Raw genomic sequence first — 55,592 nt, forward strand, 5'->3', positions numbered from 1 at the left:
TTGTGTTGATCAACAGAAAAGGTTTTTGATTAAATTTGGGCTTTATCCTGAGAAAACAAAAAATGATCTAATTTGATTTTAACCCTTCTATAATGCTATACTTTTTAATTTAATATCTCTACTTTAATGACATAATTTAATTTTAGTTTCAAATTGATAACATTAATTTTGATCTATCTATTATGTTGAATATTTAAATTTAGTCCACCTACTTCAATGACATAATTTATATTTTTATAAAATTATTAGTAGGTTTAAATTGATAAATAAAACCGTTAAATTTTTTTGTTAGATATAATAAATTTATATGTCAATTAAATGTTTAACACTATATTTAAATAAAATTTCACAAAATTATTTTAACGATTAACAATGTTATCAATTTGAACCTACTAATAACATTACATAAGTAGAGAGGATCAAATTGTATCAAATTAAAGTGGAAGATCAAACGTAAAGTTTCAGCATAGTAGAGGGACTAAAATCACAATTACACCAAAACAAAATTACATAATTCAAAGCCAGAAGTTGCAATTTTGAAGCAAGAAACAATGATCCAAGCCCTAAAATCATGATACATCAAGAAATTATATATATATATCTTTGAACATTTAAGATTTTTTCTGAGATTAAATTCTTTGAAGAAAAAAAAACTTAATGTATTTAAGAGCTTCTCTCCTTCAGCCTCTAACTGGTGTCATAATATACATCTTGCAAGCATGTCCAGCAACATATGCACCCATTCTATAACGCTTATTCATTGAAACAAATGAGTGCTGCAATAAAAACATCACAAAAGAACATGTCAATAATCCATTAGTTTAAAGTTCAAACCATTGAAAAGGACTAAATCGTACTTTCCATAAGTCTCGAATGGCAACCAGAGTGGACGGGGAGAGTCCGATTTCCCTCCATTTTACTGATATGATTGCCCTAGCTTGGCTTCTATTCCATAACACCACCACCACCCTTTTCCCTGATAAAGGCCCTGCCCATACCTGTGTAGATTTTTTATGAGGAAATCCGAAAGTGTGATCAAGTTGTGTGCTCGAAACGGTTTACCTCTAGGCCTCCATTGGATCGTATTTTCCTCCCTTGAACTCCTAGGGAGTCTTGGTTAACATCAATCACTTCCTTGTTTCCAAGAATGGTTAGAGTCTCTTTGCTCGCAGATCGAACATCGCATCCAATTAGGAGAGGAGCCTGGTGATGAAAAGAATTTTTTAGTATGTGATCACTAGGGGTTTATGTGTACAAGGAGGAATTGAGAGACAGATACCTTCATAAGAGCCCATATACTGAAATGAGACCGGTATTCCTCGATGTTCATCCCTCCATTTCCCACTTCCAGCATGTCGGGATCTTGTGTGAATTTTAAATTATGGCTTAAATTAATGAAATATCACTTTAACATCACTATAACTTGCATGTGCATGTATGTATGTGTGTGTGTGTGTGTGCGCGCGCGCTCGCGCGACTGTACTATAACATCACTATAACTTGCGCGTGTGCGTGTGTATGCATGTGTGTCTGTCTGTCTGTCTGTATGCAAGAAGTTAGAAATTTGCAGCTACCATTCCACCTGCCAGGACCAGCATATCTCCCCCAAATGTTGTTCGAATCTGCTATTGATGTTATACTAGAAAAAGAAAAAGAAAAAGAAATGAATTGTGAAAACAACTAATTCAATGGTTCATCGAGAATCATAAACGGTCAACCAGTTTATGTATATGTGAACGAACCTTGCCCATGTATCGTTGATATCCCCGGCAGTCCTCCAAGTATGGCCATAAGAACCGGCCCATTTTGCCGGATCCTCTTGTCCCCTACAAAATTACAGTTCTTAAAATTTTGCAAAAAGCTGATGACATAAACTTCATATGCACATATGACATACCATTCACATAAAGAGAAAAGGATCGGCCTACCAGCATTTCTTAATGCACGACTCATCGCAGCATATCTTTTCACAAAACAAAATTACATGTCTGTCACATAACATCAAATGTTCTTTAACTTTGTAATAAACTCGAGTGATGAATGAGACTACCTCGTTTGAGGTTTCGAACCGTCATTATAGCAGTTGTCGTACTTTAAGTAATCGACCCCCTGCGAAAATAACCACACTATTGGCCTGAATCCTGCATTTTAAGCAAATTCTATAGTTGCAAATGTAAAGATACGAACCCATTCAGCAAAAGTTCTTGCATCTTGATATTCATGCCCGAGTGAGCCCGGCATTTTGTTACTGCAGGTTCTTTTACTGCGGAGATCAAACAAGGTTTCCAAATGTTCAAACGGTTCAACTATTATTTATTTTGTAAGCTGACCAAAATATAAAATTTGTACACGTTTTCATTTACCCCGCATCAGCATATATTCCAAGTTTCAAGCCTTTGGAATGAACATAATCTGCAAGGGCTTTAATGCCGGAAGGAAATGTAGAGGCTTTGGCCCTTAAATTACCCGCGTTGTCTCTTTCTCCCTCGGCCCAACAATCATCTGCTTTCGTATAACCGATAAGGAAAATAGTGAAAACTCATGCAATCACCATTAAAGCATAAAGAAGAAAAAAACTTGTTTTGGATTCATACCGAGATTTACATACTTGTATCCGAGTCTTGCCAAACCGGTTGAAACAATAGCATCCGCTGTTCTTGGCAGGGGGGGTAGTCATAAAAGAATGTCAAAATTAACATTCTTGAAACACTTACGTGTTTCGATTTTATTCGGTTTGAATCCTAAGTTCATAACATAAACCGAATTCCATATTTCCAGCAAGTTCAAGATTGTCAAAGAAAAACAGAGGAAATAGTTCAGTTGTCCCCTTAAAGTTCATTAAAACAGTAATAGAATGCAGAGGCAAAATCTATGTTGTTCGGACTCTTCATTTTTCTTGAAGCACCAGTGTTTGACAGATGGATATTACATGGAAAACCTTTGAAAAATGAAAATTCTTACGATATTCGTGTCAAATGCACACCCATATTTGACACTCACACCCAAGTCCGAATAACATAGGGCAAAATTCACTATGCCAACTAACAATTGACAGCTAGGGATCACACAATGATAAGTTGCTCAGACTCTTCATTTTTCTTGAAGCACTCGTGTCGGACACATGGATATTACATAGAAAACCTTTGAAAAGCCTGATGATACTCTCGTTAAATACAAACCCATATTTGACACTTACACCAGAGTCAGAGTAACGTAAGGGCAAAATTAACTATGTCAACTGACAATTGACAGCAAGCGGTCACACAATGCTATGTTGCTCATACTCTTCATTTTTCTTGAAGCACTCGTGTTTGATATATGTATATTACATGGAAAACCTTTGAAAAGTCTAACGATACTCGTGTTAAATACATACCCATTTTTGACACTCACACCCAAGTCCGAGTAACATAGGGCAAAATTCACTATGTCAACTAACAAATCGACAGCAAGGGATCATCACACAAGATTTTTAGAAAACAATAAATAAATAACCCCAACAACCAAATGATGAAAGAATTTGAAATTCAAAGTCAGTGTATCAAAAACTAAATGCAGACAAAAATTCACCAACTTTTAAATGCATTGAATAATTTACATGGTCCTTATTCAAGGAAAGTAAAGAATTAAGGGTCTTCATTTCAAACATCTATGTGTTGGACTAATTCAGAACCCTAATAAAGAAGTGTTAAGTATAGAATTCATGGATATGTTCATTCACTTTTAAGCATGAATATTTTATTTTTATTACAAGCAAACAATTATATTACGGGGATCAAACCCTGTACCTTGTGCCAATCAACTTGAAACCGGCTAACCATGCAAATAGCAAAGTCATCCAAAGTTTCAAACCCTAATTAATTACTGTAATAGAAAGAACACTGAGGAATATTCAAAGTCAAAAAAACAAAACGAAAAGTATAAATTAGATTTAAAGGCTGTAAACAGCGTAGTGGTGATGATGGTGGTCTCAAGCATCAGTTGATTCTATTCACTATTTTTCAGCAACAAAATACCAATCAAATTAACGAATAAGCATGCATGATCCAAGTCCAATATTGAATTTAATTAATGCTCAACTGCAAGTTTTAAAATTTTGGGTTTTTGAAGTTGAAAATCTTAGCAAGTACTTGAATACAAATTCTGGGTTTTATTTAATAAAAATTAGGGTCTTCATTTCAAACATAATATAAGGAAACTTATCAAATCTGTAATTAAATTTCAAGAATTTCTTGATTGGACTGATTCAGATCCTAATAAACAAGTGTGCAGGCAATTCATGGGCATTTTTCAGTCGTGTCAAGCATTTCAAACCAGAATTAATTACTGTAATAGAAAGAACACTGAAACACTGTTTATAAAAGGGTATTATGAAATTATCTACTGTTGGAATATTCAAAGTCAAAAAACTAAGAAAATGGAAGTATAAATTAGATTTGAAGGCTGGAAACTGCATGGTGATGGCGGTGGTTAAAGCATCTGTTGATTCTACTATACCAATCAAATTAATGGATAAGCATGCATGATCCAACTCCAATATTGAATTTAATTAATGCTCAAGCGCAAGTTTTAAAATTTTGGGTATTTGAAGTTGAAAATCTTAGCAAGTACTTAAATGCAAATTCTGGGTTTTATTTAATTAAAATGAAAATGACTATATATAAATAATTAGAGTAAGCTAAGAAGCTTACCAGTACTTTTTATAGTCTTCTCGTCTATATCACAATGAAAGTGATTCCAGCTATTCCACCTGCAAACAATGATAAAATTAATCACCTTTTTTTTTATAAAATATGAAGGCTTTAAAAAGAAAAGTGAAAGAATTGATACCCCATTGGAGGGGTACGAGCAACCCCATTGGCAAGAAGGGAATGAGTGTAAGCTTGTTGGCTTCTGTGAGTGGAGTTCACTGGACTTGATGCAGTCACTTGGTGGACATGCCATAGTAGGTGAAAAAGAGAGGCAAAAAGGAAGGGCATTGTCAATCCCATACTGTATAGAGAGAGGGGTAAAGATGGATGATGGGAAATGAAAAATGGAGAGATTGAATTAAAAAGGTGGAGAAGAAATGGGGAAATGGAGATGGGAAGAGGACAGTCCTTTAAACAGGGCATGCATGAGGTGGCTGTCTGGTTTGGGTTGTCGGTTGGGGCACAATCTTCTTAATTATGATCTTTGCTTTTACAGCTAAACTAGATTTTGTGGGACCGTTCTAACCTTTTGAACCGGATTTATGGCCCGGAGAAAGGTATTAAATTAATTGATTCGGGAGACAATATAGATAGGTTAAATTAGATAGATGATCTATATTTTAATTTTAATTTTAATTTTTATAATTTTTAATGATTTATTTAATAAAACTAAACAGATTGATTAGACTAACAAATCAATAATTTAATCGATTTGATCACCAATCCTATTCTAAAAACTTTGATCTCGAATAAAACCAAAGTAAGGCAGGGATAGGGTAGTAAATGAAAATATTTGGAGGCAAACTAGAGGATATAACAAAGGATTTAAGTACAAATAAATTCAAAAATAATTTAAATATAATTGGAAAAATTACCTCTTTGATTTCTCTTAATTTTGATATTAAGTAAATTGGTTCCTCTAAAAAAAATAGATCAATTTAATCATTGTCAATTTTATAAGTTAATAATTAAGAATAATTAATTACAATATTTTCTATAAAAAAATTATAGTGATAATGTTTTTATCAATTGTATACAATTTTTATCGATATAATAAATTATTTTTCCTTCCATATTTATATATTTTTGTGAAAATATTGACATTATATATAAATAATTTACGTTCAATTTATTAAATTAAGGAAAAATTAACAGGATGCGTAAACTCTAAGAGCTAAATTTGTTATTATACCAATAAAAATATGTACAATTGATAAGAAATATCAACGTCGTGATTAATTATCTTTAGTTGCTCACTTTTGAAATTAACAAGATTCAATTGCTCTGATTTTTTAGAGGTACCAATTTGTTCAATATCAAAATTAAAAGGGACCAAAAAACTCTTTTTACCAACATAATTCATCATAGTGAGAAGGTCTCGTTCGCTTGTTTGTTTAAAACTATATAAGTTTGTGTTTGCTTGTTTTACATAAATGAACTTGTCGATGAAGATTAAACAAATATGTTATATTTTTGTGAACGTATTCATGAATATATCATTGAAGTGAATAATTAGAAATCTAATCAAGAATAATAATTTTACGAGAGTGATTCACTTATGTTGATGTAAAACTCAAATAATTTTATATATTTTTATAGTTTTTATATGATTAATATTTTATAAATTTTACTTTCATATTTTATTCAAATCATTATAAATTAAGATTTTTTTTCCTTTTTAATGAGATTTTCATATCTTCAACCATAGTTATCACTCTTGAGGAAAAAAATATTACATAAATTTAAAAAATATACTCAAGGATTTTTATAACAATTTTTTTTCTTATAACCTAAAATTATTGTAATCAGACAATGGAAAAAATTTATTAAAATCGATCGTATTCCACATTTTTAAATTATTTATATTAAAGTCGGTTGAGTTTTAGTTCGATGAGCATGAACATTGTTGCTAATGTAGGAGGACATGGGTTCGAGTGTGCTGAAGCACATTATCCTCATATTTATAAATTGGAGAGGAACTATGAATAATTCTAGGCATTATATCAAAAAACAGATACGATCAGTACTCGTGTAAGATATTTTATTTCATTTTTGTGAACCAAGATCGCAAAATTACAGCTGACAAAGTAACAGTAATGAATAGAGACTGTCAGGTGTGTATTAACAAAATTAATTAAAAACCAATAGATAATTAATTTAGTGAATGAAATCTAAAACTAGCTGTATTAATTAAAAAATAAATAGATAATTAATCAATGCCTCTAATTTAAAATTATTGCCGGCCTAAATAAGTAAATATAATGTTTGACAGGATTATTATGGTCCAACATTTTGAGTCAAAGAAACTCCCAATAATAAATAAAAATCATTATTATGAAATATTCATCTAAATAAAGTCTCCACATTTAATTAACTTTAGTTCGATTGACGTTTGTATTGTTGTCAGTACAATAGGATGTGGATTCGAGTGCGCTGAAACGCATTATCCTCTTATTTAAGGGTTGAGGAGGGGCTATGCCTAGTTCTATACATTGTATAAAAAGAGTAGATTTGATGAGAACATATAATGAGATTAATGTTAAAAAATTAACTCTTCTTCATATTTTCATAAATTTTCATATTCAAATTTTGAACTTTTTTGAATTTGGAAAATTTTGAGGGATAGGATTTTCAATAATCAAAGTTTTGTCGAGAGCTCTGATAGGTTCAAATAATGGGAATGTTTTGTAGTGCCTGAAAATATAAAACCGTGTGAAATCGAAGGGTTTGCATGCAGTTGGACTTGGCTCCATGACTTATGGCATCGAGAAACTCTTCAATTTTACGGTTCTCGTTTGTCAAGGCACTGCAAGCAATTTCACAGTTGTATATTTATTATGTATTTGTATAGTTTTCAGAAGGATTAAATCCACATTTTTATCATTTTTGTGGGAGGTCAAACTATAATTTTACCATTTATTAACTTATAATTTTATAAAATTTGAGGGCTTAAAGCATAATTCCCCATTTTATAGAGGCTAGGGCCTGTACCTTAGGCGATTTATAAAACGAAAGTAACTAAAAAAAATCGAAAGTACATAATAGCCACAAAAAAGCAAAGCATGCCAAGTGCTTGAGTAAATTGCTCTCAATATATTCTTTAATTCAAAGAATAAGATAAAATGGATGATTACAAATGACGGGGGAGGCCTCTATTTATAGTTGAGCTCCCCCAAAACTAATGGTACAAATTGAATTACATTGACAGACATGATCAAAGTCTATCTACAATTAAGGGATTTACATAATCTCAAAATATTACACAATCAAATCTTATCATTTTATAATCTCCTACAATCTTCTAATATTACTTTTTATATTTACTGAGGTAGACCTAATTTATCATAAGTGTTTCACTGAGCCACTAAGGCTTCAAGTAAATGGGTTTTGTCACTTGTTTTTCGAATCGAGCCAATTCAAATGGGTCTAATGAGTCCTATTTAATAAATTAACCTCCATGAGACGCTTTTTGTGCAATGGTCACGGGTTTTGAATCGCAACCGATGACACTTTAAGGTGCTTCCACTCTATGAACTCGTTAAGTCTGTTAGCAAAGTTGGAAAACAAAACCCCAACTGAGGACAATACATAATTAGGTAAACTACAAAAATAGTTACTTTTGTTTGCCTCAGATTATATTTTAGTTAATTATGTTTAAAATGTTATATTTTAGTCACTTACGTTATCATTTTGTTACGAAATGGTTACTCTACCGTTAAGCTCCGTTACCTCCCTAACAGTGGTCCTACGTGGCAGTCCAAATTAAATTTATTTAATTAAAAATCTATTTTCATCCCAACAAATGGACATCCAAGTTGGCATTTAGAACCCATTTGGACTGCCACGTAAGACTATTGTTAGGGAGGTAACGGAGTTTAACAGTACAGTGGTCACTTCTTAACAAAATGATAACGTAAGTGACTAAAATGTAGCATTTCAATACATAAGTGACTAAAATATAATCCGAATCAAACAAAAGTGACCATTTTTATAATTTACCCTACATAATTTATATTATATACTCCTTGATTTATGAACTCATAAGATTTTCTATTGAGCCAAAACATATCAACAAAAATCAAAGAACAATTTTTCAATAAGGGTAAATATACTTTTTGGTATCTAAATTTGACTTCAATGTTCAAATTGATAATATATTTTTTTAAATCGATACCCGAATTTGACTTCTATCATACATTTTAATTCATTTTTGTAACCTCTTAAAATTAAATAATATAAGTCAATCAAGTTCAAACACATAGCACACATGTCACATTATCAGTTAATGGACCATCCATATACAACTTAATCAATCCACATCATCCAATTTTAATGAGATTACAAAAAGTAGATCAAAATGTAAGGTGAAAGCCAATTTCAAGTATCAATTTGAATAAAAAAAATATAAATATCAATTTAAATATTAAAATTAAATTTAAGTATAAAAAATATATTTACCCTTTAATTAAATATTGCACTTTGCATGTTATGTATATATACACTATGTTAGTAGCAGAAATAAGTTTAGAAATTAAAATAATCACATCCTAATTTGATTTTCTTATTTATTTTATTTCTCCTTTTCTGCAATTAAAAATGGAATATAGAAAAAGCTAATGCAAATCACAGGAACTGTTGCCATCATTTCTCAGAAATTACTTAAATTGCATGGTCGAAGGACTTGACTTGATTTTACCCTCTACTTCACTCATTTTTCAACCTCAAAGTCAACGCCGACATATCTTCTCCTATTACTCAATATTTTGTCAACGTTGACATTTTAAGTTTAAATTTCTTTTTCTACATAAATCGGTAATTTCTTTTCTCGTTATGCTTCATTGATTGGTAAGAAATGGGAGAAATTTCTGGGTAGAATGAAATTACAAACTATTATTAATATTAGGTTAATAAGCATGAAATTACATGATTTTCTTTTTTGGATCGATAATCAGACTTATAATAGAATAAATTTAGATAAATCTAAGAATTTACACACGCGCATGCTAGATAAGCACGGTGAGCCTCAATATCGATACTATTAGTTAAGTTCTTATGTCACCCATTAATCAAATTTCAATCCATTCGAGAAATGACAAAAAAAAAACTCATTTTTCATAAAATAATAAATATTATTACAAGAATAATTTTATCTTCTCATAATTTTATATAAATATTAAAAAAAACAGTGTTTTCCAAATTAAATTAGCCACGTTTTGTTAAAACCTCTTCGGTCGCCAAGAGTGCTTTGTCGAAAAATCCTAGAGAGTGCAGTAGATTCTGTAGTTTGGGATGGAGGAAAGTGGTGGTGATGATAGAGGGGGGAGGGATGAGATTTCCCTTTTAGCAGAAGAACTTATTCAATTATCGGTAAAGGAATCGATGGTGGTGCCAACTGACAAGCCGACTCTGATTTGTACAATATGGACAGAGAAGTTTTACAATCCTGAAAGTTTTAAAGCGCAGATGAGAAGTATACGGAAGACAAAGAAAAACTTTGAGATTATGATTGTAGGGCAGAATTTATTTTTGTTGAAGTTTGATCTAGATGAGGATCTGGAGGCAATTATGGAAGGGAGACCATGGTTTTTTCGAAAGAGTGTTATTCTGTTTGACAGGTTAACTAAACGGATAGAGAGGGCTCAGATCCGTCTGACGTCATCACCGTTTTGGATAAAAATAGGTTCGTGTTTACCAGAGTTTGATAAGAATGATCTTCTACATGCCATTGGTGTTACGTTTGGGGGGGCTATCAGATCTGAAATCAATGGGAATTTATGCCGATTGAAGATTAATTTAGATGTGCGGAAACCCTTACGAAGAGGTATTTTTGTTTCAACCGAAAATTTTAATAAATCGTGGATTTCTTTTAAGTATGAGAAACTTCCTATGTTTTGTTTTGGCTGTGGAAGAATCGAACATAATCTCAAAGAATGTCATGTGCTAAACCCTGTTGAAAAAGAGAAAATAAAAAAAGATCCAAATTACACGTTGGCCTTAAAAGCAGAATCGAATTTTATTGGGAAGGAGAATATGAAATTTAACGCTTTTTCAAATAAGGTGAGGGTTTAGAGCTCCTATACAGGGGGTACAGAGTTGCTGTCAACCAATTTTATAACATCTATGGAGGAGAATAATACGGTTTGGATGAAAGCAGAGCCCATTGAAAAGCAAGAGGAAGCTTCTATAATAAGAGAAGATGACGAGCTGGATGAAAGCAAAATAAGACGGTTAATTTTTCAAATATTACAAAGAAGACAAGCTGGAAAAGAAGAGCTCAAATTTTCATGTTGAATCAAGAGAAGAGTGATAATGGTACAAGGAAGAGGAAAACCCCCGAAGAAGAAACTGATAGCTTCCGTATGGGGTTGGTGTATGATGAAAGGATAAAAAGATTGAAACAAGGGAAAGAGGGTCGTGAGAACGTTCTATCTGAAGCAACGTTGGATACTATGGTAGAGGAAGATGCTCCACAATTTATAGGATCAGCGGCTGCCAGTAGGTAAGCCGACCGAATACAATGAAAAGCATAAGCTGGAATGTCAGTGGATTGGGGAGTTCACAGGCAGTGAGAAGGCTGCGGTACTTTTTACAGCAGTATAATCCCCACATGGTCTTCTTAATGGAGACAAAAATTGATAAGCAACGTATGGATTAAGTTAGAAGGAGTTGTGAATATCTGAATGAGATTGACGTTGAAGCAGAGGGATCGCGAGGTGGTCTATGTTTAGCCTGGAAAGATGGTATAGAAGTGGCTCTAAGGAGTTTCTCTAAAAATCACATTGATGTCATGTTCAAAGAAGCAAGGGATAAAAAAGAATGGAGGTTTACAGGTTTCTCTGGTATACCTTACGCTTACAACAAAAGTGCTTCGTGGAATTTGGTGAAAAAAATGGGGGAAGATAAAATTCATCCATGGTTGGTGAGTGGGGACTTCAACGAAATTATGTATTCTTTTGAAAAGAAGTGAGGGGCACCAATGGAGGAGAAAAGAATTGAGGCATTCTGTGAGACTCTTGAAGAATGTCAGTTAGAAGACATGGGATATTCAGGGGCTTGGTTTACATGGGAAAGAGGTAACTTGCCTGAAACAGATAAGGGAAAGACTTGACAGGGGAGTTGTGAATGATAAATGGTGGCAACTTTTCCCAACGAGTTATATTCAACATTTACCTCAGTCAATGTCTGATCATTGCCCTCTTCTTCTAAACACAAATAGCGAAAACTCTCACAGGGGAAATTTAAATTTCAAATTTGAAGCATGGTGGATCATGGAAGAAACATTGGAAGAAAAAATTAAGGCATCATGGGGATCATCGGCAAACACAATAACGGAGAAACTCAAAAGATTACAATCTGATCTATTGGCATGGGCTAGATTAATCAAAAATGGGAGACAGATCAAAGAAAAAGCTCACAAAGGATCTTGATATCTTAATGGAGGAGGAGAGGGACGATGATACACTAAGCAAAATTATTGACACATGGGTTTTTCTAAATATGGAAATTGATAAAAATGAACTCTACTGGGAGCAAAGGGCTAGAGCAAATTGGCTTAAAGTAGGTGATAAGAATTCGGCCTTTTTCCATAAGTTTGACTCCTCCAGAAGGCGTATTAATACGATTTCTCGGCTGGAGATTGAAGGAGGAAGAGAGATTACTGAGTCAAGTCTGATCAACGAAACTGCTACCTCATTTTTTCAAAAGTTATTCACATCAACTGGAGTTGGGAATCTATCATATCTCTTAAATGGCATTGAAAATTGTATCTCTCCAGATGTTAATCGGGCATTACTATTAGCTTATTCTGAAGAGGCATTCAGCTTTAAAGGGAATAGGGCCTACTAAAGCACCAGGACCTGACGATTTCCGTCCTATATTTTTTCAAAAATTTTGGCACATAGTAGGGAAGGAGGTTACGAAGTTTTGTTTGGGAATTTGAAATTGTAACCAGAATCTAGATTCTATCAACCAAACAGAAATTGTGTTGATTCCAAAAATCCCAAATCCTACAAGTCTGGCCAATTTTAGACCTATAAGTTTGTGTTCGGTCCTTTATAAAATGGTGGCAAAAACAATTGCTAATCGACTTCAAGGAGTAATTGAGAAATGTATTGATGAAGCTCAGAGTGCATTTGTCCCAGGCAGATTGATTTCAGATAATGTGCTTTTGGCTCATGAGATTTTACATACTTTTCGGAATAAGCGAACAGGGAAAAAGGGATATATGGCAGTCAAGCTCGATATGAGCAAAGCCTATGATAGAGTTGAGTGGGTTTTTCTTAAAGAAGTAATGTTGAAAATGGGCTTTGTAGGGGAATGGGTGGAGTTAATCATGAAATGTATTAGTACAACGTCTTTTGCAGTGAATACAAATAGGGAAAGAGGAAGAATTTTTCAATTGACTAGGGGTTTACGTCAAGGAGATCCCCTTAGTCCTTTTCTTTTTTTATTTTGTAGTGAGGGTCTTTCATCCTTAATGCGTTTGGAAAATGAAGGAAGGTCTGATGAAAGGTGCAAAGGTTAGTACGAGAGGCCCGGAGATTTCACAACTCCTTTTTACAGACGATTGTATACTGTTCGGGGAAGCATCGAATAGGGGGCGAGAATTTTAAAGGGAATCCTACAGGAGTACGAAAGGTGTTCAGGTCAATGTGTCAATTTTGATAAATCTACTATTTTCTATAGTTCGAACACATCAAAAGAGAAGGAAAGCGAAGTCTTAACAATATTAGGGATAAGAAGATCAACAAATATGGAAAAGTACCTAGGCCTTCCTAATATAATTGGCAGACGGAAGAAGGAGTCCTTTCAAAATCTAAGAGAGAAGATTCAGTCTAGAATTAAAGGAAGTCTAGAATTCACAAGGGGGAAAGGAAGTTTTCATAAAATCAGTACTTCAAGCTATCCCAACCTATGCTATGTCCTGTTTTCTTTTACCAAAATCTCTTTGTGGGGAGTTTGAAAGCATTTTTGCTAATTTCTGGTGGCAGAAAGCACATGGGAAAAAGGGTATCCATTGGTGTCAGTGAAAGTATTTATGCCGATCTAAGGAATAAGGGGGAATGGGTTTTAGGAACATGGCACAATTTAACGTCTCACTTCTAGCTAAGCAAAGATGGAGAATTTTGAATAATCCAAACTCTTTGGTTGCGCAAGTTTTAAAAGCAAAATATTTTCCTGAGTGAAAATTTTTTTGATTCGCGTTTGAAATACAACTATTCGTATGCATGGAAGAGTATATGGGCTACGAAAGGCTTTTTAGAGAAGGGACTGTATTGGAAGGTGGGAAGGGGTACAAATATATCAGTTGTAAATGATGTTTGGATTCCTGATTTAAGTTTCACCAGATTATCATCTTTAGTTTATAATTTGAGTGATGTTAAAGTTGCTGAGTTAATTAACACTAATAGTAGACTGTGGAAAAAAGAGTTGATTGAGTCTACCTTTCCAGAAGAAGTAGCTGATAGGATTCTTCGCATTGGCAGTTGTAGGGTGTTCATTCGGTTAACCGACCGGTTAACCGACTCGAAATTACTATAACCGAATTAACCGACCTTCCAAAAATTTTAACTGTTAACCGAACCAATTTTTTTAAAAAAAAAATTTAACCGAACCGAAATTTTTTCGGTTAATAAGGTCGGTTAACCGAAAATTATATATTTTTTATTTTTTGTTAAAAATTACTCGAATTACCTGAATTACCCGAATTAACCGAATTACCGAAAAATACCCAAATTTTTTTATTTTTTATTTTTAAAATTTAAAAAATTTATAAATTATTAAAGTAAATTGAGTTTTAGACTTTAGTAAATTGAGTTGTCTTTTAGTTTTAGTTTTAGTTTTATTAACTTGGATAATTGGGTAAACTTTAATTTTAGTTTTATTGAGTTGGGTAATTGAGTTTGGGTTGGGTTGGATAATTTTATTTATTAATTTTTTCGGTTAACCGAAAATTTTCGGTTAACCGACCGGTTTCGAACCGAATTAACCGTTAACCAAAAAATCATAAAAAAATTAACCGACCCCCGACCGAAAAAATTCAGTTAACCGACCGATTAACAGAATTCGGTCGGTTAACCGAATTTTTTCGGTTTTACCCGAATTATGCACACCCCTATGCAGTTGAGCCTCACGATGATCTTCTGGCATGGAGCGGTGAGCCTTCGGGTGAGTATGCAGTTCGTAGTGCCTATAAACTATTACAAAGTTTGGATGAAGATCCTAGAGCTTATGAGTTACAAACCGACTACAAGAGCTTCTATAAAAAACTATGGCTACTTAACCTACCTTCAAAAATAAAAATAACAGTATGGAAAGTAACATGGAACTATCTTCCTTTACGGGCAAACATGCAACAAAGAAGATTGACAAACATTACAATCTGCCCGAGGTGTGGGAGTGGGACACAGACGATGAATCACTTATTTAGAGAATGCCCGGTTTCAGTATCAGTATGGGGAGAATTAGCATGCCAGATTTTTCTGTCTGAATATAATTTGGAGTTCCCAGAGTGGCTAGTCTGGGTCTTTGAACAGAGTAATCCAGTCCAGTGTAGGGTTTTCTGCTGCACTTTATGGGCAATCTGGGGAGATAGAAACGCAAGAGTGCATAAAAAGGTTAGTAAATCTGGAAAAGAGATAGTAAACTTTGTCCACAGTTATATTCTTGAATTAAATGAGATCGAAACGAGAAGGCCAAAAGTTTTTCCAGTTGTCAGTAAATGGAAGCACCCACCTGATCAGTTTGTGAAGATCAACTTTGATGCTGCATATGATGTGAGATCTTCTCATGCGGCACTCGGAATTGTGGCCAGGAACAGCGAAGGAAAGGTTCTCTTGGCATGCTCGGAAATCCACAATCAAGTCGCCTCAGCCTTTGTTGCTGAGGCAATCGCGTGTAGAAGTGCAACTCAACTCGGCATGGACATGAAATGGGGAAACATTATCATTGAAGGGGATTCATTAACAATAATCAAGAAGTGCAGAACAAAGAGCCAAGATAAGTCATTGATAGGGGCGTATATACATGATATTCAACAGATCTCGCTTAAAACTCAAAAATACAGTTTTGAATATACTCCAAGAACAGCAAATCGTCTAGCACATTTCATTGCAATCGAAACAATGAAAAGCAAGAAGGAAGTTTACCTCATAGGAAGAGTCCCCGAATATGCAGAAAAATTGAAGGAGATGGATAGTGTGAGAGAACCAGATTGAAGGAAATAGAAGGTTGAAGATGGAAAATGGAGAGGTTAGAGTGGATAATCAATAGGCTCGGCTAAGAAGCTCTCCTTGGGAATCTGGAATAGTCTTTAACAAGTAATGTCAGATGATAAGAAAAGACGATTTTTCCAAAGCGTTTTCAGATTGGGAATAGTGATAAATAATGAATGCGTTTTACAGAACTTTATTGTTTAGTTTTTCTAGAATTTTTCCGTTCATTTATTGTTTAATTTTTTCTCTTTTTGGGCTTTTGTTTATTAGGTCTCTGGTTTGTTTCTAGGCCATTGTTTTTCTGGGCTATGAGTTAAGGCCTGTTTTTTCCTGTTTCTTAAATAAAATCCAATCTGATTATTGTTTTCAAAAAAAAAAACACTCTCATCGGTGGCAAGGGGCTGGCAGGGCCCAGTCTTCTCTAAAATGGAAATTTTCCATGTAGGCCTCTTAAAATTTTAAATTTGTAATGGTAAAATTACACTTTGCCCCCAAATGATAAAAAATTGATTTAATCTTTTAAAAATCATAAAGATATAGACTATTAAAATGGTAAAATTATATTTTTACTACCATAAAAATATACAATTTGATTTTGACCCCCTAAAAAATTTTCTAACTTTGCCCTTGACTCTCATAATACGATTTGAACTTAAAACACCATAGTTTTCAATATATTTATTACATGTATTTTTTCACTTGTATAATAAGTTTGACGTAATCTAATATTAAATAAATAAAGGGTTAAATCTAATATTTAAGTAATTTATGCACAAACAAAAACTTACTAGAACTTAATTGCAAATTAATTTCACTATAATTTTTTATATTATTAAGCTATCATAAATCTTACAAGCAACCACTTTTAATTAAGAGTCAAATACCAAAGCTTACGTGTGTCGACAGTTGACTTTCACATGGGGATGGTTTTACTTCAATGCATATATATATATCAGTTTTAGGCAGCTTTGTATATAGTCAAATATTTCTTAGTCAAGAACAAGGTCAAATTGTGATTTTGGCTATCTACTATGTTCAAATTTGGGATTTAGTCCCTATATTATGATTTGGCATGATTTGGATCCTCTAATTTTATAATGCCATCACAGTTAAAATATGGTCCAATCAATTGTTAAATAGGTAAAAATATTAGGGAGGTCCCTTATTAGGAATCAGATTATAGTTTATCTCCTCTATTTAAAAAATAGATAAATTAATCCATGTATGTTAGTTTAAAGAGTAAACTGATCATTCTGTTAAAAATTTGATTCATTTCTATTGTTAATTATATCGATTAAAAAATTAAAGTGAATTTAAATCCAGAGAAATTGTAAAAAAATTTGAAACTCCACCAATGGACCAGAATTTAGGTTGGAACCATAAGATTTTCTAAAGAAAAACTTCGATAGAAATTCATGAAAATTAGTGCTGTGTAGTATGGATTGATGAAACCTCCTAGAAATTTTCTAGCAGGAAAATAAATCCCCAATTACCTCTTTATATATTTATAAACTTAAATTAATTTCTTGGCATAAACCCAGATTCATCAATGAAATTTCCTGCCCTGTCTCCACATTTTCAGCTTCTCTTTCTTTCCTTCTTCTTTTTTTTTTTTAATAAAAAAAAAGCTTCTCTTTCTTTCCATGGTGTAAATAGAGAAGACCCATGGATTACTCAAATAACCAACAAACAAATAATAATAATAACCATTTTATTGAATTTTGACCATATTACAAAAGAATATTCAACAGAAAGAACAGGAAAAGGTTTACAAAAATTTACGACTTATTTGGAGTAAAACTTTTGGGGGTTTACTACAGGAAAAATATTAAATTTTGAAAAAAAAAACCATTAACAAAATGGGGTTTAAGTTTTCCGAGAGATTTTTGAAGTATCATCCCTTCAAAGTTGATGGACTTTTCAATAGGTTTGATATCGTCTCCAAACTCCTTATACAATTCGGATGCCTAAGGCAAAATGTGTGATGCATGACTATTTACAAAAAGAACTTGAGTGTTTGCGGATTTGAACTTAGTAAGTGGTCAAGCACTTAGATTTCACAGAATCGGGAGAAAAAACTCTGACTAGAGATAATAACAAATCCATTAAAGAGTTCATCTACTCCAAACAAAAAAGCTAACGCGATTAACAAATAATGAAATATCTTCATTCTTGTTAACGACCCTGCACAATATATATGTACTTTTCTTGCTTCAATTAGCATCTTCCAATTCCACCAAGTTCTTAATAACAGCATCGGTTGCACAATTCAAGAAACCCGACCAGTCCCTTTAATTACAAAACAAAACAAAAAAATGTCAGAAATTCCATGTTTTTTAATTATCCCAACATTATTAAAAGTTGTGTTTCATACCCTTGTAAACTATCGAACGTAAGTCCAACGGTATATTTAGCTTCCTCGAGAGCCCAACTAAACCTTTCCAATTCCTCGGCCGAGCTGGTCCCGTAATCCACCACCCGAAGTTGCGACGGTTTAACGTCGTAAAATATGGGCACAACCCTTTTTTTACACTCCATCAAAAGCGCAAGCTCATGTAAGCAAAAGTACGAATCGCAATAATTCGGCGAAATGATCGCCACGCCGAGCTTACAGCTCCGAATAGCCGGGTCTATTTTACCGTACAGCTTATCGCCGGCTTTCATATTCATGCTATCGAGGAAAGGTCTCAACCCCAACCTGAACAAATGGCCGTGGAGCAACCCCGCAATGGTTCTCTTCGTATCGACCCCACGGTGGTTGATGAAGATATCGCAAAGTGGCGGCTGCGGTGGCGGCGGCGGTGGAGGCGGCGACGGCCAGACTGAGGCAACTCGGTGGGGTTGAAGGATTTTGCGGCATAAGTTCACAGCTGATGAAGCACAACGTTGCTGCATGGTTACTTCTAAGAAAGCTATAAGATCGAGAGAGATTGATTGAAGTGAATGCTTACAAGGTAAAATACTTGAATTTTTCAAGTGTATATATAAAGGTTTAAAAGATCTAATAAATGGGTTTAATGGGTGAAATTTTATTTTTTTTATTTTCAATTTAAGAAATTTAGAATTTTCCAGTTTGACTCTTGATGCTTTTCTTCCTATTTTATTTGTATAATCCTTCTAACACGTTTAATATGTATATATATATACACCATTTGAAACAGTCTCTCCTAGGAATATTGCAGCTTCTTATAATAGTAAAAGATATATATTTAATTAGACTAAAGGGAAGCATTAAAATATTCCTCTTCTTCCTTTCTTTTTATTTACTATTTCTTTTTTGTCTTTTTAGTTAATATTACTCACATTAGTAATGTATAATTGTATGTATCAGTACATGAAATTAAATAAATTTAATTTTAAATTATATATATCATATGATTCGCTAATACCCATTTCTAAAAACCCTTCAATTATTTAATTAATTACACCTTAAAAGTGAAAAAATTGTAGATTTATATAGATAAATCCTTTACTTCTTACTTCATTTTTATAAACCCATTTTTCCTATAAACCAAATATATATATCACAAGACATAAGCATACATACCTACTTTCTTTTGACTTCGACCCTTGTAATCATTATTTTCTTTGTATTAATTTAGCAATGAACCCTAAAAATGAAGAATAATATGTTTTTCTTTTTTGTTTTTTGATGAAGCATGCAAAATTTCCATTTACGTGCGTCCATAAATGCGAAAGGTTAGTTCACTTGTTATAGTCAAATCTCATTTGTTTGGGAATAGTAAATTACGAATATATATATATACATATATAGCATTATGTGTTACACGTGGTTCAACCTATAATTAGCAGCTAATTATGCCATTAATGACTTAAGACTCCTATAATTAATTCCCAACTAAATTCAATTTATATGCCAATACAATAGTAAAAATATATCACTTAGTCTTTAAAAAAAAAATTCTTACTTCACCCTCGAATTTATATATTATTATAGTACTAAATTTCATTAACTGTAAAATTTTGAACTTTATTCACAACTTTTAATAAACATGTGAATATATATAACTATATATAATAATCTCAAATAATAGGTAAAAACCCATTAAATTATTTCTTAAAACTTCATTTTAAAAAAAATATATATGTATTGATATAAAAGGAAACAATTGTATAAAACAGTAACACCTCATCATTTGTATCCAATTTCTAATAGTTTTATGTCATATTAGTATTTTTATCTTTAAAAAAATCAAATCTAAATTAAAATTTAGAATAAAATTACTGATGTGATATTAAACTATTGAAAATGGATGATATTTTTGTTTCATACAATCAATTCTTTCTGTTGATGTAAAATAGTTTGTGGGTATATAGCCATAAAAAATCCAAATGAAGAATAATATGAACTGGTCTCTTGAGGCATGCAAATTTTCCATTTACGTACGTCTTCATATGCAGGAAAATTAAGTCATTAAACTTGTCTGAATTGCGGCGCACTTAGGTTTCACACTATTCCAGTTAAAAATCATTTTATGAATTCCTCTGGAAATTTTTTTATGTTATTATCATATAATTTTGATAATTTTTTTTATCTAGAATTTTGAACTCTAAACCTAAACTTTAAATTTTCTAGTCTTGAATTCGGGGGTTAGGGTTCAAAGTTCGAGTTTGAGATTAAGGATTCAAAGTTTAAGATTTACTACCTATAGCCTCTCCTCAACTTTTAAATAAGATGATAATGCGCTTCAGAGGACTTAAACTTGACAACAATGCTCATGCCAGTTGAGCTATCACTCAATTAACAATTTATTTATTTATTTTTGCCATTGCTACTCTAATTTTCTGGATGTCTTTATAAAAATTAAGAAGTTAGTTGAACTGATAAGCTTGTTAAACCTTACCATCAAATTGTTGACTTGGAAATAAACAATTTAGCAATCTATATGATTAAAAATTAGTAAAAATTAATAGTTTAACATTTTTTTTACATTAAATTAGCCAAAATTAGTAGTTCAAATTCACGTGATTACTGAGAACCGAATCAGCTCTATAGTTTTCATAAAATAAAATGACCAAATTTCGACAAATTAAAATAAATAGACTTACTTCTGAAGTTACGTAAGGTTGAAGGATGCAATTCAAAATTATACCAATACCTTTTATACTTCAAAAGAGTGGAGAGCTAGGTGTTGCATAAACATCACTCACCAAGTGAAACTGTATAATTTATTAGGGGTAAACTACAAAAATAATCATTTTTATTTGCCTCATATTACATTTTAGTCACTTATGTTTGAAATGTTACGTTTTAGTGACTTACGTTATCGTTTTGTTACGAAGTGGTACTCTACTATTAAACTCTGTTACCTCCCTAACGGCAGTTCTACATGGCAGTCCAAATGGGTTTTAAATGCCAACTTAAATGTCCAGTTGTTAGGATGAAAATAAGTTTTTAATTAAATAAATTTAATTTGGACTACCACGTAGGACATCTAAATTAGCATTTAAAACCCATTTGGACTGTCACGTAGGACTGCCATTAGGGAGGTAACGGAGCTTAAGGGTAGAGTGACCACTTCGTAACAAAACGATAACGTAAGTGACTAAAATGTAACATTTCAAACATAAATGACTAATATGTAATCTGAGGTAAACAAAAATGATTTTTTTTGTTGTTTACCCTTTTATTAATTTATGTAACATGCAGGGCCGACGCCAAGCGAGGCAAGCCGCTCTAAAAATGGTAAATTCATGTTCAATCCCTCTAAAATTATAAAATTATATTTTGGCACCTTGAAATTTTATAATTTTAATTTAACTTCATTAACAATAAAATAAGTATTTTTTTTAATAATAAATATAGTGTAATAACTGAGCTAAATTAGCCATATATGTCAAAAAAAAAGTTAATTGGCCAAATAGGTCGGTCTTTTAAAAATTTAGAGAAATAAATCGTTTTTAGAGTGAGAATATGAAAGCACGCTCAACTGGACGAGCTTTCTTTGTAATTATTGAAAAACACGTCTAACTAGATGTGCTTTCATTCTCTCTTAAAAAATGACTTATTTATTTAAATTAAAAAAACAATTAACTTTTTTTTGACATATTCAACTAATTTAACCTGGTAAAAAATGAAAAATACATTATATAATACAATAAACGTGAGAAAAAAGAAATTAGACGTTGGCAATGAGTCCAAAGGAGCAGTTTTGACTCATTTAATTAAACACGTCATTCTGGGACACGAAAAAGGCCAAATTAAAAGGTGGTGGGTTAATAGAAATACCGAAAATGGATATAAAAATAATTTTAGTACAAAGTTTTATATAATCGGTCCATGACTTTTACTTAAATTAAAGCTGTAATATGTAAAGTGTGAACCAACTTTTTATTTGTTATTACATCAACCTGAATTTCTAATATTTGATTAATTAAAAATTTTATTATTCTTATTGTTAAAAATTTGTTATTGTATGTTAACATAAACTACATATGACTTAGAGGTTGATCTAATGGTTTTTTGTCTCGTTTTTTTGTTTCAAACAATTGACTTAGAGGTTGATTTAACTCTTTTGTCTAGACCGATATATCAATCCTTTCTTGGTCCAATCAGCTTGTCTGGTCCAACTCCAATAACACTGAAGTTTTTACATCAACTTGGCCTATATTAAATAAGTTTTTAACACAGTTTAAACTCGTACCAAACAAGTGTCCGATAAAAGATTTAACTATCACTTTATACAAATCAATTCAAGTTTTAAATTATTTTTATTTAAATGTAATTATAAAAATATAATAAATACGAATATGAAATTATATTTTTTAAGTATTTTTAATTTTAAATAGTAAATCAAATTGTAAATGTATAATATCTATGTAATACCCGATTTTGGCCCGGGTAAAAAGGTCCAAATAAAACAGTCCAATTACAATAAAGAGGGCCCAAACCCCAGACCCAATTTTTGTTAAAGAACAGTGGCTCAATTATATGTGGCCCAAATGCCCAAAACGATAGTCAGAAACCCTAGGGTTTCTAGGGAAATCTTTGCGCCGCAGCCAAGCACCTCGCCCGCACGAGCCGCATCCTCGATCTTTACCTGCACCAAAGAAATGAAACACAGCAAATAAACCACAAAGAAGGCAAGAAAATCAAGAAATTGCGAATCAAAACAGATATCAGAATAGAATTTCTTTTCTTTTCTTGTTTTCATTACGGCTATAAAAAGCTATCTCAAATACTGTAAAAAGGGGAGAGGAGGGTAAAAAGAGGAGTGTAAAAAGAAACAAAGATTGTATTGAAAAAAGGATACTAAATCAAAAGGAAAAAGAATTTTTGAAGGTATTTTCGTTTCATTTTTTAGGGGATTTCTGTTTTTTTATTTTTTATTTGTTATTTATTATAAAACTAAACGAAAGGGAAAAAGAAAAGGGGGTGCTCACCTGCGTCGATCTGCCCGAATCGGAGCCGGAGGGAGGCATCGTGCTCGCTGAAACTTGCGGCGGCGATGGCTTAGTTAGGACCCTAGCAGAGGAGGCTAGGGTTCATAAGTTTTTTGTTGTAAATGTGGCAGAAAGTGAAATTTCTTAAGAAAATGTTGGTTTTATAGTAAAATCAAAACGGCGCCGTTTAGATGAGGGTAGGATCCGCGTGTCGACCCGACCCGGGCCCAGGATCCGCGCATTTCTTTAAAATGGGAAATTTTTGCGATTAGTCCTCTTGTTTTTATAGTTTGTCTAAATTAAAATTTTTATTTCTTTTAAATTTTGCTGCATGATTTACTGCTGTTTCAATTTGGCCCATGCCGCTGCGCAACGTTTTGAGATAATGGATTAACTTCTCTTTGGGTCCTCCTCTTGTTGTGTGCGTTTTGATTTGGTCCGTTAGCGTGTTTTCTAACTTTAAATTCGGCCCTTAAACTCATTTTATTTTCGATTTAATCCTTCATTTGTCACCTTATTTTTTTTTAGTTTTTTAATATTGTTGATATTATTATTGTATCTTTATTATTATATTATTCATTATTTTTTATCATCATTATTATTTTTATTATTTTTATACGTTTACACACGCATTTTTTATATAATATATATACATATATTTTTATAAATACATGCGCTTTTTTTATATATATTTTATTATTATTTTCATTTTCATTTTTTATATACATATATATACTCATAATTTATTAATATATATTATACTTATTTTTTATTTATATTTTATAAATACATGTACATATTTTATATTTTATATTTTATTTTCATGACCTTTGTATACATATATATATATTTACGTTTTACATATATATATGCCGTATTTTATAGTTCATGCATATACAGGCATTTTCTATAATATATATTTTGTACTTTTTTAGAAATTATTATAAGTTTTTTTTATATATTTCATTCATTTTTTTATATATGTATGCTTATATGTACGTATTTAAATATATGCATATACACATTTTTAAAATTTATTTATATATCATACTTATATATATTGTAAATACATATACATGTATAATTTAAATTAAAGTATTTGTTTCATGTTGTATATTAACATTTTATCATTTAAAAAAATATTTGGTTTCATCAAAGCATTAAAACTTTTTTTGTTCAAAGGTTTTCAAAACAGAGATAATACTCGTATTTAGGATTTTCAAGAAAATTGAGCCCTAACGTATTGGGTTCCAATTTTCTTCGTTAAATCTAACAATCGAGAATTGATCATTAATCAAAAAAATAAAATGAAAAGCTTGTTGTCGGGAATTTAATATGTTGTATCTTAACGTATTGGATGTGACGTATTGATTTCTCGAAACAAATTTTTTAAAAAAAAAATAATAACAAAGGAAATATTCCAAGTTTAGGATTTTGAGAAATTGTGCCCTAACGTATTGGGTCGTGATTTCTTTATAAATCTTAAACAAATGAATATTCTTTTAAATTTTATTACACGAGTATTTTGGACTAATTCATTGTTGAGAAATTAGAATGTCGTGCCCTAACGCATTGGGTGTGACATTTTCTTTCTCCGAATTGATAAGAGTCTTAATAAGTAATGTTTTTAAGTTTTTGTTAAGGATCATATTTTTAAATTTTCGACATTAAGACACTAATTAATTAACTAGGTACCAATTTTGGGCGTTATGAGGGTGCTAATCCTTCCTCGTACGTAACTGATTCCCGGATTCATTTTTCTAAAACTCGTAGACCAAAGCTATTTTTTAGGTGATCCAATCACACATCAATAAAAGATTGGTGGCGACTCCCAATTTTCGTTTTTTTAAAGTCGACAACTAAGTTTTGTTTTTTTCCAAATAAAAATGGTTTCGACAATCTACTCTATGAACAATTTAGACTTGACTTGTTTACTATTCGATCTGTGTTTTGAATATACTCTATACCATATTTGAGTAGACATTTAATGCCCCAAACAAATAATGCTTAGCATAAGGATCTAATCGATACTATAACGATATTTTGAGGACTCAATTAAAATATTTTAACATTTGGAACCAATTTAAAATATATATCATAATTTAAATATATCTAACGCAATTGACCCATCAAATTAAACTAAGCAACTTAAATCTAGGACTTAAAATTCCATTTTTCTTTCGTTGAATAAATATTATCGTTAGTAGGTCAAACGTGTTGAAAAAAATCAAACAAGACAATATTATGTACAGGCTAAAATATGTTTCAAGTGTTTGTTATTTTTTATATTTAGAATTTAGTCCTTTTATTTTTAATTTAATTTAATCCCTCTATTTTTTGGATTTAAAAGTTTAAAATGTGTCATAGCCTCATAGGTCCTTGTACTTTTATTTTAACAATCTCGTAGATTCAATCCTTTAAAAATTATAAAAATATAAATATTAAAATAATAAAATTATATTTTTATTATGATAAAACTACACGACTTAATTCCGACCCCAAAAGTATTTGTTACTTCATGATTATTTTTCCATGGCTCTATAGTAATTTACTATATATACCTTAACCATAACTTAAACGTATTTTATCTTCTTTTCTAGAAAATATTTAAACACATAAAAGATGAGAAAATTCAACTAAGAACCATACTCTGTTAAAAAAGATCATAAATTGGATTAAATTTAGTAAAATTAAGATTAAAAAAATTTATAAAACCAACCCATTAAACCTTAAGAGATTGTGTAGTTTAAACTAAGCAAACACACACCATTCAATCTAAACCCACTCGTAGATTTTTGTTAAGCTAAAACCCAAAAGTTTTAACAAATAATCTTACTTTTGATTTTTGTTCTTTTTAATCCTTGGCTTTCTTGTTTTTAGAGATATCCCCTTCCAAAAAAAAAAAAACATGCACAGCAACACCAAACTGGCTTCTTCTTTTTTTTTTTGTCATAAAATTATAGAACATTGATTTTTTTTTATTTTTTTTTTGGGCTTTGTGGCAAATTGTTTGGTCGTAGATTAGTTGATAATGCCAGGAACTTTCTGTGGTTTATCACCAATGTTGTTTGGTCGGAAGCTTGTCCAGGTAATTTAATTATTCAGATTATTTTCTTATTTGTTGGTCAAATTTCATAAATGGTCATTGTACTATGTGTTTTTTGTGGTTTTGATCCTTCTATTATAATCGGAATTTTCTTTTTCGAAAGGTCGTGGTTATTTGGTGTAATTTAATTAATTTATTTTGGTTAAAATATGTTATATATCTTAGTATTTTTTACAAATTTAGTCTTTATATTTTTTATTTTTCATAAATTTAATCTCTTTACTTTGCAGATTTCAAAGTCTAAATCTAACGGTTCATACTGTTAGTTTTTTTTAATTTATTAGTGTGATATTTTAAAATAAAAAAAAACTTACCTTATAGTAATATAATTAAAAAATGACATTATAATGAACTTGAATTTAATAAAATAATTTTAATATTGTTAACAGTTAGATCTAAAATTTAAAAATATGAAAAATAGAAAGACAAAATTCCAAAAATTTGAAGAATATAAAGACTTTAGGCTAAATTTAAATTATTCAAAATGGCTAACCCGATTAGATATTTATATAAAATTGAATCTTGTTTATGCAGGGACAAAAGGCCCCTCTACCAAGGAAGGAAAATTCATGTCAATCAAGTGCCTGCAACTTCATTTTGATTATGGAGCTTAGAAAAAAAATCATTGCTTTCAGGGACATCATTGATCTGCCACCACCTTCTAGCACTTTAGTTTCAACAGACCAGGTAATGCATGAATTATATTTGTAATCATCAACTATTAGTAAATTTTTTAAAATTTTACCGACAAATAAAGTATTAGTGATAACTTAACAGCTTTTAAGGTTGGTATAATAATAACTTTAACCATATGGATTTGTATATTGCGTCAGTTTAGTCTTAATTTCAGAAAAAAATAACTCTCAACATATATACATTGTGTAATTTGATCTTTTTTTGTAGTTTTACTTTTATTTATAACATTAAAGATTAATTTTAAAAGAATAAAAAAAATACAAATTGTTGTTTTGGATTTTTGGGTGTTTTTATTTTTAATATATTTTCAATCAAATTTAGTTGATAGATTTTTTTTAAAAACTTTTTAGATGAAAAATTCACAAAGAAAAGCAAATTGAAAAAAAATCAAATTTACAATGTGTAAATGTTGGGGGTTAAAATTGCTATTTTGTCAATTTTAGAAAATGCCATATCATCTTTTCATTGGCCATTTAATTGTCGGTGACAACAAAAATTGAATAATTAAATAACTATTTTATAATTTTTCATAATTAAGTGATCAGAAAAAACACTTATTAGTAGTCGGGTTACTACGAGTGTTACATTACTTAAAAAATAAGTTTGTAATATAATTAAAGCGATAATAAAACAAAATTAAAAATTTTGAAATAATTTTCAGTTGATTCAATTATTTTGTGTTGCTGCAGTTGTTGATTGGAACAATGAAAGATCTTCATAAGTTCTACCCTGAAAGCATACCCTATTTTCGCATTTCAGAGTTCAAAAAATTGCCTCTTGATAAGGTATTTTGCCCACTTTTCATAAATTTTTAAGCTAAAAAATGGGTATTCTGAAGGATCGTACGGTAACTGTTTGATGAAATGCCTGAACAGGCGCTGATATACTTTTGCAAGGCTTTGCAAGGCCTTGGGGACACATCAAAGATGAGCGATGAGTGGATAAACAAATATAAGTACGATATACATGATAATGACAACTGCAAAAATGTCGATAAGCTCGGTATGTTAGTTAATTTTGCTCAGCCATGTTGGCAATGGTCACTGGCGAAGCAGAATATCAAAATTTTACAATTTTGAGGGGTCAAAGTGTAATTTTTTATTTTTAATTTGAAATTTTATAAATTATAAAAGGTGATGAAAATAAAGTCCGGAGCTCCTGACAACACCCCGGCTTCGCCACTGACAATGGCTATGTTGTTCTTACATTTTTTTGAACTTTGGCAGTTGAAATCGCTGTGGCTACACTCAATGGATTGATTAAGATAGCAAAGGAGAAATTCGATATGATGGATGAAGATGAAGAGAACAAAGAGTTCGGTCCGAAGGCGAAAACGTTCGGAAAGGTTTTGAAGGAATCGTATTCGGAGTATGGCTCGAGTAGCCCTTCTCCGGTGACACCAACTTCTGTCCTGCCTGAATTGATGAATGGTTCGCCGAAATCCTCTTATTCGTCATCACTTTTGTTGCCTCTTCGGGTTCAAGCGGTTGGGAAATCGAATCCTGTAGATGTGAAGCGGCTCGAGTCAGATATGCTTCCGAAGGTTCAAGTCCATGTTCAGAACTCATTGAACCAAAAGAAGGTTGCTGCTGTTGAGAAACAGAAGAAAGAAGCAAAGGGCAATTCCCCAGTGAGAAAAACATCAGAGGTTCCCCATTTGAATTCAAGCAATGCTTCTGGTGATAAAGCAAAGAGCTCACTGAATGCAGCATTGCCATCATCGCCTTTAGGGAGGCTACATTCCGAGTTGTTGAAAGATAAAGTAGGTGCAGAAAAATCAACATTGCCATCACCATCACCATCACCACTATCAGCATCCCTATTGCCGTCACCGTCACCATCAGCATCACCATTGCGATCACCATCAGCATCACAATTGTCATCACCACTATCAACATCCCTATTGCCATCACCGTCACCATCAGCATCACAATTGCCATCACCACTATCAACATCCCTATTGCCATCACCGTCACCTTCAGCATCACCATTGCCATCATCATCAGCGTCACAATTACCATCACCGTCACCACTATCAGAAACACCATCTGCAGATGTGTTACTGCCATCCCCGCAATCACAGCGAGTAAAAATGTCAATGGATATGGAGACGGACATAAGATTACTTCCACCACCACCGAAACCGTCGGCTGAAGTTTTATTGGCTCCCCTGCCATCCCTGCCAACAAAGCTGTCAACAGATAAGGCAGTAGATATAAGAGCATTTGCACCATCGGCGCCACCGACAGCAGCATCAGCACTAGCACCACCATTGTTGCAACAAAATGTAGTATCGGGAGGACCGCCATTGCCTTCGCCCCCAATGTTGCAACGAAATGTAGAAGCGGTACAAGCAACAAAAGTAGCAACAGAGTCACAGTTGCCTTCACCACTTTCAATGCTAACAAATATAACAGTGGCTGGAATACCATTACCACGTCCGCCATCACCTCCACCTCCGGTCTCATCGAAGCCAAATGTAATGGCTATAGGAGCACCCCTTCTACCACCACCTCCAGTCCTATTGCAGTCAAAAGTAGTGGCAACCGGAGCACCACTTCCACCACCACCACCACCTCCTCCTCCTGGAACAGTATCAACAATGCCATCACGCCAACCACCGATGATCCTTTCAAAAGGATCGGGACCATTGCTGCCGCCACCGCCATCACCCCCCATGTCAAACGGAGGAGCTGCTCCACCACCTTCTCCACATGGTGCGGCAAAATCCTTGCGCCCCAAGAAAGCAAATACTAAATTGAAGCGATCAAGCCATATAGGTAACCTATATCGGGTTTGGAGGGGCAAAATCGACGAATGTCCCAAGCAAGGCAAGTCACCTACTGGTACAAAAACTGGGGTTGGAACCATCATCATCAATGGCAAACAAGGCATATCTGATGCATTAGCAGAGATGAACAAGAGGTATATCAAGACCTGCACCTCATCCAAATTTTGTTTTTGTTTTTTTACCAATCACACATTCTTCATTCTTTTTTTCGGCCTCAGATCGGATTATTTCCAACAAATAGAAGAAGATGTCGACAAGCATGCTAAATCAATCACAGAACTCAAAACTGCTGTTAACACATTCAATACAAAGGACATGACAAAGCTGCTCAAGTTCCACAAACATTTAGAATCCATTCTTGAGAACTTAACAGATGAAACCCAGGTTATTTGAGCATTGCTTATCAATCTTATTGCCCTATGCTTAATGATTCTATGATTATGAAGAATGTTTTTGGGTTTGCAGGTTCTAACAAGGTTTGAAGGGTTTCCAACCAAAAAGTTGGAAGCATTAAGGACAGCTTCAGGACTTTATTTGAAATTAGAATCAATGATCACTGTGCTACAAAACTGGAAGATTGAGCCTCCTTTGGCTGAGCTTCTTAACAAGGTTGATCGTTACTTCAACAAGGTATGATTTGGCTCTTTTATAAACATAAGATAATTAATAATAGGTTTAGCCTTTATACTACAGTTAAATTTAGGATTTAGTTCTATCGAAGGGAGGCCAGACTCACAAGGGAAGAATCCGTCGAGGACCGACAGACCCGTCAACAAGTTCGATATTGGGCTGGGGATGTCTATACTCGATTTTATTCTTGAGTTTTGTTTTTCGGCTCTGCTAAGAGGCCAAGCAGGTTTACAAAGTTAGATCAAGTGGTACCCATACCCACAAATGCCATATAAGTCCATGGGTTCATACCCCCACCAAGAGCAAATGTGGATATTTTGTTGGTGGGTGAAAGCGCTGATGCTCTGTGAACGTGCCACCACCTTCTTGGGCTCTTAGCAGAGTAACTTGGCGAACTCATTCGGGCCCTCTGCAATGTCGGAAGACAAAACTTAGAATAAAACTAAGTATAAACGCTTTAGGCCCAATAGCAAACTTGTTGAGGGGTTTGCTGACCCTTGATGGGTGACATTTTGCAAACTTTTCCTCGAGTGATTCTGGCCTTCCCTCAACAAGCCCCTATACTTAAGTATTGGCATAACTTAACATATTTATTTTTATAATGTCATTAATTAATTAAATAAGTAATACTGATAATTATTTCAGTTAAAATGCTAATGTAGTTTTTTTTAAACACCTTTTTGACTTATCATGCTGACATGATTCTTTTTCATGCATGAATAAGAATACATGTTAGCATCTTAATAGTTATAACCGCGGAATATATTGGTTAAATTCTAAATTCAACCGTAATTAAAATATCAAAACCAAAATTTTACCTTAGTAACACCATTTCCTCCCTAACCAACCAAAATCCATACAATTTTAAAACAGATCAAAGGTGAAATAGTCGCCCTGGAAAGAACCAAAGATGAATTAACCAAGAAATTCAAGAGCCAAGACATCGATTTCGACTTCCAAATCCTCGTACAAATCAAAGAAGCAATGGTTGATGTTTCATCCAATTGCATGGAACTAGCAATGAAGGTAAGCTCCAACTCAATGTCTCCATTAATCAATATTGAAAATTCTTCTTAAAAAAAAAACTGGGGTGTTAAAAAATAAACCCAGGAAAGAAGAGAAGTGAAGCTAAGAGAAAACGAAGTATCCAAAGCCAAAGCTGAAGCTCAAAGGAAAGTGTGCATTAAAATGCTGTGGAGAGCTTTCCAATTGGCTTTCAGGGTTTATACATTCGCCGGCCTAAGCCATGATGATCGTGCCGATCAACTGACCCCAAAATTGGCTGACGAAAGCCAAATCGATCCTCAATAATTCATTATATATATAAATATATATATATGTCTTGAGGAACTTGAATTGAAGTTTCAAAAGGGCTTTGTAAATTTAAACTAAGAAACTTTGCGAACTCACAAAAGCTTGAGATTGTAATTTTTATGATGTCATTCATTTTTTCCCTTGTAACCAACGTCGAACTATTGATTTTTCTTATTAAATTAATAAAATGTTTATTATTCTTTTTATAATTTACTATGTGTAATATCAAATTAATACGGAGTAGAAAGTGGTGAAGAATCGAAATATAAATGGACAAAACTCATCTACAATAATTCAGTATGGTGGGATTGGAGATCTATATATATATATATGATAATCATACTAGATAATCGTATAATTCATTATATATAATGGGTTAAGTTTTGCTATCAATCCTTATACTTTATGAAAGTTGTGAATTTAGTCTCATACTTTAATTCGATTAATTTTAGTCGTTGTATTTTTTGAATTTTTAGTCCTGACATAGATAATAATAATTAAATTAGTTTAGTTAAATTCAATTACTAGTCTTGAGCTATGCGTACAATTGTAGATTTAGTATATGTTTTACAATTGGATTATTCTAAATCTCTATTTTTGTCAAATTTTGAAATTTCAATATTATGGGAATGACGGTCGTTAATCCATTAACTGAATTTTTTGTGAGTAATATGTTAAAATAACAAGCTCACGTGGCATGAGACATATTATGATATATTTTGAAAATAACATAACTTAATGAATTTAACAATTATTGCTTGTTGAGTACTGAAATTTTAAAATTCGAAAAAATATAGAGAGTAAAAATGACTAAATCCACAACTTCTGCAAATTACAAAGATTGATAATGGAATTTGATTTTTTTTATTCACTCCAACTTCACACAATTATGGATTTAATGGAGCAAAGCTTGCTGGTTTCATCTTACCGTTTTAATGATCATTACATCAATGGCTATAGCTTGCAACCAGATGGTTATAAGCAGTTTCAAAGCTCAAAAGGCATCAATTCATCATGTTACAGATATGTGCACCCTAAGCTCGCTAATTATTGTCATACATCTCACTCCGCTTCGCTTCACTCAAGAGATCTCGCCAAATGTTTGTCTCATCAAGGCTCGTTGCCTTATCAAAGGCAAAGGCTTTGCTATGCCTTGTACGCCATCGTCATGCAAACTCCAAATGACCGGTGAAGTAAGACATGACTCAAAAGGCATACATTAACACGTGTCAGCAATGTCACATGACTCAACCTATGAATATCAAGATGATGACACCTATCCTAGAATATGTATATATAGTTCTCCAGGGACAAAATCAAAAAATTACTTTAAGCGATATAAGAATATTAATGTGCAATTTTATCATTATACTAATATGTAATTTCTTAAAAATTTAAGGGACTAAATGGTAAATCTATCATTTCTGAAGGGCAAAGGTCACTCTACCTGCCCCGTTTGCCTTTGTCCCTATAGCTTCCATACACTAAAAAAGGAAAACATTTATGGGCTTAGATAGGCTCTCGACACTCAACAAAGTTTAAAATGAAAAATTTAATTTCTCACCTCAATTGTTGATAGTAATATCAAATACTTTAAAAACTACACTTTTTCACGATATTTTTCAAAAAAAAACATATTTTTAAACAAACTTTTTTACAGCACCAAATTTGTCCTTAAAAAAATATTAAAAGTTTTAAAAAGTTGATTAAAAATTATATTAAAATTAGTAAAACACTGTTGTAACTTTGTATGAACAGCAAGAAATGTCAAAATGTTTTAGTCTCTATATTAAAAATAGTTTAAAATTATATTTCTTACCATTATTATAATTTTATTCTAATCATTAACATAATTAATATTATCTAATTTGATTTTGGCAACACATATATTTTGGTTCTTTTTTCTTTTGAATATTAGTTTTATTATATGTTTTTATCATATCTATTTGTTTTTGTACAAAACTTAGAACTACCTATAGGTCATGGCTTTTTCCCAACACTGTATTTCAGTACAATCAAACTCACATTTTCTTACACTGACAATAATATTGATATATCATTTGATAAGAAATAATTAATTATTAAGGTGGAATTGATTGACTTGTCTTTAGGTAAATATCAACTGTGGATGATAATTGAAAATCTTTTGACTGGTTAGTGGTGTAAATGACAAAGTTGTCTTTTTCTTTTGTCCCCCCATTGAATTATTTTGGATGTGGCAGCAATCAAAAAAATCCATATTAATCCATTGCTTGCCATACATTTTCTCTTATCATTAATGGAGGCACATCAATCATCTTGCCCTTTAATTCTAATATTTTAATGCTCCACCAAATCATTTTCAACCCTCGTCAATGTTTTTTAATTCTCAACTAACCCTTTGCCATTGAAATACAGTCGAAACTGTGAAATATGGTGCAATACTGTGAATTATTGTTATGGGTTCACAAAACAAGAATATTTTATCAAGTCTTTATGAAGGTAAATTATAAGTATAGTGTATGGTTGAACTCGAATTGGTGTTTTTATGACACTTGGCATTCTTACTCATAAGTGTCTTATAGTATGTAAAATATGTGTTCGAGTCCAACTATGTGCGGGATGCAAACGAAGGCCAATAAAAGCCTACAGAGACCCCTCAAGTGCAGCAGGCTTGAATTGGTGCACTTTCAAGAAGAAATGGTTTAGAAATTCTCGAAATGTGTCAAAAATTTTAGAAGTTTTGAAAAAGTCTAAAAGTTTGAGAAGAGACCGAAATCTTGTAAAATTAAATAAAACGTTGTGGAAGCACTTGAGCAGTAATACTTCTTATCATTCTCTCAAACTCTCTCCCCTAAGAATCGAGCATAATATCAAACTTTTCCTCTTGTGTGTTTTAGGTGAGGCTTAAGTCTAACTAGAGACTTTTTGATCTAGATAGATGGTTGACTTGGGTAAATATTAGCAGAAGAATCGAGCAGGTCATATGTTGGTGAAGCTAAAGTCTTGGCTCATAACCTAAGGTGCAGGTTGCACCTTCTCAAGCTCGATAATGATGTGGAAGATTCAGAGACATGTGCTTGCAACGCATTGAATGTTCTCCACCTTAGTAGCTAAGGTTTTTTTTTAATCTAATTTGGTACTTGAATTTAATACATTTTTCTTAATTTGATATTTAAGTTTTTTTAGTCCAATTTGGTACTTTAAATGTTCTATTACATTTAGTTTAATTTATTAAATTTATTTTATTTTTTAATTTAATTTAATATAATTAATTTCTTTTATTTTGATTATTCAAAGCTCTTATTTTTTTTCTTCAACAGTCCTTTGTTAAGCATAGCTCAAAACATAATTTTCTAACACGAATTTCTTTTGATATTAACGATATTTTTATGGAATTGAGGACTTTGTAAAGATTAAGTCATACTTTAAACATGTGGTCCCTCTTGAATAATTTATATCCTTAACAATCAAAGTGATCTTAACTTCAATAAAAAGTAAAATTTGAGCATATTCTTTAGTGAAATACTGAAAATTCTAAATAAAAATAATAAGTCTTACCATTAAATTTAATGTCATTTGCTACCTATATAAAAAAAATAACAACGTTAGTGTTTTTGGGTAATTTTTATAGCATTTGACTAGTTTAGATATCAAATTAAAGAAAATTATCAATTATGTGCCAAATTCAAAAAATGTGTTAAGTTTAGATATCAATTTTAATTGAAAAAAACTTAAATATCAACTAAAAAAGAATTTAAATGTTAGATTAAGCCAAATTAAAATAATATAACATTCATCTTTGGATCTTGCTAGGCTTGTGGCAAGGAAAGTCCACAACGGTTACTTATCATGCATTTAGTTTCGTGGATAAACACGAAAGTCAAAATCAAAACCACTAAACAAAATCAATTAAACTAATCTTCCAATCATATTCAGATACGTATTTGAGTAATTATTACTTTCTTTAGAAGTAAAACCACGCTACCCTAACCTCAAACCTCTGCACATATATATAGTCCCCCCATTTGTTCCTGCTTTTTTCGAACGGTTTTACTTAAAATTCCTTTTTCCTTTTCTGTTTACTTCTCTGGGTCATAATTTTTTTTGGGATTTTTGTTTAAGCTTTGTGGGGGGAGGGGGGTTGCCCTTTTAACTATGGCTTCAACGTTGTTACTGGCTCTGGTTTTTGTGATTGATCTTATTGCTTTTGGACTTGCTGTTGCTGCTGAGCAAAGGAGAAGCACTGTGAGTTTTCTTCATACAGAAAAAAAAAACTGCCCTTTTGTTTCTTTCCTTCCTTTTTTAGAGTACTCTTTGCTATTTATGACTAATTTCTTATGGTTTGCTTATTTTGTTTATATGATTTCCTGAATGGGTTTTTGATTCCATGCTGTAGAGTTTAGGCTTTTTAGTTGTAAGGTAAAAAGTTGCTTGCTTTCTAAACAAAATGAATATTTGTTATATAGCATGGTTGTTTGTATTTGAAGTTCCAAGTTTTCAATAAGCGCTCACTGTGAAAACTAAGCTAGAAATGCACTTGGGTGCAAAATATTTAACTATAAAGATGGGTTAAACAAGATTTTGTTGCAAGTATTAGTAGTTTTACTTACCGGGAAAACCGTGATTTTGGGCTAATTTAGTATTCCCGTTGAGTTCAAAAAGTGATTGAGTTTGGTTCTAAATAGGCTAAATGCTCAAATTGAGACCAAAAACGTCTTATGGGTTGTTTACATAAGGGACCAACTTTTTCAGATGATGTCTAACCTTTACAAAAGTGCTCAAATGAATGTCAAATATTTGTGAAAATACTTAAATAAGTGCTAAACCATTTCAAAGTACTCAAATGTCGTATATCATATTTTAAAATATGTTTATTATTTTCATTTCTTTTCAAGTTATATCTAATTCAGTTGTCATGTGTTTTATTTTAAACACGTCGGCATTCACCTAATTTTTACGACAAATAGGGAAAGCGCATAAAAAGTATTTATTTGAACACTTTTATAAAGGTCAAGCTATTATTTGATCATTTTAAAAAAATTGGCCCTTACGTGAGTTACACTTAAAAGGTTGGGCCCTAATTTGAGCATTTAACCGCTCTAAATACATCCTTTTATCAACAAGCTTGTTTAGTTCATGATAACAGGAATATTTAATAAAAAAATGTAGGAAAACACTAAGAGGAAACCGTGCTGAAAACATTGTATATCTTCAATACCATTTTAGATGCTATGTTACTTCAAGAGTGTTTTAATTTAGAACTTGAGGCTCAGGGAAGAAATGTCTTTGTTGTTCTTATTGATCCCAAATAGAGTGCACATGGCCTCTGAAAGAGGTTATTGCCTTGAGATTTGGGTAATGTATCTGTTGGTTCTAAGATCATAGGCTGGCTATGCTTCTTTCGATGCCAGCAGGAATGTTTCGTAGTTACAAACAATGTATCTACAGCGAACGATATTTGGTTATGCCGGTGCAACCATCGACAATTCTAAATGGTGATAGCCCTTGTTCTCTGTTTGCAGGCCACTGTTGGCAATAATGGGAAAGAAAGTTATTGTGTTTATGATAAGGATATTGCAACTGGCTTAGCTGTAGGTTCATTCCTTTTCCTTCTACTCGGTCAGATACTAATCATGGTGGCGAGCCGATGCTTATGCTGTGGTAAAGCCATGAAACCTAGTGGTTCTAGAGCATGGGCAGTTGTACTCTTCATCACTTGCTGGTAATGTTTTTTCACTGCTTTTTAACGCCTCGTGTTCGTTTCCCCAATCTTCTAATCAACGTGTTGCATCGGGTATTTCAGGGTGTTCTTTCTCATCGCGGAGGTATGCTTGCTAGCAGGGTCGGTCCGTAACGCATACCACACCAAATACAAGAATCTCTTGGATAATCCTCCATCATGTGCAACGTTGAGAAAAGGTGTGTTTGGCGCCGGGGCTGCATTCGTTTTCTTAACGGCCGTAGTTTCCGAGCTTTACTACGTTAGCTACTCGAAAGCAGCTAGGGATGAGAAGCCTAACAACTATGGTAGGGACACTGGAGTGAGAATGGGAAACCTATAAGAAGAGTATATATATATGGTCATTGATGATCATATGAAATATTCTTATGTAGGAATTCATTGTTAATTTGACCTTGGTGTGTTTTTGGTGTAGAAAAACTTAGATGATAACATGTGTGATTGACTATACATTGATCTTTGACCATGCCCACTTTAGCCTCTCTTTTTTTTCCTATGTTTTTCAATGTTTTTTACCTAGGGTAAATTTAGAACTTTCTTTAGAAGTTAAAAGTTAAATTATAAATTTAATTTTATTATTTTTTATAAATATTAAATCATAATTTTATTATTTTTGGGAAGTCGAAATGCAATATTTTTTCATGTATTAACTTAAACTTTATAAATTTTAAAAGACGAGAAAATTTCTCATTTTTAAAGGCCATTGTCCTTGTCTACCCATTTGGTGTCACCCTGACCTATTTATAAAATGTTTTTAAAAAAAACATGATTTTTCATGTAAAAGATGTTTCAAATAGTCACATTTTTTACTTTTGTCTTTTAGTGTTTTTATATGTAGTATTACACATGGTACTTCCAGGGATATTTACTAAAATATTATAACAAAAATAAAAAATTATCAAAATGTTATAACTTTTTTTTATTTATCAAAATATTATTTTTTTTATTTGTGAAAATATACCCAAAAAAAACTGCAAAAAGCTGACACCAGCCTGATCAAGTCAATCACATTGGCGGTACCAAATGTGCCAAAGAGATTGGTAGCACCAATTGTGCCAAAGTGATTGGCGGTACCAATGGTGCCAAATGACTAAAATTGGGCTAATTGCCTTCTAAGCCATTCTTATTTATTATTTTCTTTTTATTCTCCTTCAACTCATTTTTTTATTTAATAACTCTATTTTAATTTAATAAACTATTCTCATTTAATAACTCTATTTTAATTTAATAAACTATTAAGTAATACTTAATTTTTTTAAATTAAAATAGAGTTATTAAATGAGAGAATTCTAATTAAGTGGCCATTTGCAGTTTCAAGGACTTGACATGCAAATTTACTATTTTGAATTTTGAAAGTGAATTGTTGCTGTGCGCACTAAAATTGAAATGTGGCTAATTGCCTTCTAAGCCCTCCTTAGAATTCTAATTAAGTAATAATTCTATTTTAATTTAATAAACTATTCTCATTTAATAACTCTATTTTAATTTAAATGAGAATAGTTTATTAAATTAAAATAGAGTTATTAAATAAAAAAATGAGTTGAAGGGGAATAAAAAGAAAATAATAAGTAAGAAGGGCTTAGAAGGCAATTAGCTCAATTTTAGTCATTTGGCATCATTGGTGCCGCCAATCACTTTGGCACCATTGGTGCCACCAATCTCTTTGGCACCTTTGGTGCCGCCAATGTGATTGGCCTGATCAGGCTGGTGTCAGCTTTTTGCAGGTTTTTTTTTGTATATTTTCGTAAATAATAAAAAAAAGTAATATTTTGGTAAATAAAAAAAAGTTATAACATTTTGGTAATTTTTTATTTTTGTTATAATATTTTAGTAAATATCCCGTACTTCCACCACTGAATACCTTCATGAGAGGGCTTTGTCAATATATGATAAATATGAGAAGGATGAACGCGAAAGCGGATCGTAAAATTTGTCAAAGTTGTAGATTTGATTGAGGGCTCTAGACGTTCAAAAAGAAACTTGGATTTTGACACAACTTGAAACGAAATTGAATTCAAGTCAAATAGAAAAAATTAAAACAAATAAATAAAATAAAATAATAAATCAAAGATTAAGGATGCAAATAAAGAAGATAAATAAAAAGATAGAACGTGGCGTGTAGAAGTCCTAAGAAGCCTTAGAAATACGAAGAATCCACAACCATTTTCAACTGGCTCTAATTTTCCCTTCAAGATAGAAACCTTAGCAAGAAAAAGTTTAAAAATGATCCCCACAATCTAAAAAGATTGTTAAAACTCTTCTAAGAAAAACTCAAGAGAAATTCTTCAAAAGAAAAACCTAAAGAGAATTTATTAACTCAAAAAAGAAATAAAATAATAATGAATTGTCTGAATTGTGTATAATGCAAATGCTTATATATACGCTAGCTAAATAAATATAAATAAAACTCTTAAGTATACTAGAACTCTAATTTAATATAAACAAGAAGTAGTTTTAAACTAAACTTTCTTATTAACATAAAACTCTTAAATAACTTAAAATACTTAATAATTATAAAAAATTAGGAATAAAATAATAAGATATGATAAATATAATATTCAGCTCATATATAATAAAAATTAAGCCTAAAACTCAAACCTAATATGATTTAAACTTGAATTAAAAGTCTAAAACTCGTAATTCCAGTCATAATCTCGTTCAGAAATTCTGCTCGCGCAGTCTTCACTAAAACGGTCATAACTTGAGCTCCTGAACTCAAAATCGAGTGATTCAAAATGCGTTTCGAAACTAAGAGATGGATCTTCAACCATCATGGAGACATCTCAACCCAGAAATGCCAAGATCCCATCCAAAAAGTCGTCGCAAGTCTGATAATTTTCCAAGTCTAAAAATTAACAATTTTGGTGATTGAAATCTAATAAATTTTACTTCATCCATGCAAATATCAATGTATCTCTACCAAAGGTATTCTTCACTCGAGTCCTAAAAACACATAAGCCGATCATTGTTAGGTAGACCATTTATATTGACGTGACAATTATCACCTACCACTTACATACTCTACAACATCACATTACTCATCAATCTAAGCCCTTTGAAAGAATCAATGAACCAACCAAAGGCTACCATGTGCCTCCATAGGTCTATTACTTTAAAAACTCGTCTCACACCTGCATACCCTACAATATCACATTACTTATCAGTCTAAGCCCTTTGAAAAAATCAACGAACCAGCCAAAGGCTACCATGTGCCTACATAGGCCTAGGCTACTAGACACAACCCATACCTCTCCTAACTCCTTCATCATCTACTCCTCCTTCCAGATCCCTTTTATCAAACATATAACAATCTCTCACCGACCAATTTTTATTTCAACAAGATTCAATAAATTATTAGCTAGAATCAGAGGAAAAAAAGATATTTTCTCAACAATCCCATAGTAGATAAAAACTCAATCAAAGGAAGCTGATGCTATAAAAACAAATTAGGAAACAAAGAATGGAAAGTGTGGCCCCAATGTCCACATGCTCTGGATCTCTCAACTTAGAGAGGATGAGAGCAGACCATGTTGGAACAAAGATTTTGGTGCCTACTAAACTAGTAATAATATAAACATAGAAGTACACAGTTTAGACTGGCCAGCTAGAAAAGGGAAAAAGAAGAAGAAAAGTAAAGCAAAAAAAAAAAAAACCTACTTTCCAACCAGACAAAGAAGAGAATGATTCTCTGATCATAAATTATAAAGAAAAAGAATCTAACTATATTACAACTATTCAGATATGTCACTAAATATGCATATCCACATCAACGACCTTCCATCACATTCAGTTTGCCCAGCATAGCTGGAAAAAGACCCCATTTCTGAACTCTTCATATATCATATAGGTTTTGGAACTATTGGCAAAAGCTGAGGAATCCAACTTTGAAAGTTGGAATTCGAATCTCATTATATGCTATTATAATGTGTGGGTTTTCTTCTCATGTTTTGTGTGGATCTTATTCAACTATTTTTAGATTAGTCTGGTTTTTATCCGATTTTCATTCTTTATGCATTATATTGATTGTATTTTACATTATAGTTTGGTGTGTCATATAAATTTATACTTGTTTTATTCTTATAATTTGTACTTGCCTTGTAATTGTACGGTCTTTGTGTTACCGCATATATATATATATATATGATATATCCCTCTTCAAGGCCTTAGTTTAATGGTAAGATTAAGGTCTACGTTCAAGTACTTTATAATTCTTATATAAATGTATAAGTTCTCTACTAAATTTAATCTAACTAATTAATTAATTTGTAATTAATTATGATGATTGATTCTATTCCAACCGTAATAGTAATAATTATAAAAATAACATATCCCACCATATTTCCCACTTTTCCATTCATACACCTAACATGCAAATTCATATTCTTGCATTATGTAAAGATGTAGAGAGTACAAAATGATGTCCACCTAAAACCCAGAGCTGAATCTGAAAAATCACAGCTTTGTGAACAATAATCAATCTAAGGGGCCAAAAAAAAAAAGTAAATGAGAAAAAGGGATCTCCTACATATTAACATTGAATATATAATTAAAATTTGCTTTTCATGGTTTGATCTCAGAATCAACCCATGGTATGTTGTTGAGATCAGTAGAGACCAGTTCATCAATATCATCCAGGTTCCAGTAATTTGCCATGTCCATGCTTGCACTAGGCACTTGCCATGTCTGTGAACGACTACTGTTTGCTTCTCCAGTGTAGTTATAGATACTTGGTGAAATGGAGCTAGAACTTGAGCTTGAAAATGGGAATTCTAGGCCTTGAGTTTGAGGTAACAAAAGGGATGAAGATGAACCCATTAGCATGTTATTACGGTCCAACAATGGTGGAAATGGATGTTGTTGCTGCCATTGGATTGCCATCAAGGAATCAAGCAACAGCCTATTGCTATTATCACTAGAGGCAGTGCTGGTTTTAATGGCGGTGCTGGCAGCTTTGATGCCAGGCTTGAGCCGCTGGTTTTTACGACCACCACCGACAGGTACATTCCGGAGAGTGCCACCTTTAGTCCAATGTCTCTTACAAGCCTTGCAGAAATGTCTAGGCTGTGATTTGTTGTAGTTATTGTAATAACAAAACTTTGTGTTCAAAGAATCACATCTAGGACACTTCAATGGCTGCTGGTGCTGGTTTTGTGTGCGTCGCTTCTTCATTATTGAAGCTTTTGGTAGTGTTTGAGCCTGCAACAAAGATTGGCTCCAACCATGACCACCATCGCTAGAAACCTGTTTAGAACTCAATCCCATAACACTATATATCTTTAATCTAAGCTATATGTCTCACATACATATATATACATAAAATAGTGAGTTTGTTTTAGACTTTGATAAACAAATAATGATATGATGATTAATATATAGAAGCATAGAAGAAGAGAGAGGATTTCTTGCTTAACAATGAATTTGAAAGTGGGGTAGGGAGGGTGAAACGTGGGATTATTTGGACCGTTGATGGTGGAGAGTGATTGGATAGGCTGTAAAGAGCAAAAGGTATTCATGTTACATGTTATAATAAGTAATAGTAAATTAATTAAGGTATGCTACAATGTCATGCATATCGTATAGTGTATATACATATAATAATCTTCCCTTAACATTTAGATGGGGGGAGAAATGGGTCTCTTAAAACCTATAATTTGGGAGTTATGAAAATAGTCTCGCATGGCATGATAGCTAATAGATGATTCTTGTGATGATGATCTTATGGGCCTATGTACATGTGATTATGCACCTATGGGCCTTATGTGTGAAGATCCCCAAGTTGGTTTTTTTCACTAAATATTGGCTTGAAGTTGCCTCTAAAAACTTTAAATTATTGTTATTTCTTGTAGTGTTGTTAAAATTTTAATAATTTATTTAATTTTTATAAAAAAAATTTGACTATGTTGATACAGAGTGAAAGAGAGTGTTTGAAGACAGCTCACTAAGCAGACGGAAAGTCGTAAGTGGTCGAGTATTGTAGTAGAAAGGAAAAAAGAGAAAGTAACAATTGAGAGAGAGACTATAATGAGTATTTCGGCTCATATTTGGGCCTTATAAATGGTATTGCCAATCCTTTTTTGAGATTACACATGTCTTTCTATTATTGGTTTCGTACTATATAGATTCGGCCAACCTACTGATGTTCCTTTCTCCTATGTACAGGCTGCCTTATCATGATACTAAATAAGGGTAGTATATAGACGTCATGTGATCTCTCAACATGTACTCACCTTATTATTAATATGTGAGACAGGTATTTCAAAGTCTTAATCAGTGGTATCTAGTCTTCGTTATTGGTCTCAGCTAGTAAGACGAACTCTCCAAATACCATTAATTAATTCAGGAGATAAACATATAACAAACATTAATTTTATATAAATAATAATAATCAAAGTGAATGGATAAATGGTACCTAAAAAGCTAAATAAGCACACATCAACTTTTGGTGTTGGAATGAAATGGCATTTGGTATGCGATTAAAACGAGAATAATCGGTATAAAATTTTGTCTGATATAATTAACAAATGGCATTATTAGTTGCATCCATGAAAGGCTTATCAGAATATGAATGTGTGTGCAATTTGAGAGTCGCTCAAATTTTTAAACCATCAAAGGATCGAAACAATTAGGCCAGGGATGATGCATAAGTTTGATTTTATTTTTTAAAGTAAAAAATCAGTAATAATGTAACCTAAATCTTTAGTCGGTTGGTTAGGTAAAGTTGATTTGCATAGCCATTTTTCAATACTTTCCATAACGTCTGTCGCACAGTTTAGAAAGTGACTAAGCACACTAGCCAATTGAACGAAAACATGTCTGTATCCATCGTCTGGGAAACCAGTTGGTGGCAACGATGGCGCCAGCGAGGGTCCTCTGCAAAGCACCAATACCCGCCTGTGAGGAAGGAAGCGTCGCCGCTGAATGACAACGAGAGGACGTCAATGGCGCTTGTTTCCTTCCATTTTTCAAATGCAAAGCTTTAGTTTTTCTAACACTTACTGATAACTAATATTTTTAATTTGTTTGGGTGTGTCTTAATTTCATTATCGTTGCAATTGTTGTGTTACAATTATTGACTTGAAATTTGTTGATGCCGAAGAAAGAAGTATCTTCTTATTCTCGGAATAATAGTTCTTAATCTGGTAATTTTCTCTACATTAGAAACTTTACAATGTGTTTTTCTTCATCATCTTGCCTGCAGCATTAACGATACGAAATTATGATTCCGCAGGTAACAACTCTCTTGCTCAAAATTGATTTGGTTTGATTTTTTATATTAATTTTTTAAATTTATTTTGGTAAAATGAGTTTTATTTTATAGTTTTTAATATTATTTAACAAAATTTTAAGATATTTTCATAAATATTTTAAAAAAATATAAATTTTTAAAATTTTTAAAAATTATTTTTCTATTTCAAATATAAAATATTTATTTTTATATCATATAAAATTAATATTAATTATATATTAAATAAAAAACAGCATTCAATTCGGTTTCAGATAATCAAAAGACACACGTACCAATTTTTTAACGTTGCTTTTAGAATAAAGAAGACATTATCAATATCCCTAACACTCACCCTATTATTTTATTACATGGCAAAATAGTTAAACTAGTCAAAACAACAGACTTGTTAGAAATAAATTTAGTAAAAAAAAAAAAGATACACACGTGTGTGTATAAGATTGCACGTGAGAGAAGTTGGGCTGTGAGTCCGGTTATAATTGGATGATGAGATAAAGATGGACTTTTTCAATTTTCTACTTCATGGGCCTCAATTAATCTTATTCGAAACCCAATATAAATTTAATAATTATCCATTTTGATAGAATTTTTTGGTCAGAGTCTACTAAGAGTCCCTATACTTCTATATAAATTTCATTTTAATCCCTTTACCAAAAATTACTCTAGCTTAATCCTTACATGTTAAATTTTTATTCAAAGCCTGATACATTTACAATATTTCATTAGGTTACTAATAAGTTGAACAAAATATATCATACTTAATTAATATACTCATGACCCGACTCGATCCATAGAAAACCAACCATCCCAAAAAAAAATCCATGTATTTTTGAAATACCGAACGGCTAAATTATCAGTAACTTAATAGAAAATTATAACAATATCATGATTTGAATAAATTTTTAATGTACGGATATTAATCTAAAGTAGTTTTTAATAAAGGGACTAAAATGAATTTTAAATAGTAATATAGGGACTTCCGATAAACTTTGACTGAATTTTTTTTATAAAAAAAAATCCAAACTGCCGTAAACTAGGACACTAAATTGTTTCATATATTATTTTTTAACAGCTTAAAGTTATTTTATTAAATTTAGTTGTATTATTAATCTAAATATTTTTTAGAAAAAGCAGTGAAAGCGAACATGCTTTAGCTTTTTAAGAGGCGGCCGACTATAAAGAGTCTGCTTCAGTTTCACTTTCTTAAATGCATTTGTCAGGAACCAATTCCCCATGTCTTAAATTTATTTCTTAAGAAATATTTTCATTAAAACAATAATAACAGTGTGGACATAGGAACATACAACATGTTTTTCCTTACCATGTTGTCTTGTTACAAAAATCACATGATCTATTTGACCTTGAAGGTAAAATTAACTCATATTAAGTATTTGTTTTGTTGTCCTCTAAAATGGTTCATTTTCAGGTGTATACATAAGGTAAATTTTATTGAAATAATATGTTAGAGGTAATTACGTGTCATACGTGATGACACATATTTCTTTTGAAAGTTACATATATTTTAAATATTTTTTAGAGGATTATAATAAACAGGTGATACTATACAAGTGGTTTATACTCATAAGAGATGAACTTTTAGAGAGATTACTAAATTAATAGGTTGTCAGATTGACATACAAGTCACGCGTTTTATATTACAACGTAATAATGTACTATAAATTATAGGATTTTTTTTTGTGAAAATTAATTTTATCTTTAATTTTTTATCTATATTAATAAATAAAAACCACTAAAACTAATTATTTACTTCAAAATTTTCAAATTAAAATTTCAAAATAAGATTATTTTCAATAAAAATTCTTTCTAAAGTTTTTCCTTTTACCAGGGTGGGTTTAATTAATGTCAGTAGATATTGTTTAATAACGTAAGATAATATTCTAGAAATTAGTTTGTCTTATATGTATTTAATGAATATTGTTTACTTAATTATATGTAACTTATAATTAACTACATTATATAAATATTATTATAAATAATATTAAAGAATAAACAAATTTAAAAAAAAAAGGACAATCATGGAGAAGCCATTGGTCAAGAACTCGAGTTGAAAGGGTTTCATCAACTTAGATTTCTTCTTATTTTTGCTTACAACATCATCATCATCATTATTATTATTCAGCAGCAATTAAACCGTATCTTTAGTCAACTTTGGGTACATTAATCAACAAGTGGCCTTACATAAGAAAGATCATAAATGAGTTCATTAGCATGTGCCCAACTTCCCCAAACCCAATAAATTGGAACTAAAATCAAATTGAATAATGGCAACTCCTCACAAGAGAATCGTTCAATGTAAATTGCACGACTTAAAGGATAAATAAATGTGCCATTGCATCACATTCAGAGATGCAAAATGCATATTAAAATGGGGGTGATATTGCTGTACTCATTGACTTCTCAATATTGTCTTTTGTTCTATCATGGTGACAAATGGTGAAATATACAAAAAGATGTCTTTTTTAAATCATTGACGGTTTAATTGAGTGTATTTTTTTATAAGGACTCAATTAATATTTGATTTTTTATTAAAAGTTATTTTTTATTATTTAACCTTAGAAAATGACCTAATCTGAGCATTAAGTATGGTTTAGGTATCAATTTAGTCTTTTTAGTATGAAATGGTAAAGCTCACTGCCATAGTTGATGATACCGAGTTGCTACTCAGTGTGATGTCGATATGGGTATGTTTTTCTATTTCATTCCATATATCTGAAGAATTACAAAAGATAATATTTTATACTCATGTTCATATATTTCGAACACAGAAAATCAAATACAAAATTTTCAAGAAAATTGAAGGGGGAAGCAGCCTGGTTTGAAAGATAATTTGTGGCAATTACATGTTTAATGGTCCCAAACTGGATCAGGATAATGGTTGCAATTGGCATATAAATCTAAGAGAATATGGTAAGGCAAAGAGATAAATTACATATAAAAGAACACACGCATGGTACCATGATGTAAACCAAGCCCAAGAGTAGGTGTCTTACATTAATTGGAGGCTGAGAGATTACTTTCATGTCTTATTCAAGCAATTACATCCTACATTATCTACTACTTTTTTGATTTTGCTTTTTTTTATTTAAAAAATAGATAAATCAGTCCATATACAATAGATTAAAAAACATATCGGTTCTTTTGTTAAAAATTTTATTTATTTTTACCGTTAAAAATTGATCTTTATACATCAGCATAAGGTATATATGGCATGCCACATTTTAGTGATTGGTTATTCCATCAACCACATCGGTTTTAAACAATAAAAATAGATAAAATTTTCAACTAAAATGACCAATTTGCTATTTTCTAATAGTGATGGCAAAATACAATCTGACTCTTTGTACGTAATGTTCAACCCAACATTCAAACCAAATGGTGTCATATGACTCAATGAATATTTGACACATGTGCTCTAATAAAAAACCATACATACTTAATTGGGATAAAAGAACACTTAAGAACCAAATTAAACTTTGAAACCATGCGTAAGTGAGGAAAAAAATCTAAGTATCAAATTGAACACTAAAATTAAACTCAATTACCAATAGTAAATTAACCTTTTTCTTCAACCAGTAATTGGATAAAATCAAATAAACCCAAATCTCAATTATTGCTATCTTTATGTCATAAAGCATGAAAAACATGTATAGTAAAAGCATGATTTAACAACATACTTTCTTTTTTTTACTTTCAAAATTAAAAAAATAAAAAAAAAACAGCATATTATTCTTCCTTTCATTCTCATAAGTTGAAATCACAGGTAGCAAAAAAAAAACCCAAACTGAAAATATATAATGAGACAAATTGAACCTTATTATATAAAAATCTATACTTACAAACTTGATGTTGAAATATTGCAAAAAATACAACAATCTGATATAATATGATGAACAATGCTACCTTCTTCAACTCTAACATCCTTGCTTTGCCTGTTCCAAAGATGAACAGCATAGCTTTGTCTTCGGATTTGCTCGAGTTTACGACGTAACCAATCCGATTGAATCCCATTATTAGGCTCTCGGAATAAGCTTCGGATCCGACTCCAATCGACCGGATAAAAAGCCGGCGGTGGCAACACGGTGAAGTTAAATCCAGGCCTATTGGTAACTCTACCAACTACCCTTGAAACTAAATAAGGACCATTGTGACCCCATTTATTACCATCAAAAGTAAGTGCAAATTCTTGTATGAATTTGTACAACAATGGATGATGTTTATCAAAAACCAACACAGCGTTGTTTAATCTACTCCATGTTTTGGTCTCAATGTTCATGGACTGTGCACCAATGACATTGCTCAAATTGTTGAAACTTTTTAAAACAATAACATCTGTGTCGATATAAACGCCGCCGTATTTGTATAACAAGACCAATCGGAGTAGATTAGACAGGTTTTGTCCTAAAGAAACCTCACCTGGATTGATATTGCCTGTCTTTAATCGATTAAACCATGTTTCTGCATATGTGTGCTTGAATATAGAATCAAAATCAGGACTTACAGTGATTAAATTAAACCCCATGTTTAAAAATGTTTTTAAAACAGCATTTCCTTTTGGGGAATCTAATGAAGGGGATACAATGACAAGACAAGCTTTGGGGTTTGATTTGAACACACTTTCAATGACAAGTAATTCTCTATGACTCAATGAGTGTAATGATGAAATCCATGTCATGAAAAAACGAAGCTTACAGTTTGAATTTTGGAAAAAAGCCCTTAATTTGGTGGAGAAAGTGAAACCCTTTGTTCTTTTTGTTGTCCTTAATTGCAAAGCCTTCAATGTTTGAGGACTAAAACGATGAGGTTGTTTTTCTGGCTTTGAAACCATTGAAATGTTGGGTTTTTGTAAAAGAGATAAATGGGTTTTTAAGTTTAAAGATGGGTTCTCTTCTTTCACTGCATACATAACTGAGGAAGATGATAACTTTTTCACCGGTTTGTCACCGGGAAGGATCTCCGGTAACAAATTGGCGGGCACCGGTGAAGTTTTGGCGGGAACAGAGAGGTTAATGTAGAAAACAGAGAAGCCATTACAAGCTAAAAGAAGAAGAAGGAAAAGTGATAATAAAAGCACAAAGCTAAAGACTGAATTTTTGGTATGATGGAAATTATGGTAAAGTTTAGACATTTGAAACATTGGTTTTTTTTTTTTTGGGGGGGGGGGTTGTAAGAAATTAAAGTGGATTTGTTACAGACATTGATGGTGGTGGTAATAGTTTCATTTGTAAATGAAAAAGATTAAGAAAAAGAGGGCATTTCAATGGAAGCTAGAGGAAGAAGAAGAACAGGAGCTTTAATGGAGGAAATTGCAAAATAATGGGATTTACAAAAGAACAAAATTATTGTAGAAGTGTTTGTGTGGTTTTGGACTTTGAAAGCAACCATGCAAGCAAGAAGAGAGGTCTCTCCAACTCCCAAAGCAGCTTCTATTATTGCTATAATTAGCCAATAGGGAAAAATAAAAATAAAAAATTGCTGTAATAGAATAGTTTATTTTTGGTTTAAATATGCACTCAGTCCCTTGTCTATTTTTTACTTTTAGGAATTTAATCTCTTTGTTTGTCGGATTTGAAAAGTAATGGGTTAAATCATTATTTGAGGTCTGAACTTGTCAACTACTTTCATATTAGAGCTTGAATTTTTTTTTGCCCCAATTTAGTCCTTCAACTTGGCGTTTGTTCTCACATTAGAGCCTAAACCATTTTTTGTCTAGGTTAACCCTTGAACTTGACAATTGTTCCTATATTAGGGCAAACATTGTTTTTATAATCGTATACTTTTTTAAATATATATAATTGTATAAACCTTTTCTCAAAAAAATACGAGGCATAAAGATAAATTTAACTCTTAATATTTACATCTCTTGTCAATTTGATTTTTAGTTAAATTTAGCCTTCAACCTTTTAAAAAGAGTAAAATTACTATTTTTTAAATAAAAATACTAACTAAAATATTGAATTTTTAAATATAGAATCCACATGTATTTCATGGTAATTTTTTTGACTTTTAAGCTTCTTTTAAATTTCTAATTTTAATATTTTTATGATTTTTAAAATATTCGTCAATATAATATATAAAACAAATAATATAATATTAATATGAATGACACGTAGATTATTATGCAAATGATCGCTTAATGTGAACGTATCATTATACCAAAATATAATATGTATAAACCTTAAATCAGTAGTATTGGCATCATTTATAAATAATTATAAATGTTTGAAGTGAATCTTCTCATGTGATATATATTATTATTTCCTTGACTAATAATAGGACTCAAACTGATACATCACATGCCAGCCAAAATCGTGGAAAATATTATTGTATATTGGATAATGATTGATTTATAATTTATAATTTATAAATAATAATCTAATAAAAGTTTGAAGTAAATCTTTTTCATGTGAGAAAAATATAAGGTTAAATTAGTTACGTACGTAGAAATAATTTGTTTGATTTTCTGAAAATTTAGAAAAATAAGTTGTTTTGGAGAAAGAGTATGAAAGCGCGTCCAGTTGGTGCGTTTTCTGCACAGTTGACAAGAAAGCACATCCAACTTTCTGCTGACATGTCTGTGCCCAGCCAGACACATTTTCTTTGGAACTGGGCGCACATTCCCTTATATGTCAATAGAAAATTTGCCTAGCTAAACGCGTTTTTATTCTCTCTTTTCAAAATTTTTTAAAAATCGAACTATATAACTAATTAACAAACTATTTCATATATGATTAATTTAACTGAAATATTATTCTTTCATTGACTAATAATAGGGCTTAATTTTTTTCTCAATCGATACATTAAAATGCAGCCAAAAATCGTGGAAAATAATGCTCATTATTCATATAAATGATTGGACCTCAATGTTATCTGACTTTGATTTTCCATTATTTAAAATACCAAATTAATCCTTAAGAATCAATACCGTACTATGAATATAAAAATTTTAATGCACGTTTTAGTGCTTGAATTTTTTTTTTCATTTCAGTCTCTAATTTTTGTTAGTTTAATCATTTGAATGTTAAAATTAATTGCTGAATTATTTAATGATTTAATTAATCATATATTGCCACATGTCATACGATGATGTGATAATGATGTCATCACAAAAAATATTTAAAAATGAAAAAAATTACAAAATTACAACAATAATATAAAAAAATTACTAAAATTTACTAATTACTAGAGAATTATAAAAAATAATATTAGAAATTTTAATATTTTTAGAACTTTATGAATCACGAACTTGAAAATGAGATCATTGTCTATTCAAAGAATACCACATATGATAATTATTTTATAATTCAATCAATTGAAATTTATAATTGGTAGATATTTTTAAGTGATAAATTTAGATAAAATTTAAAATTATTTAAATAATAAAAAATAATTTTATTTAAATTAAACAATATTTTTAATTATTCCAAATATTTGTTACTATCTCAAGATAAATTATTTGTCTCTAGACCAATATATTAAAAACTGTTGTCGAGTGTTTAACCATTCTAAAAAACTTTGGTACAAAATAAAAAGAGTATGTGTGCGATAATGAATGAAGTATACTTTAGACATTGAATGGGAAGCTGAGTCAAATAAATATGCCGTTAGTAACCTTGATAAAGTACTAAAAATTGATATATTTTAAAATATTAAAAATTTAATATAAATATATATTCAAATTTTATTAATACAATTTTAATTTTTTTATAAAAATTGATTGTGTTACAATATACAATTTTTATCAAATTTTTAATATTTTAAATGTGATTAGCAAAGGTATATTTTATGAAAAATACAACAATTTTTACTATTTTAATATTTTTTACAATATTTTATGATTTCTAATAATTTTTATTTTTTAAAATTTTAAAATTTTTAAAATTTTTAAAATTTTAAAATTTTAAAATTTTTTACAATTTTTTAAAAAAATTCCAACATAATTTTAATTTTTTAAACAATTATATATATTTATAATATTTATAAATTTTTTATTTTTTTTATTTGTAGGTTTTTTCTAAATGATGAAGTCAGTGTATGCCCTGTGGCAAATTTATGATTGATTGGATATTCAAGTTGGGTTTTTTTGTATTCAACCGTTTTTTAAACGCCCAAGGGATTAAACCAAAAACATTTGATAATGTTAAGGATTGGATTTGGAACATTTGATAGCGTTAGGGATTGAAGTTGGCCAAAAAAACACTTTAAGGACCAAAGTGAGAAAATGCTATACTTTAAGGGCTAAAATGTTCATTAAGCCATATAAAAAATGAGCTTATTATTCTCAAATAATTTGAAAAACGAGTATGAATAATGTGGTTTTTTGGCTTCTAATTTCAAGATTAGGTTTATTTTGGTATCTGTATTTTTCTCTTTTTTTTGGTTTATTGGTATTTAACTCTAAAATTAAGTCTATTTTAGTTTTTGAACTTTTGAAATAAATAAAAGTTAGATGACATTTGAAAATTATAAAAGTAATTCTTTTAATTTTTTCTAAGGAATGACATGATATAATCTCGTACTATCAAATCAATAAATATTGATCAAATCCAAATTTAATGATGAAAATGGGTTTAGTTTTCAAATTGTATCAAAGTAGATAGAAAAATACAGATAAATCACCTTTGAGGCTTGATCTTGGTGACTTTTCTCACATTAGTGTTTGAATTTTTTCTTGTTTAAGTTAGACACTGAATTTGGCAATTGTTCCCGCACTGGAGTTTGAATTTTTTTTAATCCAAGTTAGGCCATAAACTTGGCAATTGTTCTCTCATTAGGGCTTGCATTTTTTGTTCAGGTTAGTCCTTAAAAGCCCTAAAGTTCATGCCCCAATGTAGGAACAATTGTCAAGTTCAAGCCTCAATATGTGAATAACTGCCAAGTACAGGGACTAACTTGAACAAAAAAAGTCCAAGCCCTAATATGAAAATAATTACCTGGTTTAGGCCTCAATGTGAAAACATTTACCGAATTTAGGGCCTAACTTGGATAAGAAAAAGTCTATCCCCTAATGTGGGAATAGTTTCCAAGTTCAAGCCCCAAATTGTAATTTAACCCTAAAATACAAATACGACAAAAGAATTTGCTAAGTTCAGGGATTAAAAATTATATTAACCAAATAATTATTTCGTTAGTTGGTTGCTGTGTGTGTGCGTGGGGGGATGTTGCGCCTGTCGGTAGGTCACACGATAAAGGGTATTTTTGGATCCCACATCGTCTGTGTCTAGTTAGTTTCTTACGAATTTTATATAAAAAATAATTAGGAATTTTAATTATTATGTCTTCTTTTTGACTAGAGAAAAGCTGCTTCTACGTATTTGTCATATGTGGTTCAACCAAAAGAAATTGTTGCCTGTGGGACCATGATTTCATAATTTGTAAGTTGAAAGATGATCTATAGATATTTTTTAGGGTATTATTGACTCAAGTTATAAAATTATTATTAAATTATTCAATAATTTTTATTTAAGTCACAGAACTATTCAAGTTTTTCATTTAAATCATTGAATTGTTAAGTTTTTTTTCTTAAGTCTGACTTGTGATTTTCAAGTGATAATTTGATGATTGGTACGTTAGATTAGTACCCATCGACGTGTAAAAAAACATACCTTAGGTCCAAGTCAATTTGATGATTAGTGTCAAAGATTGAAGAAAAAACTATTTGAATTTTAGTTCGCAAATTTGTGACAGTCAAAGTTGTTTTATAAGAAAAAACTGAATTGTACAAGAGAAGGGGAATAAGAGCTTTCAATTGGTGTAGATATTGAAAACAGAGAAGGTCATACAACAACGATCTTAAAAACCTAATAACATAAACGAAAACTTTTAAATAGTTTAATGACCATTTTGTAACATTTCGAAGTTAAGTGACCAAAACGTAATTTATAGTGACCTCAATATAATTTACCCTATTTTTATTGGGTGTGCAGGATGTTGAATAAATAAGGAAGATCGAATCGGATAAATAAAAATAATTCAATTTATTCGATTTTCAAATTTAAGTGATTTACTCGATGAGGTATCTATTTTAAATATTTAAATATTTAAACCAAATAAATTAATTAAGCATTAAATCCATCTAAATATTCAAAAACATAATATCCAATTACTTTATATAAACTAACCCAAATAAAATATAACCAAATCCAATTAAATTATGATAAAAAAAATCCAATTAATTACCTAATTAATTAGGTAAATATACAATAACTCAACTCAATTAATTCATTAAATCCAAATATAAAGTTAAATAATTAAATTAAAAATAATCCAATTAACTAATTTGAATAAATAACCTAATCCATTAAATCACCCAAATATAAAATAACACAACCCCAACACATTTAATTAATTTAAGGTAAATATAAAATTTCTATAAATTCATTGAGATAAAAATATATCATTAAATCAACTAAGATTCAAGATTATACAATTCAAAGAAATTTAAATTTCGCAGCCAATCATTAAATATGAATTATCGAGTTAATTTCATTAAGAATAATATGAAAACATAAAATAAAATTTAAAAAGAGATTAATTTAATTAATTTTAATATTATAGTAACAAATCAATTAATATTAGCAAGGGATAAAATTTTTTCAAAAATTTATTTAATTGGTTTTCATATTTTGAAATTTAAAATTTTAATATTAAAAAATAAAATTTTCGAGAATGTGATAAACAAGTACAACAAATTTTTAATACATTATTTTAGTTTCTACCGTTTTTTCACTTTAATCCTTAATTTTTTTTACTCCAATTAATACT

The 55,592-nt window shown here is 31.2% G+C and overlaps 6 protein-coding genes and 1 long non-coding RNA gene across 8 annotated transcripts; 2 read left to right on the forward strand and 5 right to left on the reverse strand.

Moving 5' to 3' along the window:
- Nucleotides 1–410: 410 nt before the first annotated feature.
- On the reverse strand, nt 411–5,187 carry LOC107937743 (alpha-galactosidase). The gene is made up of 13 exons (XM_016870701.2): nt 4,831–5,187; nt 4,692–4,750; nt 2,595–2,651; nt 2,364–2,502; nt 2,188–2,263; nt 2,051–2,109; nt 1,898–1,963; nt 1,743–1,826; nt 1,575–1,639; nt 1,280–1,362; nt 1,063–1,203; nt 858–998; nt 411–776 (listed from the first exon to the last, which is right to left on the reverse strand). The coding sequence occupies exons 1-13, from the start codon at nt 5,112–5,114 to the stop codon at nt 681–683; spliced, it is 1,350 nt and encodes a 449-aa protein (XP_016726190.1). The 5' UTR covers nt 5,115–5,187; the 3' UTR covers nt 411–680.
- A 12,689-nt stretch (nt 5,188–17,876) lies between these two features.
- LOC107900120 (TIR-only protein) lies at nt 17,877–18,799 on the reverse strand. The gene is made up of 2 exons (XM_016825827.2): nt 18,279–18,799; nt 17,877–18,193 (listed from the first exon to the last, which is right to left on the reverse strand). The coding sequence occupies exons 1-2, from the start codon at nt 18,797–18,799 to the stop codon at nt 18,118–18,120; spliced, it is 597 nt and encodes a 198-aa protein (XP_016681316.1). The 3' UTR covers nt 17,877–18,117.
- A 3,915-nt stretch (nt 18,800–22,714) lies between these two features.
- On the reverse strand, nt 22,715–23,947 carry LOC107937754 (uncharacterized). The gene is made up of 2 exons (XR_001694760.2): nt 23,309–23,947; nt 22,715–22,965 (listed from the first exon to the last, which is right to left on the reverse strand). It is a non-coding gene; the product is annotated as an uncharacterized lncRNA (long non-coding RNA).
- Nucleotides 22,972–32,054, forward strand: LOC107937750 (uncharacterized protein At4g04980). 2 transcript variants are annotated; one of them, XM_016870710.2, is made up of 10 exons: nt 22,972–23,207; nt 26,329–26,396; nt 26,949–27,101; nt 27,800–27,895; nt 27,986–28,112; nt 28,337–30,035; nt 30,120–30,285; nt 30,367–30,531; nt 31,405–31,557; nt 31,642–32,054. In XM_016870710.2, the coding sequence occupies exons 2-10, from the start codon at nt 26,340–26,342 to the stop codon at nt 31,840–31,842; spliced, it is 2,817 nt and encodes a 938-aa protein (XP_016726199.2). In that variant the 5' UTR covers nt 22,972–23,207; nt 26,329–26,339; the 3' UTR covers nt 31,843–32,054. The 2 variants fall into 2 exon arrangements, with proteins under 2 accessions (XP_016726199.2, XP_040958656.1); XM_041102722.1 differs by lacking the exons at nt 22,972–23,207; nt 26,329–26,396; nt 27,986–28,112 and having other exon boundaries at nt 27,058–27,101.
- A 3,590-nt stretch (nt 32,055–35,644) lies between these two features.
- Nucleotides 35,645–38,033, forward strand: LOC107937742 (uncharacterized). The gene is made up of 3 exons (XM_016870700.2): nt 35,645–36,072; nt 37,350–37,549; nt 37,631–38,033. The coding sequence occupies exons 1-3, from the start codon at nt 35,983–35,985 to the stop codon at nt 37,887–37,889; spliced, it is 549 nt and encodes a 182-aa protein (XP_016726189.1). The 5' UTR covers nt 35,645–35,982; the 3' UTR covers nt 37,890–38,033.
- A 3,898-nt stretch (nt 38,034–41,931) lies between these two features.
- LOC107937755 (dof zinc finger protein DOF1.4) lies at nt 41,932–42,894 on the reverse strand. Its single transcript, XM_016870715.2, has one exon. It carries the CDS (start codon nt 42,827–42,829, stop codon nt 42,128–42,130), a length of 702 nt encoding a protein of 233 aa, XP_016726204.1. The 5' UTR covers nt 42,830–42,894; the 3' UTR covers nt 41,932–42,127.
- A 5,732-nt stretch (nt 42,895–48,626) lies between these two features.
- Nucleotides 48,627–50,244, reverse strand: LOC107937745 (lactosylceramide 4-alpha-galactosyltransferase). The gene has a single exon (XM_016870705.2). The coding sequence runs from the start codon at nt 49,963–49,965 to the stop codon at nt 48,664–48,666; it is 1,302 nt and encodes a 433-aa protein (XP_016726194.1). The 5' UTR covers nt 49,966–50,244; the 3' UTR covers nt 48,627–48,663.
- Nucleotides 50,245–55,592: the final 5,348 nt, after the last annotated feature.

The sequence above is a fragment of the Gossypium hirsutum genome, chromosome D10, assembly GCF_007990345.1.
Source record: "Gossypium hirsutum isolate 1008001.06 chromosome D10, Gossypium_hirsutum_v2.1, whole genome shotgun sequence".
NCBI lineage: Eukaryota > Viridiplantae > Streptophyta > Magnoliopsida > Malvales > Malvaceae > Gossypium > Gossypium hirsutum.

Coding starts and splice junctions, on each gene's coding strand:
- LOC107937755 (XM_016870715.2), bottom strand. CDS start 42,829: ATGGGATTGAGTTCTAAACAGGTTTCTAGCGATGGTGGTCATGGTTGG.
- LOC107937745 (XM_016870705.2), bottom strand. CDS start 49,965: ATGTTTCAAATGTCTAAACTTTACCATAATTTCCATCATACCAAAAAT.
- LOC107937743 (XM_016870701.2), bottom strand. CDS start 5,114: ATGCCCTGTTTAAAGGACTGTCCTCTTCCCATCTCCATTTCCCCATTT. Junction 1,964..2,050: donor GGTTCGAAACCTCAAACGAG/GTAGTCTCATTC, acceptor TTTTGTGAAAAG/ATATGCTGCGATGAGTCGTG. Junction 999..1,062: donor GATCCAATGGAGGCCTAGAG/GTAAACCGTTTC, acceptor AAATCTACACAG/GTATGGGCAGGGCCTTTATC.
- LOC107900120 (XM_016825827.2), bottom strand. CDS start 18,799: ATGCAGCAACGTTGTGCTTCATCAGCTGTGAACTTATGCCGCAAAATC. Junction 18,194..18,278: donor ACGTTCGATAGTTTACAAGG/GTATGAAACACA, acceptor TTGTAATTAAAG/GGACTGGTCGGGTTTCTTGA.
- LOC107937742 (XM_016870700.2), top strand. CDS start 35,983: ATGGCTTCAACGTTGTTACTGGCTCTGGTTTTTGTGATTGATCTTATT. Junction 36,073..37,349: donor CTGAGCAAAGGAGAAGCACT/GTGAGTTTTCTT, acceptor CTCTGTTTGCAG/GCCACTGTTGGCAATAATGG. Junction 37,550..37,630: donor GTACTCTTCATCACTTGCTG/GTAATGTTTTTT, acceptor CGGGTATTTCAG/GGTGTTCTTTCTCATCGCGG.
- LOC107937750 (XM_016870710.2), top strand. CDS start 26,340: ATGCCAGGAACTTTCTGTGGTTTATCACCAATGTTGTTTGGTCGGAAG. Junction 27,896..27,985: donor AAAAATTGCCTCTTGATAAG/GTATTTTGCCCA, acceptor ATGCCTGAACAG/GCGCTGATATACTTTTGCAA. Junction 30,286..30,366: donor ACTTAACAGATGAAACCCAG/GTTATTTGAGCA, acceptor TTGGGTTTGCAG/GTTCTAACAAGGTTTGAAGG.